At 45.1% G+C, this 72089-nt stretch overlaps 1 protein-coding gene across 2 annotated transcripts; it reads right to left on the bottom strand.

The window, feature by feature from the left end:
- Window positions 1-25672: 25672 nt before the first annotated feature.
- Window positions 25673-48079, bottom strand: SHCBP1 (SHC binding and spindle associated 1). 2 transcript variants are annotated; one of them, XR_010787220.1, is made up of 14 exons: window positions 47961-48079; window positions 44774-44938; window positions 43295-43410; window positions 41561-41769; window positions 40148-40240; window positions 39016-39255; window positions 38748-38925; window positions 35447-35567; window positions 34240-34371; window positions 33748-33866; window positions 33504-33590; window positions 31146-31317; window positions 29867-30566; window positions 25676-27741 (listed from the first exon to the last, which is right to left on the bottom strand). XR_010787220.1 is itself a non-coding variant. In XM_066584045.1 (13 exons), exons 1-13 carry the CDS (start codon window positions 48043-48045, stop codon window positions 30181-30183), a joined length of 2103 nt encoding a protein of 700 aa, XP_066440142.1. In that variant the 5' UTR covers window positions 48046-48079; the 3' UTR covers window positions 25673-30180. The 2 variants fall into 2 exon arrangements, 1 of the variants encoding a protein (XP_066440142.1); XM_066584045.1 differs by having other exon boundaries at window positions 25673-30566.
- Between the last annotated feature and the right edge of the window lie 24010 nt (window positions 48080-72089).

The raw sequence follows: 72089 nt of genomic DNA, 5'->3' as shown, positions 1-72089 counted from the left end.
TATATGGTATCCTCTCATCAAAGTTCCCTGAAAGCTGGTCGCGTTACTAGGCGACGCTTCCTACGCCCACTTTTGGTGACGTTACACCATGTGATCCTTTCATAGTACTCCCTGTGGGCCCCTACGGCGTTATTACGCTGCGAGCCCTCAGCGACGAATAGGGTTACGTCATCCCGTGGTTATGTCACGTGATCACGTCCTAAGACGTTATTACGTTACCACATTCATACACGATTCCTTAGGGACATTTAATCACATTAATATCCTTTGTAAGCCTTTACAATGTTAATATAGTACGGGCTTGCAGTAACTATCTGCATCATGATATAACGCCGTTACGTCCTCTAGAGTGATCACGTGCCCTACGTGATTACGTCATTACGTTCACACATGACCCCATTGCGACCTTCATTTCTTCACCACTATAGCCACGTACCGCCGCGTCATTACGCGGCTGACTCAATCTCGGCCATTCAAGAATGGGGCAGGAAGAGGTACCGCCACGTCATCTTACGGCGGCCTCACGTTACTAACGCGACCACCTGTAGAACGAGACACCATTCCTACACATCACATGACAAGGTAATTACCTATTTCTTTTATTGTTATATAGATCGTATGTTTGTCATATTTTACTTTGTACTTGATGAAGGCCAGATGATCTAACTGGCAGAAACGCGTCTACCATTACTGTAAGTAAATAAATACGTGGAACCGATTGCCTTGCCGCAGGACTTTGTTCTATGTCTACTGGGACCGGAGGCGTCTGCGCACGGACGCCTCCGTGAAGTTCATCATTACATCTATTGTTCACAGTTTTCATTAACTGGTACCCCTTTCTTGAGCGCTGAGATATTTTTTTCTTTCTTTCCTATATACTTTCCCCATCATTTATATGCTTGGGGGTCATCTCAAGCCGCTCTGCAGTATCCACTTTACCTGCATGAACTGGGTACACATCATCTCTACCTCAAGATCCGCATCTTCATCCACTATTGCATTACTCTTTTAATGCAACATCACCTTTGGTCATCTGAACAGTGAGCGCCTCCTTCTAATAACACTGTAATCACTGCCATGTAGCAGGCTGCAATACCAGCTGGGAATAGAGGGTTGTGTGTGCCCAGCAGCAATGGCTTCTTCCCAATAAAGATGCCTCTGCTTTCCTCCCGCTGCAACTCCTCCACACTGAGGTTGGATGATCTCTCCACAGGCGGTGGTACAAGTATGGATCTAGGTGTATAAATCTAATATGTCCGTGTATGCCCCGGTGTATGTATGTCAAATATATGTGTAAAGCCGTACTTGTATGTCTTGTGATAACTTGGGGGCTGTTAGCTCATCGGATCGCCATCTTTCCTCCACCGGGTGGATGGTCGCACACAAGAGAACCACTCCAGGCCAGAAGTTTGGTATAAACATAGTAAATGTGTCCTTTATTGTAATAAATCAACAGAAGTCATAACACAATCTTCACATTGTTAGCATTCGTCACAGTGTACACAATCACATAAAATTCCCTGGCCGGCTGGCTACTACATAACATAGTTTTTCCTCTTTATGACATAGGCACAGGGCCTCAATACAACATCACAATGTGCATATCTCATACCCCTCCAGAGTGTCAGTCTAGGGGGCGTCCTTCCCTGTCAGACTTGTGGTATGCAGCCAGCAGCAGCTAGGTTTATAACAGACCACTCCCAGGGACACTGAGCTCTGTTGGTCTGGGGGTTGTCTTACTCCACACATACCCACACAGGCGTTTCCCGACTAATCAGACTAGACAGGGAACACTTTCCCAAAAAGCCTGCTCTCAAGTGCCCTACTGGCCACTTTCGGCACTGCACTCCTATAGTGTGTATATGTATGTGCAAGAGTATGTGCACACAGGATGTATCTGCTGCAGATTTTAGACATTGGAAAATCCTCCGCAAATCTGCAGTTACAAAATCCACATCCATCGGTGCAGATGTCACCCTTGCATTGCAAATGGTGAAATCCAATTTTTCTGCATCGCGTGGATGAGCGTTTTAAAATCTCATCCACATGGCTAAGAATTGTAAACACTGCAGATATACCATGTGAAAAATCTGCAGCATTTATGGCCCGTGCAACCACATCCTAAGGGTACGTTTACACGTAGCGGAAATACTGCGGCAAATTCTGCATACAAAGCTGTGTCAAAGTCCACACTGTAGGTATCCACAGCTGAGTTTAGTAGCTGCATTGCTCCCCCTCACCTGATAATACATGGCACTGCCAATGCAGCCCGACAGCCTCTAGTGAGCGCTGAGACGCAGATCAGGTGATATGGAAATAGAATCACCTGACTAGTGGTGCGCCGACAGCATCATGTTTTCTGAGGTGAGGTGGAGCGATGTGGCTAATAAAATAATTTGCGGATTCCTATAGTGCAGATTTTGACATGGATTTTTATGTGAATTTTCCGGATTGTTTCTGACCCGTGTGCGCTACCAAAAATCTTTGGGGAGGGGGGGGGGGGGGGGGGGGGTTTAGTGTGGAATTATTTATATTATAAATATAGCAAAAGTGTGTTTTTTCTTTACTTTTATTTTATTTAATAAAGTGACATAAACTTGCAGTGGTTTGATCGCTCATGCAGTATGCGGAAAAAAACATAGTATTACACTATACCGTGATCTGATAGGCAATCTGCAATGGCATCCTTGGGGGCTTTCAGGAAGCCCCCGGCGGCCATGAAAACCGAATGGCACCCCTCAATCTCATTGCGCATGCGGGGCGGATGGGGGCACGTTAGTGACCCCTGAATTCTGAGTGGAGCATTTGAAGGATTAACAGCCGCTATCAGCAGGAGTGCTGATCCCAGCTGTAGTGGCTGAGTGTTCGCTGTAAGAAACAGCGGGCTCCCGATCCCCTCAATACAAACTCCAAACCTCCATGATATAAATGTATGTCTTGGAGTATTTAGGGGTTAAAATCTGCTCTGCAAGTCAATTGAAGGGCCGTCCACATTGATTGAACTGATATATGATACTTGATTACCATAAGAAAATCTACATAGAAAAATGTTCAGCACATGCACTGCGTGTCGACATACACTGAGCCCCTATTCACAAGGGCGTATTTCCACCTGCAGTAGATAGTAAATAGCACACTGCAAATTTGCTGCATATTTTCCCAATTGAGTTCAATGGGAATTTAAAGGGGTTGTCTCACGAAAGCAAGTGGGGTTATAGACTTCTGTATGGCCATATTAATGCACTTTGTAATATACATCATGCATTAAATATGAGCCATACAGAAGTTATTCACTTACCTGCTCCGTTGCTAGCGTCCCCGTCTCCATGGTGCCGTCTAATTCTGCTGTCTTCTGGCGTTTTTAGACGCGCTTGCGCAGAAGGGTCTTCTGGCTTCTCTTCGGTCCGGCATGAGCGGCGTTCTGGCTTCGCCCCCTTCTACACGTTATCGCGTAGCTCTGCCCCGTCACATGTGCCGATTCCAGCCAATCAGGAGTCTGGAATCGGCAATGGAACGCACAGAGCCCATGGTGCACCATGGGAGAAGACCCACGGTGCACCATGGGAGAAAACAGCAGTGCATCCCTGGGAAAGGACCAGCGGCCATCTTGGGGAGATCTTTTAGGCCTCATGTCCACGGGCAAAAGAAGAATTAAAATCCGCAGCGGATTTTAACTCTTCTCCCGCACGCGGATCCGCATCCCATAGGGATGTATTGACCACCCGCGGGTAGATAAATACCCGCGGATGGTCAATAAAAGTGATTTTAAAAAAAATGGAGCATGAAAAAATCTGGACCATGCTCCATTTTTGTGCGGGTCTCCCGCAGGCTTCTATTGAAGCCTATGGAAGCCATCCGGATCCGCGGGAGACAAAAATCGGAATTTAAAAGAATTAACTCACCCGCAGCGGGCCGGGAAGGTCTTCTCTCCTCAAGGCCGGATCTTTCTTGCTTCGGCTCGGCGGATGTGCCCGGCGCATGCGCACAGCACGTCGGCGACGTGCCGCCGGCGTGACGAGTTCATCCGCCAGCCGAAAAAGAAGATCCGGCCGTGAGGAAGAGAAGACTTTCCCGGCCCGCTGCGGGTGAGTTAATTCTTTTAAATTCCTATTTTCAGCGCTCATGTCCGCGGGGCAGGAGGGACCCGCTGCAGATTCTACATGTAGAATCCGGAGCGGGCCTGATTTTCCCCGTGGACATGAGGCCTTAAAGTTCATATTTCGTCGGATCGACGAGCAGCAAGCGGCTTAAAAACCGCTTTAAATTGCTATTTTATGCCAGGGGGGTGACAGGGGGAATGGGGTAATGTAAAATTTTGATGTTTGCCGCGAGACAACCCCTTTAAGAATCCACAAAGTCAAACTGTTGATCTACAGCAAAATCTGCAGGTAGGGGCTCATAAAAGCGTGGACACAATTGTAAGTTTGCTATATGCTGGTTTTGTGTTTTTACATTACTATACAATGGACTTCTTTTTTGGCAAAGGTAAACAAGTTAGTTCTGGTACTGTATGTAGTACGATAATTTCTGGTACTGTATGTATGTTCTTAGTTCTGCTATCTTATCTACCAATGTAAAATCAATCTTAGACCTATAAACAGGTCTATACATGTTATAGAATGTTCCAGAAGGCAGTTGATGACATCACAATAGTGAGATGACATCACAATGGTGACAATGTACTATTACAATGGCGGCTATGACATCACAATGGTGAGAAGATGACATCACAATGGCACAAGCCTTCTTATACAGGTGCACGGCTTAGAATCCTTGCATTCACTTGCTGCAGCTAGCGGAGAATAAGTGAGAGCGTCAATCCGAGCGGATTTCTAGATTTTCTATATTTTCGCCTTTGTGATAAAATGAAGGCAAAAAAGAAGACCAACCAGGAAGAAGCTGATAAGATCGAGCACATTCCTGAAGAGAAGAACAATGGCCGTGATGGCCAGGACAAGCCAATTAAAGCTAAGAAACCAAGAAAGAACCGGTTCTTAGCGTGCTTGCGAAAAACCTGGGCGAGGTTTACTGGGTGTATGAGGCGCAGCACTACCATCCAAAAGGAGAAAAGTGCTGAAGAACTCCCAACACCCAGTGGAATAATCATGGAGGAGGAACTCCCAATACCCAGCGGGAAAATCATGGAGGAGGAACTCCAAATACCCAGCGGGATAGACATGGAGGACAAACTCCCTGAGCCCAGTGGTACTGATACAGAGGGCACCAAAGGTAGGATATCATGTAACTTCTTATAGAATAAAAAAATTATGGTTATAGCTACTGCCAAAAGGACACCAATAATATAGGAAGTAGCTGCTAGAGATAATGGGGGCAGGGGGTGCAAAGGGAAAGTGTAGTAAGGAAAGTGTTTGGGATTCTCTGGGAGTTATGATGGAAGTTATACTCCTTAACCTTTATAATGTAATGTATAATATGCTACTGCAAAAGAAAAGTGTACGAGCCACACAAAACAATCCATCAGATATTAGTTCTCATCTCAACAGCAAAAATGTGATCTGATTGGTTGCGGATGGCGTGGGTTCAGCTTCTGGGCCAGCACCATCCATATGATGTAGATGTATGTAATTTCACGTGAACTCCTTCCCACCCAGGATGTACATATCTGTCCTGTGGTAGTGAGCGGTTCAAGTTAAATCATCCCCACTAGGACGACTCTTTATAGATTGGATTACTTAAGGTTTTACTATTGGTACCTATGGAAATTAAATGTAATATTATGTACCAACCATTTAGATAAATGGCCTTTTCCACGATTCTTGGACATTTAGGTCTTCTGAGGCATGAATTGTTCTTATTGTGTGGGCCCCCTCTATAATGTCCATGTGCCCTAATAGGACATATGGACATGGGTATCTTCATGAGGCAACACTAAAATACAAGTCCTTTGGATGAGGTCTTTTGGAAAGTTCTCCAAACATCTACCCTATCATTTCTTAGTCATGTCTCCTTTATCCTTTATTATGTATAAAGCAGGTTTCCTGATTTGACTCCTTATCATATAACTATACATTTTTTCTTTACAGCCAACGTATCATCTGAAGAGCAGGAAAAAGAGATCGATGTAGAGGAAAACCAAATCATCGAGACCAACAATGAGGAGGCAGAACTGGTGACAGACGGCTTTGTGGAACAGGAAATACAAGCAGAACACCAATGTCTTAATTACCTGATCCACATCATGGAAGATCTGTGCACCCAGTACAATGCTGCTAATTTGGAAATACTGGCAGAGTACAATCGCATTAATGATCAAATCCAGAGACTCGAAGATCTGTACATCCAGCGCTATAATGCAGAGGATGAACAGACTGGAAAAGAACAACTGGAGAGTAAAGTAGAAGATAATGAAGAAGTAAAGATCAAGGAAGTTGGAGAAGATGGACTGGAAAACTCAGAGAGCACCAAGAATAGCCAAAGAGCTTCTTGTGAAATGCCAGGGCCCAGTAACATCAACAGTAGAGGTAGGATATCCGGAAGTAGCTGGGAATGTTCATGATCTAGTCTATAACCATAGAAACACATAGATCCGCATAAGAGCTGCAGACCCAAGACAATATATAGGTCTTTGTTTAGGGTTTTACACTTTAGTAAATATAATGTAGGTTTTATGTTCCATGATCTGACTGCATATGTGTTGCTGTGGGATAGCAATAAAGTCTGTAATAAGTCTTATACATATTAACACGTGTTCCCTTGTTTCCTATAAACAGAAAATGAATCATCTAAAGGGAAGGAAAAGGACAATGATAAAGGGGAAAATACAAGTATTAGCATCAATACAGAGAAAGAAGTGTGTAGACCTGAGGAGTCAAGCAGCAATGGCACTTCTCTAGAAGAGGAGCTCCACAAATCTACCAACACCTCTCAGAGCGGCAGTACTCTTGATGAGGAACCCAAACAACCTGGCGAGGGAACACCACCTGCCACGGTACCCCTAACATTACAGTCCTTTACATTCCATCGGACACTGGGAGAAGGAAGCTATGGAAAAGTCTATTTGGCAACAGACATTAGCCGCAAGGAATGTGTTGCCATTAAAGTGACGAACAAACAGTATTTCACGAGGCGTGCGCCCAATTTCGTAGAGCGCAACATCTTAGAACAGTCCCACCAGAGCCCTCACCTGATTCATGGCCTGGCTGCCTTCCACACAAAAGAATGTGTCTATTATGTGATGGAATTGGCCACCAGAGGGGATCTGTTTTGTTTTATGTATGAGAACCCTCATCTTGATCACTCCACAATACAATTTATCACATCTGAAGTGATCTGTGGCACGCAGTTCCTGCACAAGAAAGGCATCATACACCGGGACCTAAAACTAGCAAACATCCTTCTGACAGCAGACGGCCATGTCAAAATTACTGACTTTGGCCTTGCTGCAGTGGATGCAAATGGAAGGATCAAAGGACGCTGTGTAGGCACAGTTAATTATATGGCCCCAGAAATGGTGAGGCGCCAACAACATGGAGAAGGGGTAGACTATTTTGCCATAGGTGTGATACTGTATAAGATGTACACATCTGAGGCTCCTTTTACTGGACAAAATAAGGATGAAGTTAAGCTTGCCATCCTCGATTATACTCCACACTACCCAGAGTCACTGACTCCTGACACTCTGAGCATCTTACAAGGACTGCTGCATAAAGATCAGCACCATCGGCTAGGAGTGGAAGGAGACGTGAGGAAACATCCATATTTTTCCAACATCAATTGGGACGATGTAGAAGCCAGGAGAGTCGTACCACCGGCAATCATGACAGCAGCTTTTGTTAAACAGAATATAAAGCGAACTCTACGCTATAAGGAAAAACGGAACAAAATAAGCGCTGAAGACCAGAAAATCTTCGAAGGATTCAGCTTTTTGTGTCCGGAGTGGTCTCATCAATATCATCCTATTGACACCATTGACACCATCGAGACCAAATCTTGGATGGCCAATTTGTTTGCCAGGAGGCCATTCAGGAGGAAAGAAAACTAAGTGCTCAACTTAGTGGTATATAGGATTTTCCTATATACTGGACTTCCAAACACCATTGAACATCCACCACTTAACATTCAGGTAGATTCGAGCTTCAACAACCCAGGGACTTATTCCGATCGCCATATTTGGGGTCAGGGAGGAATTCTCTCCCCTAACATGAGGACAAACCAACAATCCTCAGGGGTTTTTCGCCTCCCTCTGGGACAACATAGCAAGGAATTACAGGTTGAAATTGAAGAACTTCTTTCGACCTTACTTGCTATGTAACCATCTGGACGTCTCATCTACAATGTGGTGACGATCATAGAAGGAAGCTGCTAATGAAGAAAGCAGCTTCACCACCCATCGGACTTGACAGAAGGAAGCAGCTAAGATTACAAACAGCTCCTTCACCCCCCGGACTTGCCAAACAGAGGGCCCAAAGGCTGAACGAAGCATGTTATAGGAATCCAGGAAAGTGTCACCTATGTGTGATCTTCACCTGCATTTCGAAAAATAACACAACAGTAAGCCGATGTTGTAGGAATCCAGGAAAGTGTCACCTATGTGTGATCTTCACCTGCATTTCGAAAAATAACACAAAAGTAAGCCGATGTTGTAGGAATCCAGGAAAGCGTCACCTATGTGTGATCTTCACCTGCATTTCGAAAAATAACACAACAGTAAGCCGATGTTGTAGGAATCCAGGAAAGCGTCACCTATGTGTGATCTTCACCTGCATTTCGAAAAACAACACAAAAGTAAGCCGAGGCCTGAAGAGCGGAATGACCATCATCTGCTCCTTTCCATTTACTGCATGATGGGAACATCTTTCATGCATTAATAATAAATATACATTAACATCTATAGAGAATTTATCTTCATTATTCCCCCATACACAGTATGGGATGTTTTGTGGGAATTAATGCCAGGTAGAGTCAGAATTAGAGGAAGAGAGGTGATGGGTATATGATACGGTACACGAGGAGGATTTATTCACTAAGCAAATACCTGCTTTCTGAATCTTGAATCTGCACTGCTGATGGTCCGCACAGCTCGCCATTGGACGTGCGCTGTACTTTTATCTTTTTTTAAACTCCTGCTTTTTCTGTGGAATCCGTGGCCCATCTGCAATGTCAATTGCAGATGGGGACCGCGAGTCGCATGGCTTCAATTTACTTCAATGGAAGCCATGCATGCAGTAAAATGGAGCATGCTGTGATTTTTCATCCGCATGAATAATCATCATTTTCCCATAGCATTCTAGGGAGCGCTATTGCTGCGGAACCCGGAGGTGGTCCCCCACTCTGGATTCTGCAGCAAAAATTGACCTGTGTGCATGAGGTCTAATTCTTAAGGTATACTTTTATAACATTTGGTGTGTGTCAGTGAGCTGCAGTTACATATGTAACTTACACCAGATGTACATATATAATTATATACAGGAGATACCCAGGTTATACCAGCACGCTTCATATCACTATATATAGGGGATGTTTAACTTATACCAGCTATGCATGAATAATTATATACAGGAGATATTAAGATTATACCAGCATGGTCCATATCACTATATAGGAGATGTATAACTTATACCAGCTGTACATGTGTAATTATATACAAGAGATACCCAGGTTATACCATATATAATTATATACAGGAGACACCTAGGTTATACCAGCATGCTCCGTATCACTATATGTAGGAAATGTGCAACTTATACAATATAATTATATACAGAAGATACCCAGGATATACCATACCAGCATGCTCCGTATCACTATATGTAGGAGATGTATAACTTATACCAGCTTAACATATCTAATAATTATGTGCAGGTTAAATAATGTACTAACTTTTTTCTCTGGGTCAAATGCAGTGATACCGTGTGTGATTTATAAATATATATTTTTTTACATAGTATCGGGGGATATCGGTGGGTTTCTGGCAGGGATATGTGGGGTTCTGAAGTTTTTATTTTTTTTTACTATTTCTTTTTTAAACTGTTTAAACATTTTATTTTGGTCCCATTATGGGACCTGAGTATCGCCATGTGTTATTATTCCTATAATGCACTGCCAGTGGCTAAGCCTCATAGACCACCATAGCTGGCAGACATGGAGGCCATATTCAAGCCTCTGGGTGTCACAGCAACTTATCAGGACATTGCCTCCTCCCTCTGTCAATGTTTTACATGCCGTGCTATGTAAAGGGTTAAATAGCAGGGATCCGTGACTTATTGGGTTCCCGCTGTTAAAGCAGGTGTCAGCCTGTTATCCAAAAGCTGAGCATCCGCTGTCCTTGGCATGGGAGACCCATACCAGGCTTCTGTTGCAGAGACGTCAAAAGACGATGCATCAGAATAAAGACCCTCAATGGCCAGTGTGAAAGACGAATGGGTGGTCATTAAGGAGTTACATTTTATGAGGGGACTAAAAAGAAATGTTAAAATAAGTGAAAAAAATATTATTGGAAATAAATGAAGAAAAGTTCAAGAAAAAAATTTCCAATTGATACAAAAAAATAAAAACATATTTGGAATAGCCGCGTCCGTAAAATTCCGATCTATGAAAGTAACTTCTTATTTATCCAGCATGGTGAACATCATCAGAAGAAAAACAACGCAGCATTGTACTTTTTAAGTCACCCTGTCTCCAAGAGGAAAATTAATAAAAAAACTATCAAAAAGTCACATCAACTCCAACGTGATTCCAATAGTAACTACAGGACTTCTGCAAAAAATGACCCCCACACAACTGTCTCCGGTGAAAGTAAAATAGTTCTGTCTGTCAGAAGATGGCGTCCGATGCGTTGGAGGTGTTCAGTTATACGCGGCATGTAGAGAAGCAAGGAGAACCCTTCTAGGGCCTGGAGCATTAAGGAAGATGCTTGACGAGAAGACCATCAACTTTAACCCGGAAGACACAAAGAATCAGAGTAAAGCCCAACTGATGAATGATAATACAGTCAGTAGGTAAATAAAGCGTCGGGGGGCCGGGTGGTCTCCGCTCTCTAGGGAACACCATAGCGGACATCCATCACCATCAGCAACAAAACCCCCATGGCTCGTACTCACAGATTGTTGGAAAGGGTTTCAGACCTGATCTCCAATAATCCTGATTGGGGGCCCTTGATGCTTAAAACACCCATCAGCTCCAGAGAGCCCCTCACATAGGTGTGATACAGGGCGTCACTGTCCCTACAAGGACTCTAATGTCTATGCTGGGGTCACTATAGGGCTCATTATTACTACTGGGTCTACTATGAGGATCACTATTACTGCTGGGGACACTATGTGGGTTCTATTACTACTCGGGACACTATTACTACTGTGAAACTAAAAAGTCACCCGCACGGCGCACAAGATATTATGCAACAAAATGTGCGACTGTTATATGCCAAAACACTGAATGCCTTCAGTAAATCTGCCCCGTTGCGCCTAGATGTACCCATTTTACCAGCTACGCCATGTGTGAGCGAGGCCTCAGTGCTGTGGAAGGAGATACATACCTACACCCATCATCTTCAAGCCGTTAAGCTCAACTGACGCAAGATGACCCCGGGTTAGAACTCTGGACATTCCATAGCTATGGTGATGTCATGGGAGGTCTATGTCGTCATGTGTCATGCAACGTCTCCATAATAGCCAGTCTTGTATGGTACACAACAGCATACAAATGCCCGGTGTTCATAACCCGCTGGTTCCCCGTCACTAACCCTCTCCAGGGTGTCTAGAGGGAATCCTCCTTTTACAGACAAAGTGACAAGCCCAAACTGGTCAGTATAGACCTCAGGCTCTCAGTTTCTGATGCGGCATCTTCACAGCACCTCCTCTCTCTTCCACACTGGACCTCAGGCTTGCAGCCCTTTCAGCTTTGCTAAGCTGTCACTTACCCCTGAGTGTGGTAGGAACTGCTCCTTTTATCTTATTTCATGCCACACCCATAGGTGTTTTCTCTCTGCAAGTATCAGAATGGCTGTCTAACACCCTCTGCAGGCCATCCTGTACACTGCACTCCCATAATATGCAAGAGTATGTGTACGTGGGCTATATCTGCTGCAGATTTTACACACAGAAAAATCTGCAGTTACGAAATCCACATCCATCGGTGCGGATTTGCTGCATATTTCATTCTTAAAATCCGTAGCATATCAGCTCCGCTGTGGATTCAGTGTGGAAATTTCTACATCGTGTGGCTGAGGCAGTTTAAATTTCATCCACATGGTATAAATGGTAAACACTGCGGAGTCACCATGTAGAAAATCTGCAGTATTTATGGCCCATGTAACCACATCCTAAGGCTTCTTTCACATGAGCGCATTGCAGAGACTGAGCGGGGAGGAGAGGTAAGCTTGCACGGGGAAGGGGAGGGAGAACAGAGGGAGGTAGTTTAGCAACCACGCTGCTGAACTCCCCCTCCCACCTACGGCCGCTGCCATGGGCTCCCAAGGAGCCCGTGCAGCGGCTGGACGTATTACGGCCCAAAAATAGTTCCAGAACTATCTTTGGGGCTCGACTTAAAAACGTCCGGCGCTATATTGGCCGGCCGGGCATTTTTATGTTTGGCAAATACGTCCATGTGATCTGATGCATTTCAATCAAATGCATCAGATCACAGCGCATATCGGGCGGCCGTGCAAACGGCCGGCATGCGCTCGTGGGAAAGAAGCCTAAGGGTATGTTTCTATGTAGGAAATGCTGCAGAAAATTTAGTGGGACATTCTGCAGCATTTCTGCATACAAACGTGTGTCAAAATCCACATTGTAGGTATCCACAGCTTATTTAGGTAGCTACATTGCTCCCTCTCACCTGAAAATACTTGGTGCTGCCAATGCAGCCTGACAACCTCTAGTGAGCGCCAAGTCGCTGATCAGGTGAAGGAAGTAGAGTCACCTGACCAGCAGCTTGGCGCTCATTTGAGGCTGCCAGAGGGCCTATGCCAGGGTGCGCTGACAGCGCCATGTTTTCTAAGGTGATGGGGAGTGATATAGCTACTAAAAGCAGTTGCAAATTCCTATGGTGCGGATTTTGACACAGATTTTTATATAGAAATGCTGCAGAATTTTCGGGACTGTTTCTGACCCGTATGAGAGATACCAATTTTTTTAATTTGGAATTTTATGATAAACAGGACAATATTTTTTTAAATCTTTTTTACTTTATTACCTTTAATTTTTTTAAATAATTAATAAAACTCTTTTAAACTGATTTTACATTTTTTAGTCCCCATAGTGAACATAAACTTGTGGTGGTTTGATCTCTCATGCAGTATGATGCAATACCATAGTATTACACTATACCACAATCTGATAATAGGTCATCTGCAATGGCAATGGCAGCCTTGGGAGCATTCGGAAGGCCCTTAACGGTCATTGGTAATCAAATGGCACTCCTCAATCTTATCGCGTGCACAAGGCGTCAGTGACCCCTGAAATCGGATTGGGGCATTTAAAGGGTTAACGGCTACGATCAGCAGGTGTGCTGATCCCAGCTGTTGCGGCCAGAAATCAGCTGTAAGAAACAGTGGGCTCCGGAGCTCCTTAATACAAACCCCAAACCTCCATGACATAAATGTATGTCTTGGAATGTTAAGGGGTTAAAATCTGCTTCGCAAGGCAATTAAAGGGCCGTCCACATTGATTGAACTGATATATGCTACTTATTTACCAGACGCAAATCTACATAGAAAAATGTTCAGCGTATGCACTGCGTGTGGACATACACTGAGCCCCCTTCACAGGGACGTATTTCCATGTGCTACTGCAATGGAAAAGTGGATGAGCAGTCCAAAACAATCCATCCTATTTCAGTTCTCATCTCAACAGCAAAAATGTGATCTGATTGGTTGCTATGGGCAACTGCTCCATTCTTCCTTTGTAGAGTTTCCACTGTTAGTGAACAGCAATTATGACATCATAGTATATATAGAAGATGAAAAAAGGAAAAAGCGCCAGAAAACGGAAAAGAATAATTACGGTGTCACACCTCAAAGATCTCACCTCAGAGTAGATCTTCCTAAGTTCTGTATTGAAGAAAAATATCCTCTCTTCACAAGAGGAGAGTCGCTGGAAATAGCTCAGGGATCCATCAAGGGAACCCCCATATAGAAAACAAAGAAATTTTTCATTAAGTAAAAAATACTTTCCTGCGCTCACAGAACTTTTTAGTTGCACAGTGTAAATATTCCTTCAAATGAAGGAGACTTACTTCGAAGGAGGGGGTTATGACTCCAATATTCCCCCTCCTAATTCCCACAGGTCTTAATGACTGCCAAAGATGAAGCTTCCAGTCCAGGGTTTTCTCCTTTACGATTTATTAAAATACAGCCGGACAATGGTGCAACAAGCCAAACCATGCACGATATGACAAGTTCACCAAACGATCATAACGCGTTTCGGTACAAACTGTACCCTTATCAAGTTATACAAACACTAAAATATAAGCGATTTATATAGGGAAGTTTTACCTTTCACTCCTTGATGTTGCTGATTCCAAACCCCCTTCAGGGGGGTGGAGGGTCATCCGCGCATAACTAACGTCATGCGCTGCGACTCTGATAAGCCCGACGTGCGACGTCATCCCGTCTGGATGCACGTCACTGCGCTGTGTAATCCTGAATAACGTGAGCGCGTGCGGCAGGTAATGTCACCGCGTTCTACGTCCACACATTCCCTCAAACGTCCCTGTATCACGTGTTGCCCGGAATTCCGGGTGGTTGCACAGCGTCTCCACGTCATCACGTATCATGTGATATACACTAAACGAGTGCGTTCCACTCAGAAACGCTACGTTAATAACATTGGAATATTATGAGTTAATCATTCCCTAAATTCATCATTTACTATGTGATTACTTATGTATGTCATTCCATATACATTTAAAACAGATATTTTATAATTTCATTCACATGTACCTAATGATTCTAAAAAAGGGGGGGGGGGGGGGAGGGGAAGGGAGGGGAAAGGGGGGGGAGACGGGGAGGGGGCTATATCCTTCTGAGGAAACTAAAACTAATATATCTATAAATAAATTGTACTCATCCTTATATATCATATTCATATACTCTAATAAAATCATTATTGCCATTAATAAATCAATGATTAAAATTATTCCTTATATTAAATTTTCTCTAGAACTTCATTCCATCCCCCCGGTTTAAGAGTTCCCAATCTAAATATCTAATACATCTCACGATTTAAAAAAAAGTAAATGACCCTGATTGTATGCTCTCTAGCGGTGTAATTTTTAATAACGTAAAATCTTTATTATGGTGATTTAAAAAATGTTTCGATACGCTGTGTTTTGTGAATCCATGTTTTATATTCGTTCTATGTTTATTTACCCGTCCTCAATGCATTGGTGGTACGGCCCACATATCTAAGTCCACATGGACATTCTATAAGATAAATTACATAGGTAGTGCTACAGTTCATATATTTCTTCAAACAATATGGTGTTTTGCCCTTTCCCATATCCATTTCTTTTCTCCCATGGGTTATATTTTGACAACATTTACAATTTCCTACCCCACATCTGTAGGAACCACAAATTTGTCTTTTTGTCAGAAAGTATCCTCTACTATTATCTCTCACATTTTTCGAATGGGGGCGAGAAGGGGCCACAAAATCCTTAATGTTTTTGTTTCTTCTAAAGGTGATCACCGGATTGCACGTTAGAGTATTCTTCAAAAATGGGTCCTCTTTGATAATGTCCCAATGTTTTCTCAAAATGTTTTTTTTATCTCTTTATGTTGCGAGTTGTATTTAGTTATAAATCTAGATTCTATCCCCTTTTTTTCTTCTTTCTCTCTTCATTTGACTGTTTCCATATTATGGAGAGCTTTTGAATAGGCTGCTTTCACCAAATTCAAGGGATATGGTTTTTCTTTGAACCGTTTCTTTAAAATTTGGGACTGTTTATAGTATGACTCTATATCTGTGCAAGTGCGTTTGATCCTTGCAAATTGTCCATAGGGGATGTTGGTTTTCCAACATCTAGCGTGACAACTTTTAAAATTAACGTAACTATTCGTATCGGTCTTTTTAAAAAACGTTTGGGTCTTTATTTTTCCTTCCCTAATATTCACCTCTACATCTAAAAAAATGGCCTTGTTCAAACTGTGCTCCCCTGAAAACTCCAAACCCCAATCGTTTTTGTTCAATTCTGTTATGAAATTCACCAGTTCTTCCTCCTCTCCTTTCCATATTAAAAAGATATCGTCAATGAATCTACAATAAAATTTTATATTGGGGGTTAAAATGTTTTTCTCGAATGCCCCCATGAATAAGTTAGCATACGTCGGGGCAAAGCAAGTCCCCATCGCGGTCCCTTTTTTTTGAATAAAAAACTGATTTTTATATATAAAATAATTATTTTTTAAAATAAATTGGATGCCTTCCAAGACAAAACTTTTTTGTCTCTCTGGCATCCAATTTATCATTGACGATATCTTTTTAATATGGAAAGGAGAGGAGGAAGAACTGGTGAATTTCATAACAGAATTGAACAAAAACGATTGGGGTTTGGAGTTTTCAGGGGAGCACAGTTCGAACAAGGCCATTTTTTTAGATGTAGAGGTGAATATTAGGGAAGGAAAAATAAAGACCCAAACGTTTTTTAAAAAGACCGATACGAATAGTTACGTTAATTTTAAAAGTTGTCACGCTAGATGTTGGAAAACCAACATCCCCTATGGACAATTTGCAAGGATCAATCGCACTTGCACAGATATAGAGTCATACTATAAACAGTCCCAAATTTTAAAGAAACGGTTCAAAGAAAAACAATATCCCTTGAATTTGGTGGAAGCAGCCTATTCAAAAGCTCTCCATAATATGGAAACAGTCAAATCAAGAGAGAAAGAAGAAAAAAAGGGGATAGAATCTAGATTTATAACTAAATACAACTCGCAACATAAAGAGATAAAAAACATTTTGAGAAAACATTGGGACATTAATTATCAAAGAGGACCCATTTTTGAAGAATACTCTAACGTGCAATCCGGTGATCACCTTTAGAAGAAACAAAAACATTAAGGATTTTGTGGCCCCTTCTCGCCCCCATTCGAAAAATGTGAGAGATAATAGTAGAGGATACTTTCTGACAAAAAGACAAATTTGTGGTTCCTACAGATGTGGGGTAGGAAATTGTAAATGTTGTCAAAATATAACCCATGGGAGAAAAGAAATGGATATGGGAAAGGGCAAAACACCATATTGTTTGAAGAAATATATGAACTGTAGCACTACCTATGTAATTTATCTTATAGAATGTCCATGTGGACTTAGATATGTGGGCCGTACCACCAATGCATTGAGGACGGGTAAATAAACATAGAACGAATATAAAACATGGATTCACAAAACACAGCGTATCGAAACATTTTTTAAATCACCATAATAAAGATTTTACGTTATTAAAAATTACACCGCTAGAGAGCATACAATCAGGGTCATTTACTTTTTTTTAAATCGTGAGATGTATTAGATATTTAGATTGGGAACTCTTAAACCGGGGGGGATTGAATGAAGTTCTAGAGAAAATTTAATATAAGGAATAATTTTAATCATTGATTTATTAATGGCAATAATGATTTTATTAGAGTATATGAATATGATATATAAGGATGAGTACAATTTATTTATAGATATATTAGTTTTAGTTTCCTCAGAAGGATATAGCCCCCTCCCCGTCTCCCCCCCCCTTCCCCTCCCCCCCCCCCCCCTTTTTTAGAATCATTAGGTACATGTGAATGAAATTATAAAATATCTGTTTTAAATGTATATGGAATAACATACATAAGTAATCACATAGTAAATGATGAATTTAGGGAATGATTAACTCATAATATTCCAATGTTATTAACGTAGCGTTTCTGAGTGGAACGCACTCGTTTAGTGTATATCACATGATACGTGATGACGTGGAGACGCTGTGCAACCACCCGGAATTCCGGGCAACACGTGATACAGGGACGTTTGGGAGAACGTGTGGACGTAGAACGCGGTGACATCACCTGCCGCACGCGCTCACGTTATTCAGGATTACACAGCGCAGTGACGTGCATCCAGACGGGATGACGTCGCACGTCGGGCTTATCAGAGTCGCAGCGCATGACGTTAGTTATGCGCGGATGACCCTCCACCCCCCTGAAGGGGGTTTGGAATCAGCAACATCAAGGAGTGAAAGGTAAAACTTCCCTATATAAATCGCTTATATTTTAGTGTTTGTATAACTTGATAAGGGTACAGTTTGTACCGAAACGCGTTGTTATGATCGTTTGGTGAACTTGTCATATCGTGCATGGTTTGGCTTGTTGCACCATTGTCCGGCTGTATTTTAATAAATCGTAAAGGAGAAAACCCTGGACTGGAAGCTTCATCTTTGGCAGTCATTAAGACCTGTGGGAATTAGGAGGGGGAATATTGGAATCATAACCCCCTCCTTCGAAGTAAGTCTCCTTCATTTGAAGGAATATTTACACTGTGCAACTAAAAAGTTCTGTGAGCGCAGGAAAGTATCATAGTATATATGGAATGCTGCATAGCAATCCCGGGGTACAGTTATAAGCTAAAGGGCTTTGGTTACAATATAACAGCCCCAAAACGCAGATGTGTAGTCCTCTACCAATGTGGGTGATGGGGTAAGGGCACCATGCGCAGGGGTGGGAGATAGGGAGTGGGGAGGATAAACTTTTCCCTGGGAAATGTATACCCTGCCACGAGTTTAGGTTTCAGTTAGGCAATCTTGTCTCTTCTGATGCTCGGCTGCCACCTCGGCCTTAAAACACATTATGGATTACGGAATGGAAACTGCTGACCAGAACACGGTTATATTGACTTTCCCTTCAACATTTCCGTATGAGGACTTGTTTGCTGTGTGCCCAGCTGGAGTTTTATTGATACAATTTTGGGGCACATATCATGTGTTCTATAACTTTTAGTGATTGCTTGTTGGGGGGGAGGGACATAAATCCCCCCATTGTTTTTTGTTTATATTATTTGGACGTTCACTATGTGATATAAATGATTTAATAACGGTTTTCTGTGGGTCACTATGATTCTGACTAGAGATGAGCGAACCTACTTGGCCACGCCCCTTTTCCGCCTGAGCACCGCGATTTTCGAGTACTTCTGTACTCGGGCGTAAAGATTCGTGGGGCGCCGTGGGTGAGTTGCAGCGGGGTGAGTGGGGGGGGGGGGCCTCCCCCCTGTTCCCCGCTGCTACCCCCGCTCCGCCATGCCTCCCCCCGCCCCTCGAATCTTTTCACCCGAGTACGGAAGTACTCGAAAATCGCAGTGCTCGAGCGAGTAATTACTCGAAACGAGTATATTCGCTCATCTCTAATTATGACCATTTTTTTTTAAGGCTTTGCAATTTGTTTTTACAGTGTTTTTTAAAATGAATTCCTTTAAACAAAACAGGGAAGGTGTGCAAAAAAGATTTTTTAATTATTTTTAACATGATTCTATTTTTATTTATTTATGTCATTTCGTGAAATGTAACCTGCAGTCTTATGATCACTCAGATATTACACTGCATTCCTTTTTTTACTACAGTGTATTCTGGTTATTGATTTACATTGACAGTCATAGCAGACTGGAGACCACTGTTAGGCCTCCAGTTGCCATGGCAATTCATTGTCCCTTTGCCTCGACATCACAGAGGACGCTCCCCAACTTTGTTAACTCCATACATGCTGCAATCAATAGTGCAGCATAAGGCCTGTTGTCAGTCATAGCCAGCTCTCACTGCGGATGGCGTGGGTTCAGCTTCTGGGCCAGCACCATCCATATGATGTAAATGTATGTAATTTCACGTGAACTCCTTCCCACCCAGGATGTACATATCCATCCTGCGGCAGTGAGCGGTTCAAGTTAAATCATCCCCACTTCGGCGACTCTTTTTAGATTGGATTACTTAAGGTTCTACTATTGGTACCTATGGAAATTAAATGTAATATTATGTACCAACCATTTAGATAAATGGCCTTTCCCACGATTCTTGGACATTTGGGTCCCCAGGCGCATGAATTGTTAATATTGTGTGGGACCCCCTCTATAATGTCCATGTGCCCTAATAGGACATATGGACAGGGGTATCTTCATTAGGCAACACTAAAATACAAGTCCTTGGATGAGGTCTTATTTTGGAAAGTTCTCTAAGCATCCACTTTATTATTCCTTAGTTAGATCTCATTTATCCTTCATCTATATATATAAAATTGAATGTATGTCTGTCTGCGTGCGTGTCTGCGTGTCTGTTTGTCCTTTATGCGCTACTACACCATTCATCCGATCGCCATGAAACTTTGGGAAGTTGTTGAGTACACTCCTGGGAAGATTATAGGCATAGTACAAATATCCTACGATAAATGGCTCGCGAGCGTCGTCGAAAGTTACGCCCCCCCCCCCCACGTAGATCGAATAAGTAAGCCACCTGCTATTGTGATGTCATCACTGATGTCATCAACATCGGACGCCCTTGAACATGCCCCAACATGTTCTATAAAGCTGCATTGTGAGACCTCCTGCTCATATACTAATATATTAAACAGACGACCTCCTCCTCATATACTAATATATTACACAAGACGACCTCCTCCTCATATACTAATTCTATGTGCAAAAGAATTAGCGTCCAAATTTTACGTACGGAATCTAATTCTCTCGCTTCGCGATGTAATAGAAACTTGAAATTTGGCACGAGCATTGAATATGTCATAAATAGGAAAAGCTAATCGGTCCCAACTCGATTATTCAATTCTAGGCGCAAAAGAATTGGCGTCCAAATTTTACGTACGGAATGTAATTTTCTCACATAGAAACTTGAAATTTGGCACGAGCATTGAATATGTCATAAATAGGAAACGCTAATGGGTCCCAACTCGATTATTCGAGATTCTATGCGCAAAAGAATTAGCCTCCAAATTTTACATACGGAATGTAATTTTCTCACATAGAAACTTGAAATTTGGCACGAGCATTGAATATGTCATAAATAGGAAACGCTAATGGGTCCCAACTCGATTATTCGAGATTCTATGCGCAAAAGAATTAGCCTCCAAATTTTACATACGGAATGTAATTTTCTCACATAGAAACTTGAAATTTGGCATGGGCATTGAATATGTCATAAATAGGAAACGCTAATGGGTCCCAACTCCATTATTCAATTCTATGCGCAAAAGAATTAGCGTCCAACATGTTCTATAAAGCTGCATTGTGATGTCATTAAGGCTCTATTATGACACGTACAGCTTGGAACCACTAGAGCACGCCAGCCAATTACCATTGGAGTTGGAAGTGGGTAAACAAGTACTAGGATATCTTCCTAAGAAGCCACAGCAGCCGGATAAATTGTATGTTCCACCCAACGGCTATTTTATTCAGCCCGCAAGGGGGAAGCAGCGGCCTACAAAATCTAATTCTCTCATTTCCTGATGAGATAGATAGATAGATAGATAGATAGATAGATAGACTGTATGCAATAACCCTGATAGATAGATAGATAGATAGATAGACTGTATGCAATAACCCAGATAGATAGACTGTATGCAATGACACGTACAGCTTGAAACCATAAATACTAGAGCACGCCACCATGCCCCCCTCCCCCCAACGATTCTCCCAGCAGTCATGCCTCCGCTCCCCCGCCAGCGATTCTCCCAGCAGTCAGAATGTCTCCCATCCCCCCCCCAGCGATTCTCCCAGTCAGAATGTCTCCCATCCCCCCCCCCAGCGATTCTCCCAGTCAGAATGTCTCCGATCCCCCCCCAGCGATTCTCCCAGCAGTCAGAATGTCTCCCATCCCCCCCCAGCGATTCTCCCAGCAGTCAGAATGTCTCCCATCCCCCCCCCCAGCGATTCTCCCAGCAGTCAGAATGTCTCCCATCCCCCCCCCCAGCGATTCTCCCAGCAGTCAGAATGTCTCCCATCCCCCCCCCCCAGCGATTATCCCAGCAGTCAGAATGTCTCCCATCCCCCCCCCAGCAATTCTCCCAGCAGTAAGAATGTCTCCCCCTCCCCCCCCCCAGCAATAAGAATGTCTCCCCCCCCAGCAATTCTCACACAACGGCTATTTTATTCAGCCTGGAAGGGGGAAGCAGCGGCCTACAAAACCTCAGTGGTCGCTGCTGCCGTCATCTAGATATATAAAAACGAAGTATGTATGTATGTCTGTCTTCGCAGCAACGCGCGACGGGTACGCTAGTTATGTATAAAGCAGGCTTCAGGTTTCCTGATTTGACTTCTTATCATATAACTATACATTTTTTTCTTTATAGCCAACATGTCACCTGAAGAGCAGGAAAGAGAGATCGATGTAGAGGAAAACCAAAACATCGAGACCAACAATGAGGAGGCAGAACTGGTGAAAGACAGCTTTGTGGAACAGGAAATACAAGCAGAACACCAATGTCTTAATTACCTGATCCACATCATGGAAGATCTGTGCACCCAGTACAATGCTGCTAATTTGGAAATACTGGCAGAGTACAATCACATTAACGACCAAATCCAGAGCCTCGAAGATCTGTACATCCAGCGCTATAATGCAGAGGATGAACAGACTGGAAAAGAACTAATGGAGAGTAAAGTAGAAGATAACGAAGAAGTAAAGATCAAGGAAGTTGGAGAAGATGGACTGGAAAACTCAGAGAGCACCAAGAATAGCCAAAGAGCTTCAGATTTTGTCCGCCAGCTCTTTTATTACTGGAGAACGTGAGATCGGGTTATGGTCTTCAGCCTGTGCCCAGCTGATTGATGCGCACTCCCTATATGATTAATCTGGATCCTGCTCCTGCAGGTGGTTGTGTGGAGCTTTAATCCTTTGCACAGAAGGTGAAGCGTGCTTTCACTTTAGATATTTGTGTAACTCTGCTTGGCTCTTGGAGGGTTTTGGCGTATCAAGGAGGTCTTTGCTTCTTTCTCTGTTGGATGTCACTATTTTGGGATGTTCTGTCGCTTTATGCGGTTCCCTGTGGTGATGTAAGGAGTTATCTGTGCATTATATGCATCTCGTTCTTCAGCGGTGTCTGGTTGATGGTTGCGGAGAAAGTGAAAAGGGAATACAAGGTTTTTTCAGAGCGAGTATCTTTATGCAAGAGGGGGTGAGGTTCTGCCACTACCCTGGTCCACGTTGACCAAGATCTGATCAAGAAAAACGGTATATCAGGTCTCCCTAGCTTAGCGATCGAGAGCTAATTGGAGCTTGTGAGGCCTATCCAGGTCTCGGATGATTGAGTGCTTCCAGGCCTGTTCTCTTTCTGTGTCTCCTAGGCTTGATGGGGTAAGGGGGTCTCCTGCCGAGATTCCTCTTTGCGGTTATATCTGGAGGTACTGTGACACGGTCCTCCCACCCCCAGACTTGCCTCTGCTTAGACCTCTGAAGCAGCTGTAGGCTGCAAATTTCAAGGCTTGGATTTGTTGCATTTTTGAACCCCAATTTTTTAAAAACATGGCAAAAAAACTGCAGGAGGTATTCGACCCCCCCCATACGTTAAGAAACTGCACACTTTAAATCCACATGTGGCTTTTAATAAACAATACATGCAGGTTTTTGATGCATTTTTTAAATTTTGTAGAAAAATGTGCAATAATATACAAGAGATACCCGGGTTATACCAGCGTGGTCTATATCACTATATACAGGGAGATGCATATACATTTTCTGTATATAGGGATATTGACCATGCTGGTGTAAGGTCGGGGGGGGTTCCATTATAGATGTGGCTCAAAATACTGGAAGAAAATGCTCTGCATGCAACGCTTTTCCTTTCATCCAAAAACTGGTCGGAAGTCTGATGAACCCCATTATAGTCATTTGGGTCTATTCGGCACTGTTTGGTTCCATTCGGCCACTGGGATTCCTAACCTGGGTATCTCCTGTTTATAATTATATATGTACAGCTGCTATAAGCTATACATCCTGTATATAGGAATATACCAGCATTACGACATCACTACATACGGGGGATGTTTAGCTTATACCAGTAGAACATATATAATTATATAGAGGAGATTTCGAGGTCATATCAGCATGGTTCATATCACTATATACAGGAGATGTATAACTTATACAGGCTGTACATATAGAATTACATATAAGATACACAGGTTATACCAGCTGTATATAGTGATATAGACCATGCTGGTATAACCTGGGTATCCCCTGTATGATTCAATCATCTCTAAAGCAAACCTTGTGCTCGGGATGTAAGATTCCAGGTCACGGGCTGCGGCTCGGACATTTGGTGAGGACTACAAGTAACAGAATGCTGTGGACACAGCTCCACCCATTCTATATTCTGCAGGGGAAAGCAAAGGAAAGTCTCCATTAGATACAGCGAGTATCAGGCTGGCACACGCTATGCACAAGTCTATAGGAATGTACACAAGATCATCATACACCGGCTGTCACGGCTTTTTACGCAGCTCTTACAAAACGTTTCTCATTATGGGGGCGGCATCTTTGCCATTCTTCTGATATTACATGGGGCAATATTTTCAACTCCCAACTGTTACCTTCCTATTTATACCCCAGAGAAAACTGGAAATACTCAGTAGCCTAGAGGGTAAACAAGGGTGTAAATACTTTGACAGTGAGGCCCCAATGATAGATGAAGTCTGCACTGCAAAGCTCTTCTACCACCTCTCAGGTTTCAGTGTCAGTCCCTTTTAGGACCAGCTCGCCGGGCCTCTAGTTCTTAACCCAACATGCGCAGTCCAAAAGTCACTGCCATAGGCAAACATAGGCGGGCTCCGGTAAATATACACGCAGCGTATTATGTGAGCCCGGCCTCAGGAGTACGGGAGGCATGGCTTATTTTAGAACATTGCTTTTGACCGCTTTCTTGAGTGGCCACTACTTATGGAGTGGAATGAGTGTATAATGAAGCGGCTCCCCCTACGGTCCAGCTCTGCTCCTACATAGACCTTCCCCATTAATTACTGCAGGGTTTTACTCCTTTATCATTACAACTTCACTAATAGAACATTAGAGATCATTTCAGAGTTGGAGGAAAACAGGACTTCAGTCTCATCTACCGGCCAGGAAGTGACAACCACCTGTCTCGATATCTGTACATAGCCGAGATCACAGGCAATGGTCATTACTTTTTATTATTTTTTAACATCCATAACTTATCTTATCCCAAGTTACATCCTGTATTATACTCCAGAGCTGTACTCACTATTCTGCTGGTGGAGTCACTGTGTACATACATTACTTATCCTGTACTGATCCTGAGTTACATCCTGTATTATACTCCAGAGCTGCACTCACTATTCTGCTGGTGGAGTCACTGTGTACATACATTACTTATCCTGTACTGATCCTGAGTTACATCCTGTATTATACTCCACAGCTGCACTCACTATTCTGCTGGTGGAGTCACTGTATACATACATTACTTATCCTGAGTTACATCCTGTATTATACTCCACAGCTGCACTCACTATTCTGCTGGTGGAGTCACTGTATACATACATTACTTATCCTGAGTTACATCCTGTATTATACTCCAGAGCTGCACTCACTATTCTGCTGGTGGAGTCACTGTATACATATATTACTTATCCTGAGTTACATCCTGTATTATACTCCACAGCTGCACTCACTATTCTGCTGGTGGAGTCACTGTGTACATACATTACTTATCCTGTACTGATCCTGAGTTACATCCTGTATTATACTCCAGAGCTGCACTCACTATTCTGCTGGTGGAGTCACTGTGTACATACATTACTTATCCTGTACTGATCCTGAGTTACATCCTGTATTATACTCCACAGCTGCACTCACTATTCTGCTGGTGGAGTCACTGTATACATACATTACTTATCCTGAGTTACATCCTGTATTATACTCCACAGCTGCACTCACTATTCTGCTGGTGGAGTCACTGTATACATACATTACTTATCCTGAGTTACATCCTGTATTATACTCCAGAGCTGCACTCACTATTCTGCTGGTGGAGTCACTGTATACATACATTACTTATCCTGAGTTACATCCTGTATTATACTCCAGAGCTGCACTCACTATTCTGCTTGTGGAGTCACTATGTACAGACATTACTTATCCTGTACTGATCCGGAGTTACATCCTGTATTATACTGCAGAGCTGCACTCACTATTCTGCTGGTGGAGTCACTGTGTCCATACATTACTTATCCTATACTGACCCTGAGTTACATGCTATACTATACTCCAGAGCTGTACTCACTATTCTGCTGGTGGAGTCACTGTGTGCATACATTACTTATCCTGTACTGATCCTGAGTTACATCCTGTATTATACCCCAGAGCTGCACTCACTATTCTGCTGGTGGAGTCACTGTATACATACATTACTTATCCTGTACTGATCCTGAGTTACATCCTGTATTATACCCCAGAGCTGCACTCACTATTCTGCTGGTGGAGTTACTGTGTACATACATTACTTATCCTGTACTGGTCCTGAGTTACATCCTGTATTATACTCCAGAGCTGCACTCACTATTCAGGTTTCAGTGCCATCATCTCCCAGCATCCCCTGCACTGATGATCTGCATTCTAGGAAGTGTTATCTTTACACCTATCAGTGCAGGAACCTGACATAGGACAAACAAACTCTGCATTACCTGAGGTTAGCCAAGTTAAGGGCGTTTGACAACTTTATAGTGTGATGGTTTCCAAAAACCAGCAGAATTGTGAATGCAGCTCTGGTATTTATAGATTCAACATTATGAGCATATCACAACACGGGTCTGACCGAGGGCTGAATCCACCCATTAATGACACAGTTTAAGATCTAAGGAAGAAACCAGTTATCACCACTAGACAGCGGCAGCTTCCAGAATGTTCCATCAGGGAAAGTGTCCCCTTGTATGTAGGACAACTGAAGAACCAGTAAAAGCGAAAAAGGAAAAAAAAAAATCTGTAAAATCCGACAAAAACACAATTTATTAATTTTGCCAGTATGTTTTACTCACAAGACACAACTCACACAAGGATGTACAGGAGTCGCCAACATCGGATATAGTAACTGGTTGTAATGCAGACAGATTTCAGAGCTGAAATGCTCCAGCAGCCCCTGCTTGTTCAGCGACTGCAGAAGTTGTTCTTGTGATTTGGGAAGGGTCATTTATAGCAGGCAGTGTACAGCCATCTGAGAACTTACTGCCCTGCTCCATCATAGGATCTCAGCTAGGCTGTCGGGGCAGGGGTTTTGACACATACAGGACCAAACAACTGTGTGGTCCTATTAATAACCTATCAATCAGTGGGGATCCGCTGCTCAAAGATCCCTGAGCCCGCCGCCATCAGTGCTGGAAGTAGATAGCGCTGTCTGTATTGCAGCATCCCAGTTTGGTACTACAGGTACAGCATCTATTGAAGTCAATGGGAGCTGTGCCTGTAGTACCAAACTAGGCCTCTGCCATTAAGGACAGCACTATCCGCTTCCAGCATAGTCTGCATTGACAGCAGGCGGAGGAATCAGCAGATCGGTGGGATCCTGAGTGGCAGACCCTTACTGATCAACTATTGATGACCCATCTTGAGGAGCGGTCAATAGTAAAAGTCCTGGAGAACCCCATTTAAAAAAAGACAGAAACCTACCTGTAAGGTGACTTGTGTACATGCGAGGGAGGGTCACAGTGTGGTTGTCACACAGCTAAAGGCGAATAGTATCTGCCCTCTTCACCCTATCGTGCCCGCGGCCAAATATAAAATCGGTGATTGCCATGTGCAACAGGTATGCGATCCCTGCGCTTAGGGAATAAATAGAAAGGCTTTACAACATATAAAAGGAGCATACTGACAAGATAGTTTACCCGGCTCAGACGCCGCCATAGTTTTATATACAGAAATAGCGCATGCTGTATCCAAGGGCAGGAAACCTCCCAGATATTCCAGCAGCACCCGACAGGACACAAGGAGCATAGTAGATAGCGGAGGGGTGGAACGGTATATAATATACTGTATATGACAACATGCAGATCTTTATGCTGGGAAGTCAAAGTAAATAAATGCTTTACAGGTGTGCCGCACCTTAAAAAAAAAAAATTTAAAAAGGTCGTTAGGGTCAGTTCACACCTGCGTTAGGGTCAGTTCCCGTTTTTTTGTCTTTCCGCTCCTTTTGGAGCAGAAAAATAGATTTTTTTCCACCCAAATCAATGAGGTTTACAAAACACTGAAAACAAACTATTGCTTTATGTTTTTTTTAAACCCAATTGAAATAATGGCAAAAAAAAAAAAAGATTCGTTTGTTTCCCTGCTCCAAAAATGGGACGGAGAGATGGAAATCCGGAACAGAGTGCTAACAGAAGTGTGAATTCACCCCGAGCAATGTAACGGGTGCTGAGCAAAGACAACGGCGCTCATACGTCCGGGTCTCACGCGGCTCTTACAGGATGTACTGTGGTCCGAACGATTGCTCATTAGTCCCACATACTGTTTCATTGCCGTCAGCTGCACATCCCTGTTTGCATAACAGAACATGCTACAGCCAATAGGGGAAGCATTACTAGGCCCGGCATTTCCTGCGATGGGCTTCGTAAGATTTGCCCCGTCGCATTAAATACATGGAGACGCACAACCACACAATCTCAGCTCCTTTGTGCTCCTTCTGAGAAACAAACCCATCCAGGCATATACTTATGGCATAATTCAGTACATTATACATATATATGTGTCAGTATTTGCAACCCCGCCCCCTTCTGACAGAACCTGCCCACTTTCCCAAAAAGTATTGGTCCAGCGCAACAGGAAATGGTCACTAATTTTTTTTTGCAAACAGTGCTTGCGCAGAACGTTGCAGCTTTTGTTCGGCAGTATTCTGGCAACGTTCCCCCAATGATTTTTGGTGTCGCAGTAAACATGTGATCACCTGAACAAGCGCTTGCTCATTAGTCCTGTGATTAGCGGCACCTTCCCAGAATTAGCAGACATGTTCCTACGAATGTTCTTGCCCGATTGGGCATTGCCGTGCCACATCACAACCTAATACGAGTCAATGCCATCACACTGCAACTTCACAAGCTGCTCCAATAATCACAAGAATTACTGCAGGTTTGGATTACTCGCAGCTGTATTTGCTTACATTAGGTTGCGAAGCAGCGCGGCAATACCGCATCCGGGGTCACGTGACATGTAACAGTTAAAAATCACCATGTATTTGTAGCCCAAGACCACCACTTGCAATCAATGAAAATAATTATGCCTAATCATGAGCTGATACAACACAACAAGAATTAGAGGGGGTGCCTAGTTGTAAACTATTGATGGCCGATCCTCAGGATAGGCTAACAGTAGTAATTTAGCAGGGGTCCGACTACCAGGATCCCTGCTGATTTGTTGATCTCTGGGTTGGTGCCCTCGTGCTCAGAGATGATTTCTGCAGGAAGCGCACAGCTCCGTTCTCACTGCAGTGGCCGTGCTTAGTACTACAGGAAAAGTTCTTATTTACTTCAGATGGGGCTTGGCCTGCAAAACCAAGCCTGGCCATTGCCATGAGAAAGGAGTCATCTGCGAGTAGTTGATCAGCAGTGGTCTCAGGTAACAGACCCCCACTGATCTAATATCGATGACCTATCCTAAAAGAAAGGCTACCAATAAGTTTACAATTGGACAACCCCTTTAAGAAAACTTGAGCAAATTTCTAAATACACATTATGTAATACGGACGGCACCTTCATGTACAGATAAGGAGCTGCTACAATTAACTCTTGTTAACCAGCAAGGATCTGGGTCAGAAGCGAACGGAACAGGTGGTAACATCTACCTATATACTGCAGTCTGCCCATTGTAAGACACAGCTGGGGCTTCAGGAGCCAACTTTTAAAGTCATTTTAAATAAATACTCCGGGCAAAACCAACAGATCAGACTTACCTACAGTGTGAGAAAACACCCCTCCCCACAATCTTATCCCAGCTGAATTGTCCTTTGCTGAGTGGTCTGCAGCGACTACTTCTAGGATGCCAAACTCATCAGTGCTGCATCTCTACTTGATTCTAGAACATTTCATGGTCATGATATACACAATCTCCCCAGCCATTCCCAGTGCTCTCAGTATCCTGATGGATGAGCAATTACCAACAGTGCAAAACGCAGGGTCGTATGTACAATGTGCAATTTACTTCATTTAAATAGGATGTGAGCGAAAAGTTAATGAAGGATCAAGTGCGAAAGCGGTCAGGTGAACCTTAAAAGAGGAATATCCCAAAGCTTCCCTTGCCGTTGCGCTTAAATAGGTTGTCTGCGATGGAGACGAACATCTCCTGGGACATGATCTGCTCGTCATCGGCTTCAGTGATGCCCAACGTGCTGAGTCTTTTCTTGTGGATCATGGTCTTCCTCCTGGAATTTGCAGTTAGTTCACATACAATGGCCTGGTTTCCATCCACGTCATCGCTGGCAATGCAGTAGTCGCTTGGAATGTGTTCTCCACCAGCGGTGAGGGGGTCGCCGTTCTCTTCCACCATCGGCTCAGTACCCTCATCTTTGGAATGACCCCCATCTTCTGGATGCATCGCCTCAGATTCCGGCTGTATCACGTCCGACGTTCCTCCATCAGCACCTATATCGTTAACTGGGGAGGCATGACATCTAGTGAGAACTCTACATGTGGCACTAACATTCTACATCGCTGTAGGAGTAAGGGTCTTTTCACATCAGCTTATGAAGTTCCGTTTGAAGCCTCTTACATTAATTTCTGTTTAAGTACAGGACAAAATAGTGCCTGCATGCTGCTCTACTTCATCCTGTAAAGTGCCAGACAGTTGGCCAGAAACTGAGCAGACCCCATTATAGTCAATGGAGTCCTTTCAGTTAAAGGGGTTTTTCATTAAAATACTCTGGCTGACCCATTCTCAGGACAGGTCATCAATATTTGATAGACTAGGGTCCACCACTTGGGGCCCCGGCCGATCGCGGGCAGGGCTGAAACACAGGGGTCAGAGCGATAGCTGCTGCTCCAAGCCCTGTATAGAGACCGGCACTTGTAACTACTGGCACTGCAGTCATTAAAATCAAGGGGCAGGCACTCGATCAGCCAGAGTCCGAAGTGTGGACCGCAGCCAATTCGGTTGAGCCAATCCCGAGAATAGGACAGGTCAACACTAGTAAGAGTCCCAGACAACTCCTTTAACTCTTTAAGCCTACAACTCACCTTCCTGCTTTGTCTCTGGCCTTACTTCTTCACCTTCCTGCTTTGTCTCTGGCCTTACTTCATCCTGTTCCGGCCCCGGCTTCACCAGCACTACAGCATAGCCCTCGTTGTTATGGATGACATTCATCTCAAGAGTGATTTTGGGGAGATTGTGCACCTCATCAATAAAGTCCTGAAAAACAAGAGGATTCTAGCTGAATGTAGTAAAAAAAAACTAAACACAGCCCCCCCATGTGACCAAGTATTACACAACCACCCGATCACCTGAAAGGATGACCATACACCACATTTCCAGAGCAGGAGAGATGGGCAAACACTAGGAGCTCTACCGGTCTTTAAAGGAGTTTTCTGGGCGGACAATCTTAGAAAAAAGGGCCCATCCGTTTATTCCCAGAGAAATAGGTCATCTGTAGTTGATTGGCTGGGGTCGGCCGCTCAGGACCCCCCCAAAAAAATCAGCTGATCTTAGCCCCTGCACTCATTACAGAAGAGACACAGATTTCAATGGAAACTGTGCCTTCTATTACACTTCTGGTCTGCAATGCAAATAGAGCTGTCAACATCTGACTTGGTTGCCCTGAGTTTGGGTGCCAAGGTCAGCTGATCACTATGGGTCCTAAGCGGCAGATCCCCACCAATTAACTTGATGACCTATCCTGAGGATAGTCAAAGAAGAAGATATGTCAGCAGCACTTCCTCTGTCCATATATGGTGAGGCGATATCAATGCATAGCAACCATGGACCCCAAGTTAGGTTACAAGAAACATACGTGTCCGTATAGGTGGTGTGATAAAACAAAATTCCTCTTTATTCCTCTATAATGCACATAGCGAAGTTTCAATCCTTATGGGTCTTTCTCAAGGCTTAAAGGGGTTGTCTCGCGAAAGCAAGTGGGGGTATACACTTTTGTATGGCCATATTAATGCACTTTGTAATATACATCATGCATTAAATATGAGCCATACAGAAGTTATTCACTTACCTTCCCTGCGCTGGCGTCCCCGTCTCCATGGCTCCGTCTAATTTCAGCGGCTAATCTCCTAATTAGACGCGCTTGCGCAGAAGGGTCTTCTCCCATCTGTTCGGTCTGGCACGAGCGGCATTCTGGCTCCGTCCCCTTCTACGCGTCATCGATTCCTGATTGGCTGGAATCGGCACACGTGACGGGGGCGGAGCCAGAACGCCGCTCGTGCCGGACCGAAGAGATGGGAGAAGACTTTTCTGCGCAAGCGCGTCTAATCGGGCGATTAGACGCTGAAGTTAGACGGAGCCATGGAGACGGGGACGCCAGCGCAGGGAAGGTAAGTGAGTAACTTCTGTATGGCTCATATTTAATGCACGATGTATATTACAAAGTGCATTAATATGGCCATACAGAAGTGTATAACCCCACTTGCTTTCGCGAGACAACCCCTTTAAGGCCCATAAAGTTCAAAACGTCGCTGTGTGCATTATAGAGGAATAAAAAGGAATTCTGCTGTTTTATCACACCACCTATGCGGCCACATATGTTTTCTGCTATCTTGAGGATAGGTCATCAATAGTACAATGACTAGTAATCATTAAGAAATTATAGTACCAACGTTTCTGGTGGCACAATGCACCACACAGCTTTGCTACATGCAAGTCACACACAGCTATGGTACATGGGCGTGTGACAGACACACACAGCTCTGTTACATGCCATGCGCCTGACAGACATGACATGCGCATGGTACAAACTCAGGTCTGCTACATTATATGCGCGTGACAGACAGCTGTGCCACACTACATGCGCATATTACAAACACAGCTCTGCTACATGACATGCGCGGTGTCTCCTGTCATGACTGCTGAGTTGTGTCTGACATAACGGCTCAGTTGTATTCTCAGTCAGTTAGCATCTGCCATTTCGGTGCCAGGGGGCGGAGCTATGACATTACCAGGGAGCCGAGCTATGAGACTCACTCTCACACACATATTTACATACATACATACAAACAGACAGACAAGTGGTCGTTAGTAGTTTGAATAAGGCCCAATGCACACGGGCAGATTTTTCACGGCGGGCTTGTGATTCCATGATCACTTGATTCCCGATCGGGGAGTAAGAATCGCAGTATGCTTCATTTTTGGGCCGGCACATCCGCAGCACAGAGAAAGAATCCTGACATGTACGTGGGAAGTCACCGGCCGGCACCGGGTCTGATTCCGCAGCAGGCTCTCGCATGCGGAATCCGACCCTGCATTTGTGCATTTGGCATAAAAGTAATGGAATACCCCATGAAAGTAATTACCAAAGTAGAAACATTGTGAAGATGGGATGTCCTAAACAAACCGCATACGGTGAGCAGATAGCATGTGCGGAGTGACTATACCTTGATAAGGATCCCGTCTCTGCAGTGGTGGATGCCGTTGTCAATCAGGCTGCAGTTACTTCCAGGATAGATCTCCACCCCAGCGCCCTGGATCAAGAGGAGGTTATGGTGAATGAGCATACAAGTAGGAACAGCTTTAACCATTTACTATAATCACAAAGAAATTAACTGTTAAATATCCAATACCATCTGGTAGCAATAAATAACACTACCATACACGCCATCACCATCATCCTCCTTTTACCTTTGCTCCATACAAGTCGCAGTATGTCATCTGCAGCTCAGCTGATTTCTTAACCGTGATGCCAGTTGTTTCGCACTGTAAAACACAGTTCTCCAGCTCAGTCTTACCCCCGAGGATGCCTACATAGTACAAACAAACACGATCAGCCCAAAACAGAAGAGATTGCCAGGAGCATCAGGAGAGGAAAAACTAAAACGCAACCCTCTGGGGTAAAAGGAGGCAGAGAATATTAACTGCCACCGATGTGCTGGTTGCTGGTGTCTCTTTGGGCTTCCAAGATGGCTGCAGCCTTTTTCTGACTACCCGATGCATACTATACACTGGTCATCCATCAGTAGAACAAGACACTACACGCTGCTCTTTATACATCAGCAGTGCTTGCCAATCCGAAAGTGGCGTGAAGTGTCTCAGACTACCAAAGCATAGTGATCACCGGGTAGTGAGGGGAAAACTGCAGACATGTTGGAAGACCAAAGGGGTCCACGGACTTACTGATGATGCCTTCTACTGCGTTATGCTGGATAAGCTTCATGTTGGAGATTTTCACATGGGCCCCACAGCACTCCACAAACTTGTCTCCTTTCCCTTGCTTCTCTATGATGATGTCATCTGGCATGCCATAGCCTGGAAAAGGTAAAAAGTAATTATTAGCGTTTTCTATATATCCTGCTCATTGGGTCAATACCGCACAGCCGTCTCAGCTTCCTCAGATAGGTCCATCTAAAGTGGATGATATTCCCGTAGAAGTCAGTGGGAGCTCAGAAACTATCACGCAGCTATAGAAGACTCCGAGGGGAGCCGAATGAGGAATGTGTGTCATAGCTCTGTTTTCTAGTGATTGTTGCTGGTCTCCGTCCATAATCCTCATTGATAACCTAATCTGACACATCACATGGGAGGCACATATCCCCTTAATGGACTAAAACTATCAAGTGCCAATAGCTCCCTATGGAAGTCATCCAGTATTAATACCAGGGAGACATGTGCCATCTTATGCCATCACTACACTGAATGATCACTACATTAGGAATACCTGCGGGTTAGTCCACCTTTTTGAGCGATCATAGTTTTTAGACATCAGGGGAACAGATTCCACAAGCTAGCAAACATCCCCGATACTCCATCGCCCCATGCCTGCTGCAGCAGCTCCATCAGTTGATGCACATTTTGCGGTTGGTTGGAGCAGATTTAACAGCCCTTTCCAACCAAGTTTTACGGGGGTTACAGTCCGGAGAGCTTGGGGGCAGTGTGGAGAATTCATTGACCTGTTCCTCCAACCACTCCCTAATAATCGGAGCTCGATCACACAGAGCACTGTCCCAATGTAGTGATAGTAAGCGTATAGCGCATATCTGAGGAGTGTCTGGTCCGACCGCAGTATGTTCAGAAGATGGAATCCACACTGGATTTTTGCATCTCAACATCCAAAGCTGAGCAGCAGATTTCTGCCCTGTGGCTTCACTTCACACCCACACGTGGATTTAGTCTTTCCGACAACAAATCCACATACAGATTTAACAAAATAGATTCAGCTTACGGAATCTGCATCGAGCAACATCACTTAGAGTTTTGCGCATTGATTTCAAATTCACCCCGGATAGGCCGCAGCACAGAACTCCATTAAAAGTAATGAGACAGATCTGATCACGAAACACATCGAATCTAGGAGGGGAAGGGGGAGGGGTGCATATGTTATTACCTTCTATGTGTATAGAGTCTGCAATGCTGATTTGACTGTGGACAACGTAATGGCCAGGACAGACCAAGACCAGATCTCCTTCATAGCACGCGTCCACCGCCTCCAGGATGTCCTTGTGGAACTGAGAGAAGAGGAGAAATATCCATCTTGACCCTTTGTTGATTATTTTTCAGCTTTATACAAACTGAAAAGACCCCTTTACCTTCCCAAGAGCCAAACATCAAACTCAAAAAAATCTGCAGCAAATATTAACCTCCCTGCTCTCTGAAACCGAAAAAGGAGGCTCTTGATTCCCCAATCACAATAATGGAAGTGTTTCAAGATATCCGTTCCTTACCAGTTGGCGAATCTTCTGGCTCAGATGGCTTTACGAATGCCTATTGTAAGACTTTCCAAAATATTTCCTCCCCACACCTGTGCAAAACCTTTCAACTACTAGTCATAGAAGGCTTCTATCCTAAAGAAAACCAACGAGCTTTAATAGTTCCTCTTCCTAAACTAGGAAAACCACCAGACACCCCTCCAAACTTTATGCCTTTATCACTACTAAATACCAACATCAAAATTCACGCAAAAATCTTAGCCTTAAGGGCGCCTACCCACTGGCGTTGCCGATTTTCGTGCGTGAAAAACGCAGCGTTTTTCGCTAATTTCCATTGACAATCATGGGTGCATTAAGAGAAAAATAAGGACACATATGCAACTGACAGTTCCTATGTGAAAAATTGCAACGAAACGAAAAAAAAAACCCAAAATGGACAAGAACACATTCTATACTAATTGCTCTTCAGAAAAAACGCAATTTAAAAAAAAAAAAAAAATATCGCCACTGGGTAGGCACCCTTAGATTGATCAAAAATGGCAGGAGAGAAGTCAAAGAAGATCAAGGTGGATCAGACAATACCAGAAGGGTCTTAAACCTTGCACACTGTCAAATTCACAGACGTCCACATGATTTTTCTTGCTCTGGATGCCATACGCTTCTCTCAAGGCTATAGCCGCATTTCCTTCAAACCCCTCGGCACTAGTATTCGCTAATGGTGCATTATCAGAGGACTTCAAAATGCCCTCTCTTCACTGATCTTGCTATTATCCTTAGACTCTTTAGCCAAAGCCTTCAGAGAAAATACCCCAATAAAAGGAATACAGATTGGAAACCGTTCCCACCTAATATACGCAGGCGATATTCTGGCGTTAACCCCATATATGCCATCTCTTGATCATATTCTGGAGATCATAAGAGTTTGGACTGATCTCTTACTATAAAATAAATGCACAGAAACCTCAAGTCTGTCCCATGGATCCCCCCAGTGATGTGCTATACTTTCTACAACATGAATATCCTTTTATTTGGCAGAATTAACGTATTAAATACCTAAGCATAGCAATAACCGCTCTACATAAACGTTATCAATACAATTATCATCCTATGTTGTAAGACTTCCAAAAATCTAAATTCAAGATATCCTGGATGAGAAGAATCCTCTCTCAATTTGTCCGGGTTCAACGCAAACCTCGTGTGACCAGCACCGTACTCACTATGGATGGGTAGGAGGTCTTGGCTTCCCAGACATTCAGGACTACTAGATAGCAACACTTGTTTCTCAACTAGCCCCATGATGGAGGTCTGAAAGCCATAAACATTGGGTTCACATGGAACTTCATTTCTCATCTGTATTATTGGGGGACACAGGAAAGGCTTTGAATAACCGCCATGCGTCCGGTGTTTGGGGCTGCTAAGACATGCCGCTGCACAACTTGGCTATTTACTTTAGTCCGTGGCTTTCGGGCCCTAACTCTACTTCGCCACCTCTGCAGTTTAAGTCGCAGCAGCCCAGAACATCAGCCGCATGGCGGCCATTCAGTGGCTTTGCTGTGTCCCCCAATGAACAGGAGGAGAAAGATTTTACAGTAATCTACCACGCATGAACAAACACACCCTTAAAGCGTACTTGAGTTTTCAACAAGTTTTCTAGAATACACAGGTTCTCCTTCCCCTCCCTCTCATCTGCTGCAGCTGTTTGCGAATTCTGATTTTCAGGTGCTCTTCCCCATTTTTCTGTTCTGCCGTTTACAATCTACTTTCAGATAGGGAGCATGTGGCAAGCCTAGAATTCCGCCAGTAGTTCCCTGTTCCGACTTCCTTGCCCTCACTTTCCATGCTGCATTGCACTGTCTCTATCCAATCAACAGTAAGGCAGTATCTGAATGCCCGCCTCTCTGCAATTCTAGGATTTACACCCCCCACCCACAGACTGTAAACAGCAGGAGAAGCAGAGACTGTGGAGATAGTTATCACAGTATCTACAGATCTGTCAGCGTGCAGCCACCTGTGAAGATAGCAACAGGTGGAGGAGTCAAGGAAACTTCCTTGTGCCCTTGTTACTATAGAAGCTCTATACTAAGGGCTTATGCTCACAGGCGCATGCATCAACGGTACGAGTCTCCAGTGCACTTTTAAATATACACTGCATTTCGCTCTGACAGAAGAGACCGCGTATGGACTGCGCATGGGCGGGAATCTGACATCACTCACATGCGCACAGCGGGGATGCGCATCGAAACGCTGCCCTCTGCAATGCTTGCGCAGTGACAGCGTTTTAATACGTAGTCCATAGGAGAACTCCGTATCATACGTAGAGAAATGGTGCATGCTGCGATTTCTCTTGCGTATGTAAACGCTGTGTCCACACGCTGGTGTGCAAGGTAGAATGAAGGTCCATTAACTTTCATTGCCTCCATTCACAGCATATCACACGTGTGCGTGCACTGTGTGCGTAATACGCGGTGAAAACTCGCCAGTCGACATTCGCCCTTTCAAAGAGTGTGCAGAGAAGCTGGGAGACCCCTAGTGGCAGCCACTTCATATGCGATTTACAGTGGTACAGCAGCAATGTTTAATGCAAGTGTATTACAGAAATCATGATATACAGACACAAGTTAGTAGATAAGTAGAAGTTGTCTGAAAAGTTAGAGCCCTTTTACAGTCCTTTAGTTAAAATCAGCAATTTCTGTGATATCTACCTGGTTAGTAAATGCATGACTCTGTTCTGACCTCCAGGGGGCAGTAACAAACCAGATAGATAAGGTACTGTATATAAAGACAGAGGGTCTCCTTTAACAAAGCTGTTTAAGAGAAAGCCTGTCCTTATTGCCCAATTAACCATACATATCACAGCTTACTTTTCTGCAACTGCTCCGGTAAAATGAAAGCAGAGCTGTGATTGGTTGTTTTGGGTAACTTTCTTTTAAACAATTTTGATAAATGAAGCCTGGAGTTTTCAGCTTTGCTGACCCTTACCTGAATTTCCTGACTCGGGTCACAGGATTCCGGCTCCAGGCGCTCTCTGGTTAAACACATCAGCATCTGAATGGACATACTTGTGGATACAACATGCATGACTCTTCCTCCCGACGGTCGGGAACCTTTCTTTTTGAAGCTGCAGGATCCTGGACTCTTCTGATAACAGAAAAGATATCTGCAAACAGAAGGCACCATAAGCGCATGTGGTTGGTCAGCAAGGCTGTCCCCAGGAGGAGCCACTGAGCACTTACTACAAGGCACCTACCTCAGGAGCGGGTTCTCAATCAGTTTCAGCTTCCGCTTCAAATTGTCCAGCTCATCGTCCATCCTCATGCCCTCCACCATGGAGAGGTTGTCCAGCTCGCAGCCCGAGTCAGAGTCTCTCCTGGATAATGTGTTCTGGAGGTTGATGAACTTGGAGTAAACTTGGTCACAGCGAGTCAGAATGGCGCGATACTCCCATACCAGCTCCGATGGGAGACGCTCCTCCAGGATGTCATAATGTCTAGAAGAAGAAAGAGGGCCTTAATGGGGTTTTCCAGGACTAGAATACTGATAACCCATCCCTGAAAGGAGTTGTACTAAAAACAACTTCTCACATATCCACAGGCTAGGTGATAAAAGTCTCACCCCGAGAATGAGGGTCCCGTGTCCCCCTCTACTAATCACTGTGGGAGATCGCTGCATTAATCTGCAGCGACGTGACTAACTGGAGGTGCGAACGCAGGACCACTACCCCATTAATACACTGGAATAGTCACATGCAAGCTCTCCACCATCTCCAGCAATCCCATTGGAGATGAATGAAGTGGTACTGTGCATTCAATCTCATCCTCACTGAAGGGGGAGGAAGTAGTGCAGTAAGTCCAGTGAGAAGGGGGGGCATGGGACCCCAGTTCTCAGGATTGGTGGGGGTATCTTCGGTGAGACCCCCACAGATCAGACTTATCAACTATCCACAGGTTAGGTGATAAGTCGTTTTTGGTACAACCCCTTCAAGATAGATCCATGTCCACGCAGTGGGGGCCCATCGCCAGGGACCCTAGCTGTTTGAATAGGCTGCGGCACTCAGATGAGCACAGTGGGCTTTTTGCTAGCCAGTGACATCATGTTCATTTGTCATGTGCCTTATTTGCAGCCCAGTCGGGCATACCGGGCACTGCCGCTATAAAATGAACAGTGCTGTGCCTGGTATGCAGAGAAGAGGCGCAGTGTCAGCCTGAACGTCGTTGCCTCTTCTCACAGCTGGTCGGCCGGGTTCTTGGACACCGGTTCCCCAACAATATATTGATGACCTATCCTGAGAAAAGGCCATCAATACTTTACTTCAAGAAAACCCCTCTATGTGACCAAACGGAGAACCCCTCCTATCCTGTACGCTACTGCATGGGACTTACAGGCGTAACCGCGGCTCAACACATCTCGTAAAATAATCAATATGGTCTTCCTCCTCTTCGTCCCAGGAGCGCCAGATGTTCTGATAGAAGAATCTGCAACAGAAATCCACAGTGTGACACGGACATCAACATACCGCCATTGCTTCACCTATGCTGGTTAAGGCCTCGTTCACATCTGGTGCATTTTAGCATGGATCCGCCCCAAAATCTGCAACATTTGGTGCAGATGGGCAGCAGATTTCACACTTTTAATCAAAAGGCGTGAAGTTTGCTGTGGATCTGTGTCAAAATTCACACAAAGGCTTGGATTTTGGCATGGATTTTTCACTGCGAAAAATCTGCATCAAATCCTCTACGTGTGAACGCACCCTTATGAGTGCCTAAAAGGCAAAGTCCTACCGTAGTACTCATCTACTACCGGAAGCCGTCAAAGAGCAGGGAAACAATCAGAAATTAGGGGGGTTGTCAGGCATTAGAAAAAAAATGGCAGCCTTCTTCCAGAAACAGCGCCACACTGGGTTGTATGTGGTATTGCAGCTCAGACATTCATTTCTGTTAAAGGGGTTGTCCAGGGCCGAAACGTTTTTTTTTCTCCCAACAGCCCCCCCGTTCGGCGCGAGACAACCCCGATGCAGGGACCTAAAAGAAAAACCGCACAACGCTTACCTGAATCCCCGCGCTCCGGTGACTTCTTACTTACCGGTTGAAGATGGCCGCCGGGATCTTCTCCCTCCGTGGACCGCAGCTCTTCTGTGCGGTCCATTGCCGATTCCAGCCTCCTGATTGGCTGGAATCGGCACATGACTGGGCGGAGCTACACGGAGCCCCATTGAGAAAAGAAGACGACCGGACTGCGCAAGCGCGTCTAATCTGGCGAATAGACGCTGAAAATTAGACGGCTCCATGGAAACGAGGACGCCAGCAACGGAGCAGGTAAGTGAAAAATTTCTGATAACTTCTGTATGGCTCATAATTAATGCACAATGTACATTACAAAGTGCATTAATATGGCCATACAGAAGTGTATAGACCCACTTTGTTTCGCGGGACAACCCCTTTAAGAGATTCGGCTGTCATCTCTAAGCATAGACAATATGAGGAATGGCATCACCATCTGTGTCTTAATACACCATATTGATAACAGGGTCTTCCCTGACAGGCGCCATGTTTCACCAATCAGCGTTATTCCCCTCACCAGTCAGTGGTTTTAACATTATGGCTGATCAGTATAAATAGCTATAAAGCATTCTATATCCATAGTAACAACTGACAGAAGAGGTGCATCTCGTCAGGAACACCAAGTAGTCGAAAATGCAAAAGTCATTCTATGGAGGCGTCGGGTACAAGCAGCGCACATGGAAATCCTAGTCTATACATGAAAATCCGGTAAGTAGAAGACATCTCCTCACTGACCTGACATGTTCTATAGACATTGCGGTTTGGTCATACTCCCCCGAATCATCAAACACCACGTAGAGCTCCTGGAGAGGAACCTTCTGCTCCTTTGCTTCCAAAATGTCCCGGATGCTCTGCTCGTTGACACAATCGACGCGACACTCGCATAAGAATGGCTCACACAGCCGTACCACCGCCTTCAGGTTGGAGCAAGACAGGCCGGTCACCTGCCCAAGACAAAGAGGTTTATGAAGGAAACTTGTCTTATGGAAATAAAGCTTTAGCAGAAAGTTGCAGATCTTTGTCTTAAAGGGAACTTGTCATCACAACTACGTTATGGGGTGTAAAAGGAGAGGGAACGGGGGTCCAGGGGGCCGTGGACTCACGGGGTGCCCTGTTCCAGCTCTGTGTCCCTGCTAAGTTGGTGCGTGTAGTGTGGTGGCTCAATGCAGGCTCTCTTCCACAGAGGTCAATGGAAGCGCCTGCGCACACCGCCTTGTGAAGAGTCCACGCACCAGCTTAGCAAGGACACAGCGCTGGAACGGGAGTCCTAGGGAGCATAAGACAGCGTCTCGGACACCCCGCTACCTCACCCACAATGTAGGTTATGAAGCTCAAAAGGGGACGGCAGAGGCCTATTTTACTGTGCTTCAGGCCACTCCCACACATTCTGAAATCTTGATATTTTACCGCCATTTCGAATGGCATTTTTATACACATTGTAAAGCGCTCTTTAATGCGCCTCATCATTGTGATGGGTGATGAGGTGCAATAAAAAAAAAGCTCTAAAACGCATGAAAATAGAACAGATAGCGCTTGAAAAACGCGGCATTAGTAATGCTACATTAGAACGCAGTTCTGCAAAGCCCCATTGAAATTAATGGGGTGCTTGGGACTCCGTGCAGAAACCGACATGAATCTGCTGCCACGGCGCTATTCAGCAAGTAATACGCAGGTCACACATTTTGTATAACGCAGCGTTTCAGCTTCCCCCTCCTAATGTTACTTTCCTTTAATCCTGCGTGCCCTGTATGCAAAGTAGGGGGGGGGGGGGGGGGGGCGATAGAGAAATCTCCTGTCTCCCTGCTGGCTGCTCCATGTGCGCGCCAGCACTGCTAGCTCCTGTGCAGGATAATGGGAGCGCGGAGACACATGGATGAGTGTCGGGCATCGTTTGCCCAACACTCGTCCTGTGTAAATGGGCCTTAAGTATAGTACACTTTATTATTTTAATACAGCGGGCTTTTATTGGTGGCGTTGTCTAGTAACGGCCAACCCCTTTAATTAAAATCCCTTTGGGACCCCACTGGCAAAACTTATATTTCTGCACATAAGGCCTCCTGTAGATGGCTGGGTTGGATCCCATTGCGTTAATTCCCGCAGCGGGATGCGAGCCGTGCCCCTGTGGCTCACCTGCTCCCAGCGTCTCCCCGCACTGCTATGTGCCGGCACATGCGCAGAGCGGAGCCGGCGCATCACCAGTGACGTCTCTGCGACGCTCGCACACAAATAGGACATGTGTGCATTTGGCCTAACTCTGCCATTTAACTCTACTTGTGCGAAAACATTAAAAAAAAAAAAAAAAAAAGCTCTTACGGCAATATCAACAAAAATAAAAGTTAAAGCTTTTGGAAGGCAGGGATGAAATAAAAAAACAAAAAAAACATGAAATAGCTTAGAGGTGAAGGGGTCAAAAAAAAATCTTAATTTGCATTGTGTCAATTGAACGGAAAAGGGTGCCATTACACAAACCTCTACAAGGACTTCGAAGATATCGGTGCGCCACACTGCCTTCCAGCCGGAGGGTTCCAAGGCTCGTTCCAGGTACTCCGCTATAAATTCTCTCACTTCGGGGGGTTTACAGTCACCTTTTAAGGGAGCATAAAGAGTCACCTCATTAATGCACCTAAAAACATGTGATCAGCATCAGCCAACCAGAGGGGAATAAAGGGGTTTTCTGGAATTTTCAGAAACTTTGCCAGGAGTAGGCAAAAGTAAAAATATTGAGTTTTACTTACACATTACACCCCCAACCAGTAGGCGGAGGGGGCGGTCCTACAGCAACTATGTCACATACATCATTCAGATGGCCACTGCGGCCAATCACCAGGGGTAAGGCCAGCGATTGGCTGCAGCGGTCCATGTGAAGGATGTACACGACAAGACATCACTGCAGAACAAGAAGTAGATTTAAAGGGGAAGCAATCCCAAAGAGAACACAAGCGCTCACCGGCAAGATGCAGGGAACGGGATTGAGATCAGCAGCACAATAGGAAGAAGGAAGTCCAGCATCTCAGAAAAATGGCCTTATATGAAGCTGGATTAAAAATCCATCAGGAACAAGACAAAAAGGTTTTGATAATTATGAGTGACCAAATAATTACAAGATTAAATCCCCTGGAGGGACTAAAAAAAAAAAAAAGAAAATAAATAAAAAAAAATGAATGACATCACTGAATGGCTGTGATTGGTTTATCGAGCGCCGGCTGTGATTGGCTGGCACTCAATCCAATCACAGCGCTTACTTACGCAGTACTGACGGCGGGGGAATTCAAAGCCGAGTAGGGAGATGTTTCACCGTTCATTATATGGTACATTTAAAAAATACTTGTCCTGCAACAAACGATCCCTCATAAGGCTAGGGCAAAGGAGGAAAATAAATACAAGGCGGCTATGGCTCGAGGAAGTCGGGGACAAAAAACAAAAATAGGATGAAAAATCTGTGTTTGAAGGGGTTAAAGTAAGGTACAAGTAAATGCTTTGTGTCTCCGGTGTCGTATGGCGCAGATGCTGGCTCCTACCTCCATGACCAAGTTTTCCCCACACCAGTAAATGCGTCGGCCAGATGCCAACTAGCTTTAGCTATGTTGGTGTCAGATGCCCTCAGTCATGTGACCAGTGAGGGGCAGAACTGTGAGGCTCTGTGCCCGCGCGTTGGCATAGAGATCAACAACCGATGCACATTGAGCCTTCTGAGAAGAGTCGCACCATGTTTACACGCTGGAACAAGGGACCTGGCGAGTATAAAAAGCAGCGCCGCAGAACCCCGATTCTCGCATCTCAGAGCCCCATAACAGTTTATCGGGCTCCAATGTGCTGACAGGTCCCCTTTAAGGGACACACGTAAAAACAACTTTTCTGTGGTCCCTTGGGGGGATGGTGGAGTTTCCTGAGCAGCGACTGTCATGCGTTTTACCACCACCTGAGCCGTGTCCTACGGACGGTGCTCACCCAGCAGATAGTCCTTGTAGGCCTCGAAGCGCTCGTAGAAGAGGAGGGTGCTGGTCTGGAACAGGTCGGGGAACTGCACGTTGCCGGCTAGAACACGTTGTGGAGAAACCCTGCCCAGCTTCCTGTGGCTGCCGTAGTCGCTGTCCGCATCCTCCTGGAACAAGACTGAGAGAAACAGGAAGCGTCAGAACGCTGCGGTGCCCCCTGCAGGGGCTCTCTGAGGGCACCCCTACACACCAACTGTGGTATTATAAGGACAACCTAAGGGCTCCCATGGCTTGCACTGCGCAGGGGTTCCTCGGGGGCGGGGCTGAAGTGTGATTGACAGCTGTCCCCGAAACGTGAGTGACCCCTGATTGGCAGTAAGACGGACATGATGCTTTATATATAGCCTCTCCTGGTTCCAGTCTATAAGGTCCCGTTAACCACTTAAGGACTTTAACCATGTGGTGGTTTTCCGGTCTTTTTCCTTCAGAAGCCAAAATTATTTTTTCCTGCATGTTTTTCCTGTGGCTATTTTATATCTTTTTTCTCACTGGCTTTTCTTCCCTTTTTATCAGGGATATAATGCTAAATAAATAAATAAATAAATAAAAGGTTTTAACTTCATTTATTTACGCCAAAACACCACATGGGAACGGGCTCCTCTTTTTTTTGGACGTTTTTAGATATAATATGTATAATTTTGGATTACAGGGCGCATAAGGCAACGGTTTGGGTCGTCGGTGGGTCATTTTCTTTACTTATTTTTTAAGCTTTTTTTTTTTACCACCTACACCCCCTATGACATCAAATAAGAGCCGTGTAGCTATTGAAAAACACTTTTCCAGTCTCCTCTGGGTCCTCTGCTGTGTTCGACAGGCGAGGACCCAACCTGCTCCTGCTTGCAGAAGCAGAGGCTTTAATCCCACGCCGTACATCTGCTATCAGCAGTGATTAAAGACTAAGCGCCCTGTATTTACCTCTCCTGGTCCCTAAGGGGTTAAAGGGGTTGTCCCGCGGCAGCAAGTGGGTCTATACACTTCTGTATGGCCATATTAATGCACTTTGTAATGTACATTGTGCATTAATTATGAGCCATACAGAAGTTATTCACTTACCTGTTCCGTTGCTGGCGTCCTCGTCTCCTTGGTGCCAGCTAATTCTGCTGTCTTCTGGCGTTTTTAGACGCGCTTGCGCAGAAGGGTCTTCTGGCTTCTCTTCAGTCCGGCACGAGCGGCGTTCTGGCTCCGCCCCCGTCACGTGTGCCGATTCCAGCCAATCAGGAGGCTGGAATCGGCAATGGACCGCACAGAGCCCACAGTGCACCATGGGAGAAAACCACAGTGCATCCCTGGGAAAGGATCGGCGGCCATCATAGGCAGAAGATTTTTTAAAGTTCATATTTTGTCGGATCGGTGAGCAGCAAGCGGCTTAAAAACCGCTTTAAATTGCTATTTTATGCCAGGGGGGAGGAGGGGGGGGGGTGACAGGGGGAATGGGGTAAGGTAAAATTTTGATGTTTGCCGTGAGACAACCCCTTTAAATCTGACTCATGACAGGCGGTCCGTATACAGGATGTGGCGTACAACAGGACTATATATCGATGGTAGCATCAGCCATCTGTCCCTATAGAATATGCCTGTGCCACGCTGGTACTACACAGGGCATGACAGTAGGCAGCGTGCAGGGCACAGCCGCCCGCCGGCCCCGTATACACATATGTAAGCGGGGATTGCCATCCTGCATACTAACGGTATATCGCTAACAGCGGTCATCACTATGAGAACCCAACTGCTGGGACCCCAGAATTCTCATGAACGGGGTCTGGAGTCCGCAGCAATTAACCTAACAGCTATAGATGAGCGAGTACCTGCCCGCTCGAGACCGAAGGTTTGGGTGCCGGCAGCAGGCACGGAGCTGCGGGGGAGAGCGGGGCGGAACGGAGGGGAGATCTCCCTCTCCCTCCCCCCCCCCCCCCCCCCCCGCTGACTGCCAATTCTCACTGCTCCCCCACGCCGGCACCCAAGCCTTCGGTCTCGAGCAGGCCCTTAGCGAGTATGCTCGCTCATCTCTACTAACAGCGTTCTCACATGTGCGCCGACACCGTGTGTCTCAACGGGGCCAATCAGAGCGCTTCGACTCGGGTACTTCTGGCCCGATGCAGAGGCAGCGTGCGTGTGAGACCGCCAGGCCTTATTCCCGGACAAGCCGAACCCCCGCATTCGTGGAAGCCCTTCAGTCAGCCCCCCGCCGTCCGGCACGCTACCCTCTATCCTGCGCATGGTCTATTGTACGCCGGCCGCACACGAGCGGATTTGGCTTGCGGACGATCTCACCTCCATGAGCAAGAATAGAACATTCGCTGGGAGCGGAGAGCGATTGCCACTCGCTGAAAAAAATAAATTACAGCCTGTTCTATTTTTGCGCAGATTCCGTGCGGCCGCCGACCACTGAAGTCAACGGAGGCCGTCCGACCCTCGGCCCTTCTGCAATTGAGATGGCGGAAAGGTCGCGGATTCCGCATCATCGCGGGAAAAGCAGGGATTTAAAAAAAAACTGTCCTGTGTGTCTGATGGCGACCGTCCGCCACACAGATAAATACGCGGACGCCGGTCGGGCACAGGGTCGGATGGCGCTGTGGGCTCCAGCATGCAGAATCCGCCACCCGATGTGTGCGGCCGCCCTGAGTCACTGCGTATTACACACCAATATAGACCGCGCTACGGTTTTATCCCCCTCACACTCTTAAAAAAAAAAAACGTAGGTGTGATTGGCGCAATGGGAATCGGTGGGCTTTTAGCGCCGCGCCTTACATACACATGAAAATCCCGTAGATGAGGCCGGCCTCACGCGACCGTACGTGTAAGACCCATCGGGAGTCGCGCAGAGTTTTACCGCCGTGTAGCCGGCCTATCGCCGTCTGGCAGCGACATTGTGCGGCACGTGGCGCCGTATCTCTCACGCACGCCGTCTGCCCGTTTTTGTTTACATCTCCTGCGCTGTTGCTTTGCGATGTAATTGCGTACGGGCGGCGGTTATTACACGCGGTTTCAGGGCGGTTTACCAGTCACCTTGTGGGAACTCCGCAGCACATCCCTCCTGTGTGAACATAACCCAAGCGGGACTACAAGTCACAGCAATCACAGGACGTGCCTGAGGGAGTGGCTGCGACTTGTAGTTCGCCAGGACGAGCCCAGCTGCTTACCCTGCCGCACGTCCCTCATGGAGCCCATGTCCCGGGACATGCCGGTGTCCTCCATCTTCAGCTCCTCCAACCGACCGTCCGACATGACAACCGCCCCGCCCGAGACACCGCGCCAGCATTCAAACCTCACAGCCACGCCTCCTCTGACGTCACCAGCAAACGGCTCTTCCATTCGCCACCACAAAAGATTAACGTGAATACAGCCAGAGCGTCGAGAATATCACAGCGACACCTAGCGGCAGGAGGGCACCGCGCCATCTAGCGACATGAGACGATCTCTACAGCGAGGCAACTACCTGTAGCGACAGGAAGTTATCACTGCAGCGCGCCGCCTAGCGGCAGGACGTCATCACTACAGGTGGTCTAAAATATATTAGACCATCAATATACAGTATATCAGTATAGAGAGCTAATAACCGCCCACAGGGTCATTAATAAGGGTTTCACCTTCATGTTCTTCTCTGCTTGTCTGAGGCTATAGCTCATATACACTGAATTGGCCCTTCATGAATTGGCGCAGCAATTTATTGCGGTGCAGATTCCAAGGGGTGATTAAACCATTCTGCGGGAATATCGGCCCCTGCGGACAGGAAGCTTCTTGTAGTTGATTAGATGGCGGTGCTGGCATGTTCTGTCCAGCCGACAGGAAGGGGTCAGCGATTCATGCTGCTTGCGCCAAATTCTGACCTCCCATCAGCAACAGGAATCTGGATTCGTCTGACTAGGGGATGTGTTTCCGCTGCTCAGTGATACAATTTTTGCGCTTTTGCCCGCTGGAGTCTCCTCTTTCCGTTTTTCTTAGGCCGGTCTCACATGAATGGATTTGAATTGCAGCAGGCATAGAAATGCATTGACCTTCGCCGGTTCGCTCACACATTTGGGTAAGAATGGCGGATTCTGCAAGCGGGAGAAAAATCGTGTGTGGATTCCATGCGTAAGAGCTCAATTGATGTCTATGGATGCGTTAGATCCACAGTGCATACGCAATTATTGCATATGGGCGCGGATTGGCATGCTCATTGCTAGGAGACCAGATACAAATGGTATAAAGAAAGCAGGAATTTGTGGGCAGACAATGAAGAACGGAATCTGATGAGCAGCCCACCATCCAGACTGCCTGCAACCTCCGCTCGTTCTTCCGGGCTCTTCACTTTTTCAAAGTGGTTTATACTACTTCCCAAGAAAGTAGTACAAACCCGCTGAGCCTAAGAGCCGTATCCCATCCTGAAGGCTCTCAGAGTTTCTCACTACAACAGAGAGTGTCGCCTGAGCGATAGAAGAGCGTTTCCAGGGGGTTGGCTACTTTCCAATGTCATTCGCTGCTTGCGTTCGTTCTTCCGCACGGACGATATGCTGCTCCTAAATGTACATCCGCGCATAAAGACGCAACCATGCGCAATTCGCGCTCCCGTGATCAAACTTCCGCTGTGGATATCCGCGTTTGGAATCTGGGCCGTTTGTGTGAGCCGGCCTGAGACACAATGGCGCTGGAACTGGTCATCTGCTGTTATAGCCATAAGGATTGGCGAGTTGTGCGTTCGGACGCGTTAGTCGGAACATCAGCGTTGTATTCAGCTACTTCTAACTGTGTGCCACCTGTTGGTCGGAATGATTCCTGACATCCTATGCTCCTGAGCGCCCCTCTTTTGAAAGGGCAGTCCCCAGTTTTGACCCAAGCGCCTCTGTGGCTCTTAAAGGGACGGTCCGAGTTATATTTTTCTAGTAAAAGTCCGTTCCTATAGAAGTAGCCTGTGGTGACACTTCTTATTGAAGGGTTAATATATAGCTGAGTCTGAAGCAGCGGCTCCTTGTAGTGGGGGTTGAGCGTTTCCTGAAGACTATATTTAAAGGGGTTTTCCAGGCACAATACTACTGATGACCTATCTTCAGGATAGGTCATCAGTAGTTAATCGGCTGGGGTCCGCCGCAAGGGTCCCCGACTGATCAGCTGAGTGGGTGCATGCTGTCAGCGCCACAAATACACAGATGTGGGAGCGGAAGTCTCTGCACCGACCTCCGTATAGTGGCCGGCACTTGTAATTGCAGCCACAGCTCTCATTGAAATCAACCCGATTATAAAACAGTGCTACCGAAAATTGCGTTGTACCCCTACATACGAATTCCCCTCACCGTATAGTGGGATGTTCCGCAACTGCTATGGCCCATTGACCTTTATTGATAACTTACATGACAATGTGAGGTTTCATAGTGTGAATACTGTGCTGTAGGACCCGGTGCTGCATGGATCCCACAGATGTGGCGCTGAGTACTACACCCTGGTGGATGACAGGGAGTCCGGCGACCGCCACTACCAATATGGCCTTTCTCGCAAGTGTGAAAGCAGAAAAGAAAATGTTCGTAGAAGCAAATGTGTGTTTATGTCCCATGGATTCCTTGCAGAAGACCAATGCCCACTTGGTGCCAGCCCTGTGATCGAATCTACTGTGCCCAGGTCTTAGCTGCCCCTCGGAGGATGACTCCACTAGGCTCCTCGTATGACCCTCAGGTCCAACCCCGTATGCCGAATACCGAGCCGCAGATCTTCGCAGGTCCCCCAGTTAGCACTCTGTTAGTGACCCTCCTTTCACGCAGGGGCTCCTTCCAAAATAATGGATGGATGGTAATAGGTGGAAACAATCCACCCGCCAGAGAGAGAGAATGGGCAAAGACAGGGTCCTCGGAAGCCCAGTGAGCCAAGTAGGCGGCTGCTGAGAAGTCCAAAGGAGACCAGACTGAAGGCCTTAGGCCGGGTTCACATGGGTGAGATTCTCATGCGAGAGTTGTGCGTTGCGAGACGCACAAATCCCGCACAAATATGAACCCCATTCTTTTGAACAGGGTCATACACAGGAGACATTTTTTTTTCCTGGGATGCGGGAAAAAAATCATGGCATGCCCCATCATTGGGCGTTCCATCGCATCGCCCATTATTTTCAATGGGACAGCATCGTGCCACCTGTAGGTGGTTCCCCACTGACAATACTAAGGCTGATTTCACACGGGCGAGTGGGATGTCGGGCTGTGAAACTCGGCTTGATATCGTGCTCACCAACGTGCGATTTCTCCGTGGATGCGAGACGTTTTTGTGTCATCGCATCGTTTCAGGGAAGTAGCAATTCTCCCCGATATCGCGCTCGCCCATGTGAAAGTAGCCTAAAGCCGTGTGCACACGGCCGGATTTCGATTACAGAATCCGCGGCATTCCGCATCCATTCGCAAGAGTAGAACATTTGCATTTCCGCTCACATGAGTGGACAGCGATTGTGATTTCCGCTCGCAGAAAAATTCGTAGCATGTTCTATTTTTGCACGGCTTCAGTGCGGACAGCATCCATGGAAGCCATCCGACTCGCGGCCCTACCTTGATTGACATTGCGGAAAGGTTGCGGATTCCACATCATTGCCTAGCAAAGGTGCGGGAAACGCAGGAATTAAAAAAGAACTGCGCATATCCAAAGGTGAGGCATCCGGACCATCCACATACAGACTGAATACAGGTAGGCGCGGACGCCGGCTGGGCACAGGGTCAGATCCCACATGCGGAATCCAATCCATTCGTGTGCCGCCGCCCTAAACTTGGCGTTTGCCCTCTCTTTTGCGCTAATGACCATGGTTTCTATCTTCACATCTCATTTCTGGCACCGACATATCTGATAACACTGTGTAGCTGCATTAAACGTATTTAATTAAAATCCACAAGATGGCAGTATTGTACCGTGTCCTTGCACTATGTGGCGGTACATATCCAGTAGGTCACAGTACTGCGGTAAGTCCCAGTTTAGTTGTATTTTCATCACTCTTATAAAGATGTCATTTTATGGACAGGGTGCATTGACACAGGCGGGTGCATTGAGACCGATATCGCGCTTGCAAGATTGCAATGTTCACTGCGATACGATTTGCGAGAAAATGATTAATAAGTAACTAATAACGTAACAAGTTTTATCGTAATCCAACATTTTTCCATGCCTGCCCCTCACCTGATTGCCTGTCACACTCTGGGGTCTCCTTTGTGTATTCTAGCCCCTTCCCTGCAGTGCAGCCGCCTGTCTGATTCTTATCAGGCACCATGTTGAGAGTGAGATTTTTTACTTTAATTTTCAATCAATCCCATGATGCATCAGCACAGCCTTAGCTGAGGCTATACTAGTGTGCCTGTTGAGGGAATGGTTTAATTACCTACTATATTCAGCTCCATAAACTACAGACTGGAAGATGAGCTGTGACCTCCTCTATTATAGCTGTGTGATCATCATCAGTAACTGTGACAGGAGTGCCCCTGTCCCTCTGCAGACAGTTTCAGTTGTAAATCCATCTCAATGGGTTTGTTCACAGAAGCACTATTTTCATGCATATTGCGCAAAACATGGCACATATTAAACTAAAGTAACTTAATTGACTATTGAGATCAATGACAGCGTACTTGCAGGCAGTCAGAGAAGCGGTGCGGCCATCTTTGTTTCTCCAGACTCGGCGCGTCGTTCTAATGTAGCAGAGCCGCGGTTGGTATACCGCATCCGGTTTTTTCCATCTCTTGCGTTGTCCCTCCGCCTCTTTCTCATTTGATTTAGAGTGGCACAGCAACCCCGGCCCTGTCATCTCTGCTTAATGCCTGTCTCCTTACTCACCACCCAGGCTTCATCGGCTCAGACCGCGGCCCCGCGAAGCGACGATTTGATACATGATCCGGTAACCACTTGTGACAATGAGAAATGCTTTATGTATAATTGATTCCCTTCTTTGGGTTTATAAATCATAAAAAAGTGTATTTACGTAAAATGATCTGTTTTTCTTTAGCCTGTCCTAATACAATGTAACGCCCCCGCTGCTCAATGACAGATCAATTACAGCCATGGGAGTGGAGTAGCCATAATAGAACCGTCAATCATACATGTCACTGTGGGGAAACATCAGACAGGGTAATGAACAGTTTGCAGCATTCTCATATGCTTTGCATTTCAATCTACATTTTCAAGATCACTGCTTGCTGCCAGTGAATGAAACGTAGCTTACATCCAGAGGATGAGAACCGCTGCACATCTGAGAGATTGGTATCCAGTGCAAAGCACTCTGCTGTCCTGATAGTTTGTTACAATGTATCTATCTGGAGGCACAGAGGATTTCCACACCGATACATTGTAAGTAGAGATGAGCGAGCACGCTCGGTTAGGGCAATTACTCGAGCGAGCATCGGTCTTTTCGAGTAACTGTATACTCGTCTGAGAAAATTCGGGGGTGCGTGAGAACCCTTTAAAGGGGTTGTCCCGCGCCGAAACGGGTTTTTTTTTTCAACCCCCCCCCCCCCCCCGTTCGGCGCGAGACAACCCCGATGCAGGGACTTAAAAAAAAAACCGCACAGCGCTTACCTGAATCCCCGCGCTCCGGTGACTTCTTACTTACCGGTTGAAGATGGCCACCGGGATCTTCTCCCTCGGTGGACCGCAGGGCTTCTGTGCGGTCCATTGCCGATTCCAGCCTCCTGATTGGCTGGAATCGGCACGTGACGGGGCGGAGCTACACAGAGCCGGCATCCTGCACGAGCGGCCCCATTGAGAAAACAAGAAGACCCGGACTGCGCAAGCGCGGCTAATTTGGCCATTAGACGCCGAAAATTAGTCGGCTCCATGGAAACGAGGACGCTAGCAACGGAGCAGGTAAGTGAAAAACTTCTTATAACTTCTGTATGGCTCATAATTAATGCACGATGTACATTACAAAGTGCATTAATATGGCCATACAGAAGTGTATAGACCCACTTGCTGCCGCGGGACAACCCCTTTAAGTCTGGGTTCTCACGCAGCGGATTCCCGCCAGAAATCTTGCGGTTTGGCCGCAACGAAAAACGTAAGATTTCCGCTGGGAAAGCGCTGCTTCAAAACGCACACCACTTAGCCGTGGGTTTTGAAGGGGCTTGGTTGCACACTTTTCCATTGCAGCCGGTGCTCCCATAGAAGAGAGCGTGGCCGCAACGGGAAAAAAATTGACATGCTGCAGTGCCGCAACGGATTGGCCGTCCTGTGTGGACGAGATTTTTCACAAATCTCGTCCACATGGCTGGCTAAACCCGGGATTAACGGCCGCAGGCGTATCTGCTGCAGCGAAATTCCGGACGGAATTTCCGCGACAAATCCGCCCTGTGTGAACCCAGCCTAATGAAGTATTGCAGCATATAGGACAAGTGAAACCCTTGTGAAAACTAAATAAAAAATGTAAAAAAAAGCTAAAAAGATTTAGAAACAGTAAATAATATAAATTATATATTAAGTAAAAAAAATTTTTTTCTATTTTTCCCATTGAAAAATCCAAACAATTAAAAGAAAAACTCACATATTTGGCATCCCGAATGTACATCAATGTCTGAACTATAAGCATATCACAAGAGTCATCCCGCACAGCGAAGGTTGTAAAGAATGACAGAATTGCAGGTATTTTTGGCTTTATAAAAGCTTTTTTGAACATTATACGGTACCATTAAAAATACAACTCATCCGATAAGAAAAAGACAAGTGTTCATTTGGCTTTGTGTGGAGCGGCGTGTTAAGGCAGTATGCAGTCCTAAACTCTCACTCACAACCAAAAGTTGCAAGTTCAATCTCTGCCTGGTTCAGGTAGTTGATTTAAGGTTGATTCAGCCTTCCATCTTTCTGAGGTTGGTAAAATAAGTATCCAGTACTTTGGTGCTATACAAATAACAAGTCCTTTGCCTTAATTAAGAAGTTATGGCCCAGGGTTAAATAATTGATCAGCTAGGGTCTGTCACTTGGAACCTTGGTGTCACATGCAGCTGTCACTAATTTTAAAGAGTGCTGAGTCTACATCAGGGGGGTCAAAACAATCTACTTCCACTCCCTCCCTGTGAGCTATGGTGCTGACAGCGGACCCGGGGAAGTGATGATGGCAAACTCCATAGAGGAGTTTAGGAGGGGACTAGATGTCTTCTTAGAGCGCTACGACATTACAGGATATAGACATTAGGTGACCAGTGGGATGTTGATCCGGGGATTATTCTGGCTGCCATTATGGAGTTGGGAAGGAATTTTTTCCCCCAAGTAGGCTAAATTGGCTTCCGACTCATTGGTTTTTTTTGCCTTCCTCTGGATCAACAAGGGAAGAGGGGGGGGGGGGGTGAAAACAGGCTGAATTGGATGGACATGGTCTTCTTTCAGCCTAATATACTATGTAACTATGAAATGTAGCAGTGCTATATGTCACAGGTTGACAAGGCAACAGTCGTTGGCGCGCTGCTCTGCAAAAAGTGTATTTAGATTAGTGTTAAGATCTACCTATTGGACGCAGTCACCTACTGTATGTTAGGCTGCGATGTCTGCTGTGGACCTTCGAAAGTAAAGTATGGAGTACGACGATGATGATGGTTGGTGAAGAAGACATTGATGTGTATATAGACGTGATGTGACATTGCTACAAATCTGATGTATGTGAAGTCCACGCTTGCCAAAACGAGGTTTTCATGCGGTGCGATGCAACTTTTACAGTAGGAAGTCCTAGTGTTTGGCCCTAAAATAAGCCCTAGCTACATACAAAAAAAACCCCACAACACATTCCCTAACAGGCGCTGCCAGCTGCGCCACGCGTCTCCTCTGCAGCTCCGGCAGATTTGCTTGTAGTTTTCACCCAGCGCTTCCTGGTCAGGGGTTCAAAAACCCCGCCTCAAGAAAGCACTGGCTCTGATTGGTTCTCGAGAAGCATCAGTGCGATAGTCTGATTGGTTCATCAAGTTCTGCAGTGATTGGCGGAGCCAAGGTGCTCGAGAACCAATCAGAGCCAGCGCTTCCTGGAGGCAAGGTTTTTGGCTGAAAACTACAAGCAAGTGTGTCGGAGCTGCGGAGAAAAAGTACGCTGGAGCTGGACATCGCCTCTTAGGTGATGTATTGTGTTTAGTTTTTTTTTTAAATGCAGCCAGGGCTTATTTATAGGGTAGGGCTTATACTTCAAGACCCCCAAAAATGCTGGGAAAAAAACACTGCAAAGTCACGTCACTTTGTACCGACACAAAAACACGATATCGTCACAAGAAACGTACAGAACACTGATGAAAAGAGGCCCAAATATTATGTGTGAATTGCTGTTCAAATCTGTAACATTGACATAAAGTGCCCTCCTGTAGGGCGAAGCGAAATCTTCGTTTTTGTTTCGCTAAATTTATTTGGGTTCGAAAAAATGTGCAGGAAAATACAACGTGCTGCGTAATTTTTTGCACAACTGAATTGCGCATGCTAAATACGCGCTTGTAAAGGAACCAATTAAATCAATCAGTTCTTTTCACTGCATGCGCAAAAACGCTCGTGTGAATGCAGCCCAAAGCCTGCTTCCTGTTCTGTCACATGCAGTTACCTGATATGTACATTTAAATCCATTGCCTTACAGCACAGAAGCATGGAGGCCGGTTGGCCTATAAGCAACGGATGACAGCAGCTGTTCGCCAAGGTGAGCCGTACGGTACAAGAGCAGCGCCCCAATGCGTGGCATTGTCTGCCGCCATATTCACGATTCCAGATCACAATGACTACAAATCAATAGAGCATGAATCACTGAAGTCATCCGCAGCGGCGGCAGCACCGTGTATTATACAGTATAATAACGACATAATTAAAACTATTGATGTCTTTGTGTTCTCGCTGCCAAGTTTACGGGAAACCGAAATAAAGAGAAAAGTAATAATGCAGGTGAAATGCAGTCATTACAGAAAACGTCTCCTGCAATCAAAGGGTCCAAATGTGAAAACGCTTCATTATAAGATACCGGGGGGAAGATTCAAGAACAAAACCGGCAGCGGCATAAAGAGGCAGCTGACGCAGGTCATTAAAGAGGAAGTCCGGCAGAGAAACGGGAAGACCCCTTCCCCCCGCATGTCAAATCTGACATCTCAAACCTTATGCCTCATTGCTGGCAAGCAGTCATAGCTCAGATACCTTTTAATGGCTAACCAAAGTACATGATGTTGTTGCAAGGTTTCGGACCTCTCAGGGTCCTTCCTCAGGCATAATGGAACCGATCTGGATGGGGCATCTATTTCATTATGCCCGAGGTAGGATCCTGAGAGGTCTGAAAGCTCGCTATAACATCATGTATTTTTGTTAGTCATTAGGCCTCGGTGACATGGCATCGCCGCGAGAAGATCAGAGCGGTAGGCATGACTGGTCTCTGTGATTTGACTGCGGTTTCTCATGGTGAAACCGTGATTTTGTAGCGCTACATGCGACGATTTTCGGGGGGAATGGTGGGTGTTGAGCTTGACATATAAGCCCTACCCTGAAAAAAGGCCGCAGCTGCAGAAAAAAATAAGTACACATCACCTTAGAAGCGCTGTCCGGGGTTCTGCTGCATCTTCTCCCCGTTTCGAGACACGATTCTTCCTTATCTTTTCTGGTCGGGGATTGAAAACTCCCTGCCTCATGTAAGCGTTGGCTGTGATTGGCTGACGCTTAGCCAATCAGACAGTGCTTGATGAATGGCTGTGATTGGTTCATCAGGCACTGGCTGTGATTGGCTAAGCGTCAGCCAATCAGAGGCAGCGCTTCCAGCAGGTGGGGATTTTTCAATCCCCGGCCAGAAGAGAAAAAGAAGAATAGTACCTGGGGAGAAGATGCAGAGCTGACAGCGCTTCTAAGGTTGTGTACGTATTTTTTAATGTTTGCCTGCAGCCAGGGCTTAGATTACAGCTTTGACAGTAGGATTTCCTACTGTCAAAGTTGCATCACACCGCACAAAAATTGTGTTTTTGTGCGATGCAACAAAGAAGAAGGCTTTATAGGGAAACACGGGCTACAAAACCACGAGTCGCGAGCATATTGCAGGACCCGCGAGGTTTTTGTGTCGGGATGTCGCTAGCTACAAAACCTAGCACGTGCGTATTGACCCATAGGAAAGCATGGGCTTCATATGCATGCGATTTGTAGCATTGTCACAATGCAACTTTGTCGCCCGTGTGAACGAGGCCTTAATAGGTATCATATCTACAAGATCACTTGGTTTTTCTTAGACTGGGTTCACATAGGGCGGATTTGCTGCCGAAATTCCTTGCGGAATTTCGCTGCGGCAAATCCGTCTGCGACCACTAATCCGTCAGCCTGCCACATGGCCAAGATTTGTCAAAAATTCCGTTCACATAGGACGGCCAATCCGCCGCGGCAAAGCCGGCATTAGCCAGTGCTGCAGCGCGGATTCCACGGCCGCTGCATGTCTTTTTTTTTCTGTTGCAGCCGCGCTCCTCTCTATGGGAATGCCGGCTGCAATGGAAAAAACTGCGACCAGGCCCCTCTAAAACCCTCGGCTAATTGCTGGGGTTTTGAAGCTGCGCTTTCCCGGCGAAAATCTCGTCGTTTTTCGCTGCAGCAAAACCGCGAGATTTCCGTCGGGATTCCGTCCTGTGTGAGCCCGGCCTTATTGAGAACACTCACATTTTGCTCTACTGGACAACACTGTACCAAACCTTTTTTTTTGCTCAGCCATAGCTAAAATGCAGGTTGATGTTGTCAGCTTTGCTCAGGTGATGGCGAATGGCAATCTGTGCTGCAGAAGGGCGGCCTGTAATCAGAACTTTGTATGAGGGGCTGCTGATAAGTCTTTGGCTTTACCCAGGAAGAAACGAGATAGGAAGATGAAACTTTCCATTTATTCCACATCCTCTCCACTGATGCCAACACGCTTCTTACATCGGTATTCCAAGTTCTGTAAGCCTTGCAAAAAGAAGGATTTCGATTGTGCCTTAAACCAGTCATCTGTAGCAGCCATGGCATCAGAAATGGTGTGAAATTTGGTCCCCTTGAGGTGTTTCTTCAGGTTTGGAAACAGATGATAGTCGGAGGGAGCTAGATCTGGTGAATAAGGTGGGTGGTCAACCAGCTGGAAGCCTAGCTCCACCAGTTTTGCCGCGGTCGCTTGTGCAGTGTGAGCGGAGGCGTTGTCTTGCAGGAACAAGATTCCTTTGGACAGCTTGCTGCACCTTTTGGCCTTCAGAGCTGCCTTCAATTGGTCCAGAAGTTCAATGTAATACCTTGCATTAATGGTGGAACCATTGTGAAGGTCGTCCACTAGCAGCACACGATCCTTATCCCAGAACACAGACGCCATCACCTTAGTGGCTGAGAACCACTGCGCCTCCACTCTTCTGACTGCTCCTTGGTTTCAGGGTCCTACAAATAAATCCAGGTCTCATCCATAGTGACCAGTCAATCCAGGAAGTTCCTACCAGTCAGGAAACGCTGACAAATGGACCGGGAAGTTTTCTCTCGCATGCTTTTCTGATCTGTTGTCAAACATTTGGGGACCCACTTTACAGATAGCTTCTTCATGGATAATGACACAAACACGTTCATGGGAATCCCCATGATGTCGGCTATTCCTGCAGCTGAAATTGGCCGATTCTCCAGTATGAGGTTGTGCGCAGCATCGACGATCTCCGGAACAACAACCTCTCGGTCGTCCAGGACGTTCCTCATCATTGGAGCTGAAGTGGCCACCCAGCCCACCCAGTTCTTAACTGTAGAATATGAAGGGCATTGATCCCCCGATGTCTGCCACATATCACCATAAATATCCTTCAACGATTTTCCTTGCTGAAACAAGAACTTTATCACCCCTCTGCTCTCATTTGCTGTAAATATCGCCTTAGACTCCGCCATTTTGTTTTCCCGCGTGCCGAGATCACTGTTGCCATAAGCTGCAAACACATATATTAGACACATAAGGCTTTCATGTGATGTAACATTCATTACCATAGAAACAAAAAAAGAATACAAAGCCAAAGACTTTTCAGCAGCCCCTTGTAGAAGCTTGAAATTGTGTGTTCGAGGGCAGAATTATAGTAGTTATGCACGTATACTCAAGGTATATAACTTGACTATGATGGTGAACACAGGCCAGCATGCACATGGAAAGGCGGCATGAGTTATTGGAGGTCTCTGTTAATACCATGGCTCTGGAAAAGCGCCTCACCTAGGCTCGTTAGGTGGCTAACTGGAGGCTGGAGGATGAACAACATGTGGCATGGTCTGATGAGTCACGATACCAATTGTTCTGGGCTGGTAGTAGGGTTCATGTGCGATACAGACAACATGAAGCCAAGGACTCCAGTTGCCAACAAGGCACTGCGTAGGCTGGTGTTGCCTCCATACTGGTGTGGCATGGGTTGGGTCCACTAGTCCGCCTAAATCTGTTACTGACCGGTACTCACTACATTTCACTGCTTGCTGAGCCATCAATAACTTCATGTACCCCCACAATGATAGGATGTTCCAGCAGGACAATGTACAGGGCCATTAGTCCCAAGTTGTCCAGAATTGGTTTAGGAGCATTCTGGAGAGTTCTATAAATGGTGCGGCATGCATTTTCACCCGACATTCACACCCGAGATCCTGCACATACAAATACCAGACCTGGGGGGGGGGCTATCCAGGCGGCTCATCATTCATCCAGATGTCTTCTGTCCATTTGTGGAATTGATGGCACGTTGAGTTGTTACACTATTATAGTAGTTATATTCATGTACATAGGGGCTGTATTATAGTAGTTATATTCTTGTACATAGGAGGCAGTATTATAGTAGTTATATTCTTGTACATAGGGGGCAGTATTATAGTAGTTATATTCTTGTACATAGGGGGCAGTATTATAGTAGTTATATTTTTGTACATAGGAGACAGTATTATAGTAGTTATATTCATGTACATAGGGGCTGTATTATAGTAGTTATATTCTTGTACATAGGAGGCAGTATTATAGTAGTTATATTTTTGTACATAGGAGACAGTATTATAGTAGTTATATTCATGTACATAGGGGCTGTATTATAGTAGTTATATTCTTGTACATAGGAGGCAGTATTATAGTAGTTATATTTTTGTACATAGGAGACAGTATTATAGTAGTTATATTCATGTACATAGGGGCTGTATTATAGTAGTTATATTCTTGTACATAGGGGGCAGTATTATAGTAGTTATATCCTTGTACATAGGGGGCAGTATTATAGTCGTTATATTCTTGTACATAGGAGGCTGTATTATAATAGTTATATTCTTGTACATAGGGGGCAGTATTATAGTAGTTATATTCTTGTAAATAGGGGGCAGTATTATAGTAGTTATATTCTTGTACATAGGGGGCAGCATTATAGTAGTTATATTCTTGTACATAGGGGGCAGTATTATAGTAGTTATATTCTTGTACATAGGAGGCAGTATTATAGCAGTTATATTCTTGTACATAGGGGGCAGTATTATAGTAGTTATATTCTTGTACATAGGGGGCAGCATTATAGTAGTTATATTCTTGTACATAGGGGGCAGTATTATAGTAGTTATATTCTTGTACATAGGGGGCAGTATTATAGTAGTTATATTCTTGTACATAGGGGGCAGTATTATAGTAGTTATATTCTTGTACATAGAGGGCAGTATTATAGTAGTTATATTCTTGTACATAGGGGCAGTATTATAGTAGTTATATTCTTGTACATAGGGGGCAGTATTATAGTCGTTATATTCTTGTACATAGGAGGCTGTATTATAGTAGTTATATTCTTGTACATAGGGGGCAGTATTATAGTAGTCATATTCTTGTACATAGGGGGCAGTATTATAGTAGTTATATTCTTGTACATAGGGGGCAGTATTATAGTAGTTATATTCTTGTACATGAGGGGCAGTATTATAGTAGTTATATTCTTGTACATAGGGGCAGTATTATAGTAGTTATATTCTTGTACATAGGGGGCAGTATTATAGTAGTTATATTCTTGTACATAGGAGGCAGTATTATAGTAGTTATATTCTTGTACATAGGAGGCAGTATTATAGCAGTTATATTCTTGTACATAGGAGGCAGTATTATAGCAGTTATATTCTTGTACATAGGGGGCAGTATTATAGCAGTTATATTCTTGTACATAGGGGGCAGTATTATAGTAGTTATATTCTTGTACATGGGGGGCAGTATTATAGTAGTTATATTCTTGTACATAGGGGGCAGTATTATAGTAGTTATATTCTTGTACATAGGGGGCAGTATTATAGCAGTTATATTCTTGTACATAGGAGGCAGTATTATAGCAGTTATATTCTTGAACATAGGGGCAGTATTATAGTAGTTATATTCTTGTACATAGGGGGCAGTATTATAGTAGTTATATTCTTGTACATAGAGGGCAGTATTATAGTAGTTATATTCCTGTACATAGGATGAAGTATTATAGTAGTTATATTCTTGTACATAGGGAGCAGTATTATAGTAGTTATATTCCTGTACATAGGATGAAGTATTATAGTAGTTATATTCTTGTACATAGGAGGCAGTATTATAGTAGTTATATTATTGTACATAGGGGCAGTATTATAGTAGTTATATTATTGTACATAGGGGCAGTATTATAGTAGTTATATTCTTGTACATAGGAGCAGTATTATAGTAGTTATATTCTTGTACATAGGGAGCAGCATTATAGTAGTTATATTCTTGTACATAGGACGCAGTATTATAGTAGTTATATTCTTGTACATAGGACGCAGTATTATAGTAGTTATATTCTTGTACATAGGGGGCAGTATTATAGTAGTTATATTCTTGTACATAGGAGGCAGTATTATAGTAGTTATATTCTTGTACATAGGAGCAGTATTATAGCAGTTATATTCTTTTACATAGGAGCAGTATTATATTTGTATTGTACAAATATTTCTTGCCCAGTTTCCCTATTGACATCCAGGCGGCTGCTGTATTGTGTATTTTACAATCACCCTAATCATAATCATCTATTTCCATACCGGAAAATGCTTGATACATCCATACGGAAAGCTGCAATTTTCATCCAGTCTTTTTGTCCTGTTACAAATAGAATGGTGACGTGTAATTTTTCATTGCCCAGCCATTTTCTGCAAAACAGTAATTTGTGCGTGGGCTCTTGCATGCCCATTAGTTGTATAGAGCACATACATTCATAAAAGCATCACAACACAAATGCTTTCTCAACCTCGCAGTACAGGAAAAATAACAAATCTGTCCTGATCACTTTGTACCGCTGTGTCCTATATACACAAGACAGTTAACAAGGTACATTTAAAATTGACTGATGGGTAAAATTCTCAAGAAATTGCCATCATGACAACTTCTTTCAGCCATGATTGAGCTCTGCAGATGCCCCTTTTGTGCCAATTAAAAAAAACTAAACTCATCTACCGTATATGTAAGCTGTATATCTTTATATATCCTACCCTGTTTCCCTGAAAATAAGACATACCCTGAAAATAAGACATACCATGATTTTTCAGAATTTTTGAGGATGCAAAATGATTTTTCAGGCTTTTTGAGGATGCTTGAATTATAAGCCCTACTCCGAAATTAAGCCCTGCTAACAGTTAATTAAAAAAGTCAATTTAAATAGTGTCCCGGCAGCTATACATGTAAAAAAGTTAAACCTTTTTGAACAAAAATTAATATAAGACACTGTCTTATTTTCGGGGAAGCACGGTAGCAACACCACTGGGGCTCGAGCATCCAATCAGAAAGTTGGGCAAGGGAGGTCTTCTTAAAATCTTTGCATCCCGTATCACCCCACAAACGTACTTTTATAATTGCCTGCCATATATGCAAATTATTTGTGTTTAGTCATCTGGGCGGGCACCATTGTTTCCCGAGTTACCCTACTCCTGATGTGAGCGCCATCCTCTTTAAATCCTGTTTGTGCTCCATCAGCTGAGGTGCATACGCCTCGACTCAACACACACACACATGTTCATGTGCCAGAACCTGCCGCCATTACCTTTCTCCTTTGTAAAGACACGACTAACAACATGAAAATCCTTCTGGCAGCAGGTGGTGGCACATGCCCATATGAAGTCAAGAAGTATGCACCTTGGCTTACTGCGCATAAGCGCGCTAAATGGAAAAATTTGGTGGAGTATGCGCAGGACTACATATAGAATGGTGCTGAAGTCAGGAGCAGGGGTAGGTGACATGCGGTCTGCACTGGGAGAAGAAAAAGCGGTGACCCAGTGACTGAGAAAGTGATGGTGCCCATCTAGATGACTCAAAGCAAACAATTTGCATACATGGCAGGCAATTATAAAAGTACGTTTTTGGGATGATAAGGATGCAGTGATTTTGACTAGAACCGGTCACTGATGGTGTTTACTGGTGGAAGAGCACCTTGCCGGTGGTTTAACCCTTTGCAATCTAATTTTAGATTCAGGGTTTCCTAGGGGGCTTCCTCTTCTGCCATTATACAATGGCACCATCTGCTGGCTATAGCCAGTACTGCGGTATGGGACATGCTGGAGAGGCCTCCGACAACAGAGCGGCCAGTAATCTACAGTAAGAATACCCTGCCGGACGTCTTCTGACATTGGAGCTGTACAGCCTTCAATCAGAATGTCTTCAGACGTCAGACAGTGGATTGGAAAGGGTTAATATGTAAAAAAAACCTAGCGACAGGTTCTCTTTAATGCAGTTACATTCTGACATTATGGATGGATAGTTTAAGCCTTGCAGAAAGCTAGAATGCAAAAGGACTACATAACGATTCCTGTAATCCAGCATCTGATAGCCTTTCATCCTATGGAAGCCCAAAAAAAGCTGCAGTCCTCGAAAACCTTTTGTTGTTTTCCTCCGGTCCATTGACGACATATTGTGCGCAGACAGCTGCACCAGATTACTCCTGATTACTCCTGCCTCCTTCGCTAATTGTAAATCAATTAAGAGGCGTGTGTCATCTTGCTGATTAACAGCGAGAACAAGTATATATGAAGTTGTATGTAATTGCTCCGCAGCAGGTTTCAGAAGCAGCGTGATCCCTAATATTGCAGGCTTAATACTCCGCTGAACCTCCAGGTTTCATCTCAGTTTAATAAGGCATTAACTTGTATTTTGTATGAAGGGAATAGATAATGGATATGATATTCAGGATCTTACTTACTTAGACTTAGGTCCTCCCACGTCTTTCGGCACATCGGGCAACAAAAGAATGCCATCGTTGACAGTCAGAGGCAGCAGTTTTGGCATCATCTCATCAAAGGTGGGTGTTGAAGCTCTGGATCCGTAAACCTGAAATACTCACGCAACTGCAGACCAAACAGTGGTAAATCATAAAGAAAACCGCTACAAGAAAAACACTGTCCCAAAAGACCTTTACCCAGGAAAGGGACCTGCCTATACGCAGACATCCCGTCCTGATAAGGCGAACCTGACCACGTGCTTAGGCCACTAGTAAACCCTATGTGGTGTAGGAGGAGACCATGGAAAACAAGATGAAAATGAAGAATAACTGTAGTACTTATCTTTGAGAAGACTCAGGCGAACCAGAGATCCAGAGCCAAGCTTTGACTTCTATCACAGACAACGAAAAAAACTGATATTAAACAGCACAAGACCAAGCTAAATAGTCCTAACAAATTACCCACAGAGGAGACCAGGCAAGTCTCACCTAATATCACTCCCACCCGACCCAGCAGATAGAGAAACACATACAAAACATGAACCAGAATACTAGGAAGGAAGCGATCCCAGAACCGCCGCAACAGTTGACAGTACACAAGTCCTCTATAAATGTACAATGCCGGGTGATCTTTTGCCTTACCCACCGAGGCTTCCCATTTTTTGGATGCCATGAGATAGCAATGCTTGCCAGTCCTGTTTCAGGAAGGCATAGAATGTGTCCATCGAAACGGAGCTGACATTTGATGAGTTGGGAATGGAGTGACCGCGTACCAGAGCGGCAGTAAATTTACTCATCGGTAACCCGGTCATGGTAAGTGACTTTGAGCAGGACATGCGGACATCGTTGTTGGAAAATACCAAGTCGCTGGCTGATACATGTGGCCACTTTCTATGTTTCAGATGCATATAGCGCAGTTGGGATCACGATAGTGATCAGAAGTCATATCTTCATTTGTAGTGGGAGTGAGTCGTTAGCGCATATGGAACATAGTCACTCATGCCTCCTGATATGACGCTGGAGATCATGATCAGTATCCCTGTCAGTGGCGATTGTACTACCTAAGTCAGTGTTTCCCAACTCCGGTCCTCAAGGCACCCCAACAGGTCATGTTTTCAGGATATCCTATAGTAAGAACACCTGTGGCAATGTCTGAGGCACCGACCATAATTACATCACCTGTGCAACGCTGAGGAAATCCTGAAAACATGGCCTGTTGGGGTCCCTGAGGACTGGAGTTGGGGAACACTGACCTAAGTAGATAAACCAGTTAATCTCTTGCAACTACTGTTGTTGGTTGACCATGGTTAAGGCGTTTGTGGATGTAGAGTAGCCAACTCATATAATTTGTGTCTTCTCGCAGTTAATTAAACCAACCAGCGCCACTTCCTGTTTCAAAGCTGATGTTGTTTGTTGGAGTTTGGGGAGCAATGATGCAAGGAGAGTTGTATCATCTACAAAGTCCATACCACAGATACGATTTTACAAATGTAAACGCATGCTTAAAATGCATGTGCATTTACATGTTTTTTATATACATTTCTTGCATACGTGAAACGTACATGAAAGTGCCAGTTTGGATGGGCCCTTACATGTTAAGTGTTATGTTTTCTCTTTGAACTGTGCCTTTAAGAAGGGGAAGGAACAACTAAACTCAAAGAAGCGGAAAAGTAAACCAGAAGTCAGGGTGAGGGAGGGGAGTATGAGTCGGGTGCAGTTGTGGAATTTTTCCCGATAGACACTGCGAGTGAGGCAGCCATAGTCCTTTGGACGGTGATCCCGAGTCAGAACCGTTTGCATGGTGGTATTGAGCCACTTAGGGGTCACACCAGACAGCTGCAGCAAATCCTTCATTACCCCTTACTCTTCGAGATAACCCATGCCAGTAGGCCTAGAGACTACGATTAGGCCTTAGTCACACGGGCGTTTTTTCATGCGATTTGCGCCACGGATGCGCATGCGCAAATCACGTGACCGGCGCCGAAAAATCGGCCCAAAAATCGCCCGAAAATCTGCTCCTAGCCGCGTTTCATTAGAAACGGGCCGGAGCTGTCCAGCGCATTGCATTCAATGGAGCCAGCAATACAGCCGGCTCCATTGAATGCAAGCGCTGCGGGCGAGTGTGGGATGAATTGTCGGGAAGGGGTTAAATATATAACCCCTTCCCTGCAATGCATCCTTAAATGTGAAAAAATAAAAAAAAAGGATGTACTCACCTGCTCCCGGCAGCTGGAGATCCCGGCGGCCGGCCTGCAGTGGGTGTGAAGGAGGTGTGACTCAGACTTGCCCCTGATTGGCTCAGCGCTGAGCCAATCAGAGGCAAGTCTCAGTCACACCCATTCATGAATTCATGAATGGGTGTGACTGAGATCTGCCTCTGATTGGCTCAGGCTGAGCCAATCAGGGGCCAGTCTGAGTCACACCCCTTCACACCCACTGCAGGCCGGCCGCGGGGATCTCCAGCTGCCGGGAGCAGGTGAGTACATCCTTTTTTTTTATTTTTTCACATTTAAGGATGCATTGCAGGGAAGGGGTTATATATTTAACCCCTTCCCGACAATTCATCCCGCGCACGCAGGCAGCCCATTGCTTTCAATGGAGTCGGCTGTATTGCCGGCTCCATTGAATTCAATGGGCAAACATTGTTCTTCTCTGCCACAGCTGTTCCAGCTGTGGAAGAGAAGAATGATTTGTCTTCTGTATGTTCTCAATGGGGTCGGCGCTGCTGCCGCCGGCCCCGTTGAGCGCATATAGAGAAGAGAACAGGAATCGCAGATCGCAGATAGGTGCGATCTGCGATTTCTGTTCTCTAATTTATCGGACGAGCGCATAAAAAGCGCTCATGTGTCCGATACCATTGCAAAGCAATGGTTTTAAAAAATTGCCGGACGCATGCGCATGCGCAAATCGCGGCAATAAACGCCCGTGTGACTAAGCCCTTAACCTGATTCAATGGGAAGAGAACATTGAAGTACGCCTTGTTAAAAGATTCAAAAACTTGTTACCTATTCTGCTGTTGCTAACATTACTGTTCCAGTATTGTAGCAATGGCTGTCCCACCTGGGTTTACTATAAATCCATAGTTGCTTTGGTTCTCTCTGAACAGCCGAGCCTATTTAAAACCCGGCCTTCACCTGAACTTGTATGGCTGGAACTGGGACATGAATTTGGACAATATTTCCAAATAGAGTTAAAGACTTCAGTCCCCCACCGAGTTTACAGATTTAGTTATTAAGTGATAAAGTGCCATATACAGTACTAAGCAATACGGCGCCACTCGTCTTCTGCATCCAGCTGTGCTCGGAGCGCCCGGCTGTTATAAAGCCGAGCGCTCCGAGCGGGGGATGAAGACCGCTGGACCGCTGTGTTCTTCATACCCCGCCTGTCTTCAGTGAGCGGGATACAGCTAAAACAATAGTAGCTGTATCCCACTGTGAATTCCTGATAACTGATCGCTGATCTCATAGCATGCTGAAAGATCTGCGACGGCTTAACGAAAACTGCAGGATGTCAGTGCGGTTAGACACAACGAATTTTGCTCAAAAGACGGCTTTGAGCGATTTTTCTGTGAAAATCGTTGCGTCTAAATCAGCCTTTACTGCAAGCGACAGAAGGATTGGAGCAAGCCAACAGCCACAGAAGATTTGTGCTTAGTTCTCCAAGATGTTTGGGAAAACCTCCCTGCCCAGTTCCTTCAAAAACTGTGTGCAAGTGTACCTAGAAGAATTGATGCTGTTTAGAAGGTAAAGGATGGTCACTCCAAATATTGATGGGATTTACATTTCTCCTTTGTTCATTCACTTTGCATTTTGTTAATTGACTAAAATAAACTATTAGCACTTCGATATTGGAAAGCATTCTCACTCTGCAGCATTTTTCCCCACACCTGCCTAAAACTTTTCGAAAATAAGACCTAGGGCCTTTTTTAGGGCAACAATTAATCTAAGACTGGGTCTTATTTTTGGGGAAACACGGTAGCATAATACTGCCCCCTATGTTCCTTTGTGCACTGTCACATACACAAATATTGTTTATTTAATCTCTTTTTCTCTCCTTGGATACTTGGACCCTTTGGCGGCAGTACATATGTCTGATTCCCCACCTCTACCATCTGCCTCCATCTGTATGATTATAAATAATTGTGTGTAGGATTTGGACATATGAATACGCTCTTGGATTTGGTTCATGTACTTGGCTGATTTTTCCTATGAGCTAAAGATTGTTATGATGTGCCGCTCCACCTGGTGTGTTACATAAGCTTCATTAGAAATCATCTTACACTCTTCTAAGGTTCGCAGCTCTTGTCTTTCGTAATGTCTATGTCTATCTCTGTTTTGTGTATGAACCCCTTTTTTTACAATGTGGGAGCTACACAGACAGGCTTGGGTTCGGATGCAAAGAACCTGTCACTATCATTGAAACTAATGGGTAGACGCATATTTGGAAATAGGATGCAGGTGGTCCTCTAAAGATGATGACTACATTGACTTGGTTCAGTCTGGATGGATCTTTATGCAGGTCTGTTCTCCAGGCTTCAGCCATCCCCCAAATCTGAGATTCTTGGTATAGTTCTTGGCTCTTACTGGTAATTGGTAACTTGGGGCAGGAAGGTAGAACAGCCAATAGGAGGAGCCACATTAAAGAAGGATAACTTGAGATGTTACTGGCCTGCCTACTCTATGTTATTGCGTACAGATGAGAATTAAAAGTGCCTTCGGACTTATTGATTTTATCTAGTTTTGGGCTGCCCATGCGGCCCTTTACTTTTCCTATTTAGGATCTTAAGAATGCTCCTGCCAAATTTCATGTTTGTACAACATCGGGTATTTAGAGAATTAGATTAGGTGCATTACACAGTTGTGCCAATACGTTTGCAATTAGTGTTGAATAATTGAGTTGTGACCCCTTTACTTTTCTTATTTAGGACCTAAAGAATGGTCAAGCCAAATTTCATGTTTGTACGACACCGGGAAGTCAGAGAATTAGTGGCATATCAGTCAGTCAGTGAGGGCTTTCACATTTATATATATATATATATATATATATATATATATATATATATATATATATATAGATGTGCATTTTGATGCAAATTTTTCCTCGTACGTCGGGTGTGCGAATAGAATGGCTCGGGACCCGGAAAATTTAAAACCCCTTTGCTCCTGGCTACCATATCTAGCTGAGAGCAGAGAGATATCAGCACTTTTACTTTTTTGTGCGTTTTTTTCCTGCACATTTTAGAGAGGCTAATCCACAGGCTGACTTTCAGAGCTCTGCCATATTTTCAGCCTTCTTTTTTTTTTTTTAGGAGACACGTTTTTGCAAAATTCCGACAGCCGAGCCACGTGACATCCCGAGCCACATGACAGCCGAGCCACGTGACATCCCGAGCCACATGACAGCCGAGCCACGTGACATCCCGAGCCACATGACATCCCGAGCCACATGACATCCCGAGCCACATGACAGCCGAGCCACGTGACATCCCGAGCCACATGACAGCCGAGCCACGTGACATCCCGAGCCACATGACAGCCGAGCCACGTGACAGTCGATCCATGTCACACCCGCTTTTGTTTTGTTTTTTGCGCTTTAACAGCAGCCCCGTTTACAGGTCAACCCTCAGGGCTCCAGCAAGCTCTCAGGCTTTCTTTCTGAGGAGGCCCGTCAATGAGATCGACCTTCTGGGTTCCTGCTTGGCTTTGTTATTACTTTTCTTTTTGTTTTGCTTTTTGTGGGGGGTTTTTCAGCACGTTTACCTTTTTGTGCTTTATATTCTTTTTTTCCCCTGCACTTTTTGGAGAGGCCTATCAACAGGCCGCTTTTCAGAGCTCTGGCATACTTTCAGCCATTTTTTTTTTTGGAGACCTGTTCTTGCGACATCCCGAGCCATGTGACAGCCGAGCCACATGACATCCCGAGTCACATGACAGTCGAGCCATGTGAAATCCCAAGCCACATGATAGTTGAGCCATGTGATACCCGCTTTTTTTTTTTTTCGCTTTTCAGCAGCCCCGTCTGAAGGTCAACCCTCAAGGCTCCTGCAGGCTTTCAGGCTTTCTTTCTGAGGAGGCCTGTCAACGGGATCGACCTCCTGGGTTCCTGCTTCTCTTTTTTTTACTTCTCTTTTTGCTTTTGCTTTTTGTGGGGTTTTTCAGGACTTTTTAGAGAGGCTAATCCACAGGCTGACTTTCAGAGCTCTGGCATATTTTCAGCCTTCTTTTTTTTTTTAGGAGACACGTTTTTGCAACATCCCGAGCCATGTGACAGCCGATCCATACTACATACTGAGTCACATGAGAGCCAAGCCACGTGACATCCTGAGCCATGACAGCCGAGGCACGTGACATCCCAAGCCACATGACAGCTGAGGCACATGACATCCCGAGCCACATGACAGCCGAGGCACGTGACATCCCGAGTAACATGCCAGTCGAGCCATGTGACACCCACTTTTGGTTTTTTTTCTGTGCTTTTCAGCAGCCCTGTCTACAGGTCGACCCTCAGGGCTCCGGTAAGCTTTCAGGCTTTCTTTCTGAGGAGGCCCGTCAATGGGATCGACCCTCTGGGTTCCTGCTTGGCTTTGTTTTTACTTTTCTTTTTGCCATTGTTTTTTTTTTTGTGGGTTCTTTTTTCAACATTTTTTCTTTTTTGTGCTTTTCATGTTTTTTTTCATGCACTTTTGGGAGAGGCCTATCCACAGCCTAACTTTCAGAGCTCCAGCAAGCTTTCAGCCATGTGAATGGGGAAGAGCAAGGTCTGAGCACAAATAGTCAGGGTTTTCTCATAAAGCCCAGCTGCTGATGCGCCTAATGCTGAAACGAAAGTACTGCGCTGTACCAAAGCTTGCATACTAACAACATGGAATGAGCGTGGCAAGAGTCTAGGAAAATTGGACATCGTGAAACCTGAAATGACAAGACTTCACACTGATATTCTTGGGATTAGCAAATTGCACTGGATGGGTAATGGATATTTTCAGTCTGATGACTTCACATTGCACTATGCCGGACACAAGGAAATCAAGAGGAATGGAATAGCCTTTATTACAAACGAGCGGACGGCAAAGGCAGTAGAAAGTTTTAGAACAATCATTGACCGTATCATAGCACTCAGGACATGTGGTAAGCCAGTGAACATCTGAGTCTTACAGGTCTATGCCCCAATGACGGATAACGATGAGGA

The sequence above is a fragment of the Eleutherodactylus coqui genome, chromosome 11 (genome assembly GCF_035609145.1).
Source record: "Eleutherodactylus coqui strain aEleCoq1 chromosome 11, aEleCoq1.hap1, whole genome shotgun sequence".
Classification (NCBI taxonomy): domain Eukaryota; kingdom Metazoa; phylum Chordata; class Amphibia; order Anura; family Eleutherodactylidae; genus Eleutherodactylus; species Eleutherodactylus coqui.
The sequence above is the reverse complement of the archived record's forward strand: the minus strand, read 5'-3'. Positions and strand labels throughout refer to the sequence as shown.

What these genes read in the sequence shown, in the direction of transcription:
- SHCBP1 (XM_066584045.1), bottom strand. Translation starts at nt 48,045, where the DNA reads ATGTCGGACGGTCGGTTGGAGGAGCTGAAGATGGAGGACACCGGCATG. An exon ending in ATTGAGAACCCGCTCCTGAG is followed by an intron (nt 38,926 to 39,015) that starts GTAGGTGCCTTG and finishes TTCTGTTTGCAG; the next exon opens with ATATCTTTTCTGTTATCAGA. An exon ending in GAGACGGGATCCTTATCAAG is followed by an intron (nt 31,318 to 33,503) that starts GTATAGTCACTC and finishes CTTGTTTTTCAG; the next exon opens with GACTTTATTGATGAGGTGCA.